The sequence below is a fragment of the Triticum aestivum genome, chromosome 6A (assembly GCF_018294505.1).
Source record: "Triticum aestivum cultivar Chinese Spring chromosome 6A, IWGSC CS RefSeq v2.1, whole genome shotgun sequence".
NCBI classification, from domain to species: domain Eukaryota; kingdom Viridiplantae; phylum Streptophyta; class Magnoliopsida; order Poales; family Poaceae; genus Triticum; species Triticum aestivum.
In genome coordinates this window covers 349,025,142-349,095,483 of record NC_057809.1, presented here as the reverse complement: position 1 = coordinate 349,095,483, position 70,342 = coordinate 349,025,142, and the positions used below count along the sequence as shown (strand labels likewise).

At 49.0% G+C, this 70,342-nt stretch overlaps 4 protein-coding genes across 16 annotated transcripts; 2 read left to right on the top strand and 2 right to left on the bottom strand.

Moving 5' to 3' along the window:
* Positions 1-33,465: 33,465 nt before the first annotated feature.
* Positions 33,466-42,616, top strand: LOC123127531 (ubiquitin carboxyl-terminal hydrolase 4). Its single transcript, XM_044547263.1, has 6 exons — positions 33,466-33,856; positions 35,564-35,680; positions 38,300-38,398; positions 41,217-41,402; positions 41,478-41,659; positions 42,032-42,616. The coding sequence occupies exons 1-6, from the start codon at positions 33,611-33,613 to the stop codon at positions 42,426-42,428; spliced, it is 1,227 nt and encodes a 408-aa protein (XP_044403198.1). The 5' UTR covers positions 33,466-33,610; the 3' UTR covers positions 42,429-42,616.
* Positions 42,617-43,796: 1,180 nt separating this feature from the next.
* Positions 43,797-57,026, top strand: LOC123127530 (UDP-N-acetylglucosamine transporter ROCK1). Its single transcript, XM_044547262.1, has 7 exons — positions 43,797-44,181; positions 48,029-48,077; positions 48,150-48,376; positions 55,013-55,211; positions 55,282-55,425; positions 56,385-56,459; positions 56,549-57,026. Exons 1-7 carry the CDS (start codon positions 44,057-44,059, stop codon positions 56,711-56,713), a joined length of 984 nt encoding a protein of 327 aa, XP_044403197.1. The 5' UTR covers positions 43,797-44,056; the 3' UTR covers positions 56,714-57,026.
* A 677-nt stretch (positions 57,027-57,703) lies between these two features.
* LOC123127529 (cryptochrome-1) lies at positions 57,704-61,817 on the bottom strand. Its single transcript, XM_044547261.1, has 5 exons — positions 60,622-61,817; positions 59,830-60,045; positions 59,034-59,743; positions 58,093-58,927; positions 57,704-57,941 (listed from the first exon to the last, which is right to left on the bottom strand). Exons 1-4 carry the CDS (start codon positions 60,968-60,970, stop codon positions 58,106-58,108), a joined length of 2,097 nt encoding a protein of 698 aa, XP_044403196.1. The 5' UTR covers positions 60,971-61,817; the 3' UTR covers positions 57,704-57,941; positions 58,093-58,105.
* A 3,465-nt stretch (positions 61,818-65,282) lies between these two features.
* Positions 65,283-69,124, bottom strand: LOC123127528 (uncharacterized). 13 transcript variants are annotated; one of them, XM_044547255.1, is made up of 5 exons: positions 68,828-69,124; positions 68,128-68,171; positions 67,567-67,689; positions 66,425-66,534; positions 65,283-66,326 (listed from the first exon to the last, which is right to left on the bottom strand). In XM_044547255.1, the coding sequence occupies exons 1-5, from the start codon at positions 69,046-69,048 to the stop codon at positions 66,105-66,107; spliced, it is 720 nt and encodes a 239-aa protein (XP_044403190.1). In that variant the 5' UTR covers positions 69,049-69,124; the 3' UTR covers positions 65,283-66,104. The 13 variants fall into 13 exon arrangements, 5 of the variants coding, with proteins under 5 accessions (XP_044403190.1, XP_044403192.1, XP_044403193.1 ...); XR_006462587.1 differs by lacking the exon at positions 66,425-66,534 and having other exon boundaries at positions 68,128-68,207; XR_006462584.1 differs by having other exon boundaries at positions 65,283-67,447; positions 68,096-68,171.
* Between the last annotated feature and the right edge of the window lie 1,218 nt (positions 69,125-70,342).

Here is a 70,342-nt window from a genome sequence, read left to right as displayed (position 1 = left end):
TCTGATGTCTGGTTTCCCTTTATTATCGCTAGCGGTGAACTTTGATGCCCAGGGGATGTAATATGCTGTAATTCATTTGTTGTATAGTCTAGGTTTATTCTTCATCACGATGTTATACTTTATTTGTTGTTTATGTTATCATCACTCTGAGAAAAGGTCATAATCTTCGATCGGTGCACAATGAGCCAATAGGTTAGGTTTATTAATAATAATTTTTGTACTAAAATTGGTCGGTCACTAATCACTAGTACGGGCTGAACCGTGGGCCTACAATCATCTTGGGCCATTAGTTAGGCCTAGTCTTAATCTGGCCCACTATTAGTTTTGGGCCTTTAAACGGACGAGTAAATTGCTTGCCTTTATAGGTTGAAAACTAGATCCAACCTTAATTGTGGCGAACAAATCACAGGCCGACAGCGTGCTGTAATATAAATCGCCCATTATTGGCCCATTCATGTGACGGGCCATTAACAGGCTGAAATGTTTTTGGGCCTTGGCTGACCCAATTACATGACGGGCGGGAAGAGGGCCAGATGTATAACGGGCCAAAATTAGGCCCAACACTCTCAAGGGCCTTTAATAGGCGAATAGGCAGTTTGGGCTAGAATGTATCCACGAAGACTACGGGCCGTTAAGAGGCCAAAAGTAACTATGGACCAGAATTAGGCTGAGGTGCAACTCGGGCCTTTAAATGGCCGAAAGTGAAACCTGGCTGAAAGAGGCCCATATGTAGACAGGGCCGCTGACAGGCCGAAACTAATATCAGGCCGAACTGTTAAACTGGCCATTAAAAGGCCGAAGAGCAAATCTGGCCCCCAATGGGCCCGATGGCACAGTAGTTACTAAAGGGTCGTATTTGTTATGGACCGTAATTTGGCCCAAGAAATGAAAGTCAGTTAGCGGGCCGGATCAGGTATGGACCGTAATTTGGCCCAAACTATTGCAGGCTGTTAACGGGCCGGATCTGATATGGGCCGTAAACTGGCCCAGAATATTGCAGTCAATTAAGGCCCGTATCTAATGTGGGCCATAATTTGGTCCAGAAAATGTTAAGTTGTTAACGGGCCGACCCATTAGATCTGACGAAATCTTGTGGGCCTGTTCCTGGGCCGGCTTTTAAACCTATATGGGCCTCTATTGGGCCATCCCATGTGTCAATGTTTCATTGGCGATTCTTGTCAAATGGGCGGTTGACATCTGTCCCAACGCTAAGCCGACAGTGGATCGTCGGCGAATGCGAATTTTACACGTGGAAAATCGCCATTGGTCCGGGTTGTTAACGGGTTATCAGATCCAAATCGGAACCCGATAGCTTAACAGCGACCCATTATGGTGGATGCCACATGTCCGTTACCCTTGACGAAAGCACTTCTATGACGCGTGATTTGTCATCATGGAAGTGGACACTTCTGTGATGATAATTTTGGTAATGTCATGGAACACTTGTACGACAGCACACGTATGACTATCTTGATTCTATCATAAAATCGTCATGGATGTACATGCATGACAGAAAACATGACCTACTATGACAAACACGTATCATCACGGAAGTGTTTTTTTTTTGTAGTGGAGTAAAGAGACTTGCTAGTAACGAGATTGAACTAGGTATGAAGATACCGATGATCGAATCTCGGGCAAGTAACATACCGATGGACAGAGGGAATTACGTATGTTGTCATAAGGTTTGGCCAAAAAAGATGTTCGTAGAATATGTAGGAGCCAATATGGGCATTCAAGTTCCACTATTGGTTATTGACCAGAGAGGTGTCTCGGTCATGTCTACATAGTTCTCGAACCCGTAGGGTCCGCATGCTTAACGTCTGTTGATGATATAATGTTATATGAGTTATATGATTTGGTAACCGAATGTTGTTCGGAGTCCCGGATGAGATCACGGACATGACGAGGAGCTCTGCAATGGTCCGGAGGTAAAGATTGATATATAGGACGATGATATTTGGACACCAAAAGAGTTTCGGGATGTACCGGGTAGATATCAGGTCATCGGAAGGGGTTCCGGACACCCCTGGGAGGTTAATGGGCCATGGGCCAAAGGGGGGAACAGCCCACAAGGGGTTGTCGCGCCCCTCCTAGGCCACAACCCTTGGGGAGAGAAGGAAAGGGGGGATTTGTCCTCCCCCTTCCTTTCCTCTCCCCCCTTTCCTTCCCCCCTCCGGGAAATATGGTAAGGGGGCGCGGCTAGGGAAGGACACCAAGTAGGATTCGACCCTACTTGGGGCGCCACTTGGACTCTCCCCTCTCCCCACCTATATATATGTGGGAGGGGGTGCCACACATAACCACGTCAATTGCTTAGCCGTGTGTGGCGCCCCCTCCACAGTTTACACCCTCGGTCATATTTTCGTAGTGCTTAGGCGAAGCCCTGCGAAGATAGCTTCACCATCACCGTCACCACACTGTTGTTCTACCGGCACTCATCCACTATTTCGCTGGCTTGCTGGATCAAGAAGGCAAGGACTTTACTGAGCTGAACGTGTGATGAACGCGGAGGTGCCGTACTTCGCTACTTGATCGGTTGGATCACGAAGAAGTTTGACTGCATCAACCACGTTACTAAACGCTTCCGCTTAGGGCCTACGAGGGCACGTAGACACACTCTCCCCTCTCGTTGCTATGCATCTCCTTGATAGATCGTGCATGTGCGTAGAACTTTTTTTGTTTTCCATGCAACATTTCCCAACAGTGGCATCCGAGCCAGGTCTATGCGTAGATGATATGCACGAGTAGAACACAAAGAGTTGTGGGCGGTGATAGTCATACTGCTTACCACCAACGTCTTATTTTGATTCGACGGTATTGTGGGATGAAGTGGCCCGAACCAACCTTACATATCCACGCACATGAGACCGGTTCCACCGATTGACATGCAACTTGTTTTGCATAAAAGGTGGTTGGCGTGTGTTTGTTTCTCCTACTTTAGTTGAATCGAATTTGACTACGACCGATCCTTGAAGAAGGTTAAAACAGCAAATTTGATAAATCACCATTGTGGTTTTTGCGTAGTTAAGAATGGTTCTTGCTAGAAGCCCATAGCAGCCACATAAAACTTGCAACAACAAAGTAGAGGACGTCTAACTTGTTTTTGTAGGGCATGTTGTGATGTGATATGGTCAAGATGTGATGTGAATATGTTGATGTATGAGATGATCATGTTTTGTAATATCGACAACCGGCAGGAGCCTTAGGGTTGTCTCTTTATTGTATGAAATGCGAGTGCCATGTAATTGTTTTACTTTATCGTTATGCGTTAGCAATAGTTGGCGAGACGACCCTGACGCAACGATGGAGATCAAGGTGTTGAGCCGGTGATGATAGAGATCATGACGATGCTTTGGAGATGGAGATCAAAAGAACAAGATGATGATGGCCATATCATGTCACATATTTTGATTGCATGTGATGTTTATCCTTTATGCATCTTATTTTGCTTAGAACAACGATAGCATTATAAGATGATCCTTTCACTAAATCTCAAGATAAAAGTGTTCTCCCCGAGTATGCACCGTTGCCAAAGTTCGTCATTTCGAAGCACCTCGTGATGATCGAGTGTGATAGACTCCACGTTCACATACAACGGGTGTAAGACAGTTTTGCACATGCAGTATACTTGGGTTAAACTTGACGAGCCTAGCATGTACAAACATGGTCTTAGAACACTGGAGACCAAAAGGTTGAACGTGAGTCATATAGTAGATATGATCAACATAGAGATGTTCACCATTGATGACTACCACATCTCACGTGATGATCGGGCATGGGTTAGTTGATTTGGATCATGTTTCACTTAGATAACTTGAGGGATGTTTATTTAAGTGGGAGTTTATTAGTAATTTGATTAATTGAACTTAAATTTACCATGAACTTAGTCTTAATAGTTTTGCATATCTATGTTGTAGATCAATAGCTCGCGATATAGCTCCCCTGTCTTTGATATGTTCCTAGAGAAAACTAAGTTGAAAGATGATGGTAGGAATAAAGCGGACTAGGTCCGTGATATGATGATTATCCTCATTGCTGCACAGAAGTATTATGTCCTTGATGCACCGCTAGGTGACAGACCTATTACAGGAGCAGATGCAGATGTTATGAACGTTTGGCAAGCTCGATATGATGACTACTTAATAGTTTAGTGCGACATGCTTTACGGCTTAGAACCGGGACTTCAAAAACATTTTGAATGCCACGGAGCATATGAGATGTTCCAAGAGCTGAAATTGGTATTTCAGGCTCATGCCCGTGTTGAGAGGTATGAGACCTCTCACAAGTAATTTGCCTACAAGATGGAGGATAATAGCTCAGCCAGTGAGCATGTGCTCAGAATGTCTGGGTACTACCATCGCTTGAATCAAGTGGGAGTTAATCTTCCAGATAAGATAGTGATTGACAGAGTTCTCCAGTCACTATCACCAAGCTACTAGAGCTTTGTGATGAACTATAATATGCAAGGGATGACTAAAATGATTTCCAAGTTCTTCGCGATGCTAAAATTGGCGGAGGCAGAAATCAAGAAAGAGCATCAAATGTTGATAGTTAATAAGACCGCTAGTTTCAAGAAAAAGGACAAGGGAAAGAAAGAGAACTTCAAGAAGAATGGAAAGTGAGTTGCCGCTCCCATGAAGAAGCCCAAAGATGGACCCAAGCCTGAAACTGAGTGCTTCTACTCCAAAGGGAATGGTCACTGGAAGCGGAACTGCCCCAAATACTTAGCGGATAAGAAGGATGGAAAAGTGAACAAAGGTATATTTGATATACATGTTATTGATGTGTACCTTACTAATGCTCGTAGTAGCGCCTGGGTATTTGATACTGGTTTGGTTGCTCATATTTGTAACTCGAAACAGGAGCTGTAGAATAAATGATATTGGCTAAGGACGAGGTGACGATGCGCGTCAGGAATGGTTCCAAGGTCGATGTGATCATCGTCGGCACGCTACCTCTACATCTACCTTCGGGACTAGTTTTAGACCTGAATAATTGTTATTTGGTGCCAGCGTTGAGCATGAACATTATATCTGGATCTTTTTTACTGTGAGACGGTTATTCATTTAAATAGGAGAATAACGGCTGTTCTATTTATGCGAGTAATGTCTTTTATGGTCATGCACCCCTAATGAATGGTCTATTTTTGTTGAATCTCGATCATAGTGATACACATATTCATAATATTGATGCCAAAAGATGCAAAGTTGATAATGATAGTGCAACATATTTGTGGCACTGCCGTTTGGGTCATATTGGTGTAAAACGCATGAAGAAACTCCATGTGGATGGACTTTTGGAATCACTTGATTATGAATCATTTGATACTTTTGAACCATGCCTCATGGGCAAGATGACTAAACCTCCGTTCTCTGGAACAATGGAGCGAGCTAATGACTTATTGGAAATAATACATTCCGATGTATGCGGTCCGATGAGTGTTGAGGCACGCAGTGGGTATCGTTATACAGACTTATGGTGAAGCCTGTATTTACAAGAAAGTGAGTGGGAGCTCTATAGCATCTCTGATGTTATATGTGGATGACATATTGTTGATCGAAAATGATGTAGAATTTCTGGATAGCATAAAAGGATACTTGAATAAGATTTTTTTTCAATGAAAGACCTCAATGAAGCTGCTTATATATTGGGCATCAAGATCTATAGGGATAGATGGAGACGCTTAATAGGACTTTCACAAAACACATACCTTGATAAAGTTTTTGAAGAAGTTCAAAATGAATCTGCCAAAGAAAGGGTTCTCGCATGTGTTACAAGGTGTGAAGTTGAGTAAGACTCAAAGCCCGACCACGGTAGAAGATAGAGAGAGAATGAAAGTCATTCCCTATGCCTCAGCCATAGGTTCTATAAAGTATGCCATGCTGTGTACCAGACCTATTGTGTACCTTACCATGAGTTTGGCAAGGGGTACATAGTGATCCGGGAGTAGATCACTGGACAACGGTCAAAATTATCTTTAGTTACCTAAGAGAACTAAGGAAATATTTCTCGGTTATGGAGGTGATAAAGAGTTACATTGATGCAAGCTTTGACACCGATTCAGATGACTACGTGTCTCAGTCTGGATACATATTGAAAGTGGGAACAATTAGCTAGAGTAGCTCCATGCAGAGCATTGTGGACATAGAAATTTGTAGAATACATTCAGATCTGAATGTGACAGACCCGTTGACTAAACTTCTCTCACAAGAAAAACATGATCACACCTTAGTACTCTTTGGGTGTTAATCACATGGCGATGTGAACTAAATTAGTGACTCTAGTAAACTCTTTGGGTGTTGGTCACATGGCGATGTGAACTATGGGTGTTAATCACATGGTGATGTGAACTAGATTATTGACTCTAGACTGATGGAAATTTGCCCTGGAGGCAATAATAAAATGGTTATTATTATATTTCCTAAATAATGATAAAGGTTTATTTTTCATGCTAGAATTGTATTGATCGGAAACTTAAATACATGTGTGAATACATAAACAAATTTCGTGTCCCTAGTAAGCCTCTACCAGACTAGCTCGTTGATCAAAGATGGTTAAGGTTTCCTAACCATAGACATGTGTTGTCATTTGATAACGGGATCACGTCATTAGGAGAATGATGTGATGGACAAGACCCATCTGTTAGCTTAGCATATTGATCGTTCAGTTTATTGCTATTGCTTTCTTGATGACAAATACATATTCCTTCGACTATGAGATCATGCAACTCCTGGATACTGGAGGAATACCTTGTGTGCTATCAAACGTCACAACATAACTGGGTGATCATAAAGATGCTCTACAGGTATCTTCGAAGGTGTTTGTTGAGTTAGCATCGATCGAGATTAGGATTTATCACTCCGAGTATCGGAGAGGAATCTCTGGGCCCTCTCGGTAATACACATCATAAGAAGCCTTGCAAGAAAAGTGACTAAGAAGTTAGTTGCAAGAAGATGTATTACGGAACGAGTAAAGAGACTTGCCGGTAACGTGATTGAACTAGGTATGAAGATACCGATGATCAAATTTTGGGCAAGTAGCATACCGATGGACAAAGGGAATTACGTATGTTGTCATAAGGTTCGAACGATAAAGATGTTCATAGAATATGTAGGAGCCAATATGGGCATCCAGGTTCCACTATTGGTTATTGACCGGAGAGGTATCTCGGTCATGTCTACATAGTTCTCGAACCCGTAGGGTCCGCACGCTTAACGTTCATTGACGATATAATGTTATGTGAGTTCTATGATTTGGTGATCGAATGTTGTTCAGAGTCCCCGGATGAGATCACGGACATGGTGAGGAGCTCCAGAATGGTCCATAGGTAAAGATTGATACATAGGACGATGATATTTGGACACCGGAAGAGTTTCGAGATGTACCGGGTAGATATCAGGTCACTGGAAGGGGTTCCGGACACCCCCATGAGGTTAATGGGCATATGGGCCAAAGGGGGGAACACACCATCCCACAAGGGGCTGGCGCACCCCTCCTAGGCCGCAGCCCTTGGGGAGAGAAGGAAGGGGGGGAGTCGGCCTCCCCCTTCCTTTCCTCTCCCCCTTTTCCTTCCCCCTCCGGCAAATATGGTAAGGGGGCGCGGCTAGGGAAGGACCCCAAGTAGGATTCGGCCCTACTTGGGGCGCCCCTTGGCCTCTCCCCTCTCCCCCACCTATATATATGTGGGAGGGGGCGCCACACATAACCACGGCAATTGCCTAGCCGTGTGCGGCGCCCCCCTCCACCGTTTACACCCTCGGTTATATTTTTGCAGTGCTTAGGCGAAGCCCTGAGGAGATAGCTTCACCATCACCGTCACCATGTCGTCGTGCTGCCGGAACTCATCCACTACTTTGCCGTCTTGCTGGATCAAGAAGGCGAGGACGTTACCAAGCTGAACGTGTGCTGCACGCGGAGGTGATGTACGTTCGGTACTCGGTCGGTTGGATCACGAAGAAGTTCGACTACATCAACCACGTTATTAAACGCTTCCGCTTACGGTCTACGAGGGTACGTAGACACACTCTCCCTCTCGTTGCTATGCATCTCCTTGATAGATCTTGCGTGTGCGTAGAATTTTTTTTGTTTTCCATGCAACATTTCCCAACATTATTTGGTTGCAGGGTTGTTTGAGAGAGACCATCTTCATCCTACGCCTCCCACGGATTGATAAACCTTAGGTCATCCACTTGAGGGGAAATTGCTATTGTCCTACAAAACTTTGCGCTTGCAGGCCCATCATGAGTCTACAAGAACAAGTTGTGTAGTAGACATCTGGCTTCACTAAGCACAACGGTTTAGAGCGGAGGACGAACTAGAGGGAGAGGGGGCACCGCACATGGCTTGGGGATTCATGGTGTGTGGCCCCCTGCCCTCCTCACATATATATAGGTGGAGGGGGGAGGCAACCCTAGGTGCCCCCCTCTTCCTTCTTGGCGCATGGGGGGAGGAAAGGGGGCTGGCTGCCTTATGGCGCCTCCCCTTCCTTCTCCCTTGTGTGGAGAAAGGCATGAGGGGGCCAGCCCCTCCTCTTTCCTTCCCTAGGGGGGCCAGGAGGTGGGCGCGCCAGCCCCCTTGTGGGCTGGCATGCTTCCTCCTTGTGGGAGTCCTAGATTAGGGGGTCTCCGGACAGCCGGACTATCTCCATTGGCCGGACTGTTAGACTATGAAGATACAAGATCAAAGACTTCGTCTCGTGTCCGGATGGGACTCTACTTGGCGTGGAAGGCAAGCTAGGCAATACGTATATGGATATCTCCTCCTTTGTAACCGACCTTGTGTAACCCTAACCCTCTCCGGTGTCTATATAAACCGAAGGGTTTTAGTCCATAGGACAACAATCACAACATACAATCATACCATAGTCTAGCTTCTAGGGTTTAGCCTCTCTGATCTCGTGGTAGATCTACTCTTGTAACACCCATATCATCAATATCAATCAAGCAGGACATAGGGTTTTACCTCCATCAAGAGGGCCCGAACATGGGTAAAACTTCATGTCCCTTGCCTCCTGTTACCATCCGGCCTAGACGCACAGTTCGGGACCCCCTACCCGAGATCCGCCGGTTTTGACACCGACATTGGTGCTTTCATTAAGAGTTCCTCTGTGTCGTCGCCGTTAGGCTTGATGGCTCCTACTATCATCGATAGTGATGCGGTCCAGGGTGAGACTTTTCTCCCCGGACAGATCTTCGTATTCGGCGGCTTTGCACTGCGGGCTAACTCGCTTGGCCATCTGGAGCAGATTGAAAGCTACGCCCCTGGCCATCAGGTCAGATTTGGAAGTTTGAATTACACGGCCAATATCCGTGGGGACTTGATCTTCGACGAATTCGAGCCACAGCCAGGCGCGCCGCACTGTGGTGATGGGTATGACCTAGCTCTGCCATCGGACGGTACCCCAGAGGCCGCGCCCGCATCAGCTCCGACCCTTAGCTCGGAGCCAGCTGCGCCAATCAAGGACGGGTGGCTAGACACTGCCTCAGGGGCTGCAGTCTCGATGGTGATCGAGCCAAACACCAGCATAATCCTCTGCGCAACCCGTGACTCCAAGGTGTCAGACTCTCCTCCAGACCCCGAACTATCCGCGCCCCTGCCAATCGAATCCGATTGGGCGCCGATCATGGAATTCACCGCTGCGGATATCTTTCAGCACTCGCCCTTCGGCGACATACTGAATTCACTAAGGTCTCTCTCTTTGTCAGGAGAGCCCTGGCCGGATTATGGCCAATAGGACTGGGATGCGGATGACGAGGAAATTCGACGCCCACCCACCACCCACTTTGTAGCCACTGTCGATGATTTAACCGACATGCTCGACTTCGACTCCGAAGACATCGACGGTATGGACGACGATGTAGGAGACGAACATGAACCAGCACCTATAGGGCACTGGAAAGCCACCTCGTCGTATGACATATACATGGTGGATACACCCAATGAAGGCAACGGCGACGAGATAGCGGAGGATGACCCCTCCTAGAAGCAACCCAAGCGCCGACGTCAGCGGCGCCGCTCTAAATCCCGCCAAAGCAAAAGTGGTGATACCGGCGCAGGAGATAATAACACTCTGGATAGCGCCGAAGACAACAACAACCCCCTCCAGCAAGATTTAGAGCAGGAGGATGAAGGAGCCGGCTCTCCTGAGAGAGCGGCCGGCGGAGAGGAGGAGGATGACAATTACATGCCCCCCTCCGAAGACGAGGCAAGCCTCGGCGACGATGAATTCGCCGTACCAGAGGATCCCATCGAACAAGAGCACTTCAAGCGCAGGCTTATGGCCACGGCAAATAGCCTGAAGAAAAAGCAGCAGTAGCTTCAAGCTGATCAAGATCTGCTAGCTGACAAATGGACTGAAGTCCTCGCGGCCGAGCAATATAAACTCGAGCGTCCCTCCAAGAGTTATCCAAGGCGCGGGTTACTTCCCTGACTGGAGGAAGAAGCGTATGAAATGGCTGATCGGCCACCTCGTGGCCGCGATAAAGAGGCATTCCAGCCAAAAGCTCAGCCTCCACCCCAACGCCATCCAAATAAAAAGGCATGGGGAGATACGCCAGACCTGCGAGACATATTGGAGGACAAAGCAAAGCATTCAAGATCGATCTACGGATCACGAGGGTGCACCACTCTACCAGACGATAAACGTCACGCCGGATATAGTAAAAGCAAATCCGGTCGGGCTGAACACAGCGGGCAGGACCCATTCGAGCTGCGTTGCGATATAGCCCAATACAGAGGCACCGCACACCCCTTATGCTTCACAGACGAAGTAATGGAACATCAATTCCCAGAAGGTTTCAAACCTGTAAACATTGAATCATACAACGGCACTACAGACCCCGCGGTATGGATTGAGGACTTCCTCCTCCACATCCACATGGTCCGCGGAGATGACTTACACGCCATCAAGTACCTCCCACTAAAACTCAAAGGACCAGCGCGACATTGGCTTAATAGCTTGCCAGCGGACTCCATTAGCTGTTGGGAAGATCTAGAAGCCGCATTCCTCGAAAACTTTCAGGGCACTTATGTGCGACCACCAGACGCCGATGACTTGAGCCACATAATTCAGCAGCCAGAAGAGTCGGCCAGGCAATTCTGGACGCGGTTCCTTACAAAGAAAAATCAAATCGTCGACTGTCTGGATGCGGAGGCCTTAGCGGCTTTCAAGCACAACATCTGAGACGAGTGGCTAGCCCGGCACCTTGGTCAGGAAAAGCCGAAATCTATGGCAGCCCTCACGACGCTCATGACCCGCTTTTGTGCGGGAGAAGACAGCTGGTTGGCTTGCAGTAATAACATATCAAAGAACCATGGTACCCCGGATACCAAGGACAGCAATAGCAGGTCACATCGCAACAAGCATAAGCACCGCATTAACGGCGAAAGTACTGAGGATACGGCAGTCAATGCCGGATTCAAAGGCTCTAAACCCGGTCAGCGGAAAAAGCCATTCAAACAAAGTACGCCGGGTCCGTCTAGCTTGGACCGTATACTCGATCGCTTGTGTTAAATACACGGCACCCCAGACAAGCCAGCCAATCACACCAATAGGGATTGTTGGGTGTTCAAGCAGGCCGGCAAGTTAATTGCCGAAAACAAGGACAAGGGGCCGCATAGCGATGACGAGGAAGAACCCCGGTAGCCGCACACTGGAGGACATAAGAGGTTTCCCCCGCAAGTGCGGACGGTGAACATGATATACGCAACCCACATCCCTAAGAGGGAGCAGAAGCGTGCGCTCAGGGACGTATATGCGTTGGAGCCAGTCGCCCCAAAGTTCAACCCTTGGTCCTCCTGTCCGATCACCTACGATCGCAGGGACCACCCCACTAGTATCCGTCATGGCGGATTCGCCGCACTGGTCCTAGACCCAATCATTGACGGATTTCACCTCACTTGAGTCCTTATGGACGTCGGCAGTAGCCTGAACCTGCTTTATCAGGACACAATGCGCAAAATGGGTATAGACCCCTCAAGGATAAAACCCACAAAAACGACCTTTAAAGGCGTCATTCCAGTCGTAGAGGCCCACTGCACAGGCTCAATTACACTGGAAGTGGTCTTCGAATCCCTGGATAACTTCCGAAGCAAAGAGTTAATCTTCGATATAGTCCCGTTCCGCAGTGGTTATCACGCGCTGCTCGGACGAACCGCATTTGCTAGATTCAATGCGTTACCACATTATGCATACCTCAAGCTCAAGATGTCAGGACCTCGCAGAGTTATTACAGTCAATAGAAACACAGAGCGCTCTCTCTGAACAGAGGAGCACACCGCGGCCCTCGCAGCAGATGCGCAAAGCAGCCTCTCAAGGCAATCTACCAGTTCGGTGTTTCAAAGCCCGGACACCTTCAAGCGCGCTCGGGGCAATCGGCAAACAGACCGCCTGGCACGATCTGAGCTCGCGTAGCAATACGGCAGCCACCCCAATCCCAGCCCAACGGCGTTGTTCGTGCCGCGCGTACATAATTACGCTTTAAAAATACCATGGGCACAGATGGAGAGGGGGAGGCACAACTACGGCACACCCCAAAACGCGGCCTAAACCGCACCAGGGGCTTCCCGTTTGGTTATTTTTCTTTTTCTTTCAGGACTTCAATCTCTGGAAACACTGTCTGCCAGCTCTATTGCCGAACACATGATACAACAACCAAGGAGGCCGACAACTACGGAATTCCCAGGTGGATTACAGATTTCATATAATTCCTCAGCCCGCCCTTGGAAGGGACATAGTCCTACTCTTTTGCTTATTACACTATCTGTATCACTCTACTTTAATGCAATTTTTCAATATACAATACATGACATTATGACTATTATCGCATTTTTGTTATATATATACATATCTATGTGTTCATTAATAACGCCTAGCAACTGTACACTCTGGTACGGCCAATGCACCAGGGGCTTACGTACCCACAATATGGTGTGAAAAGTCCGAACACTTTCACAAGTGCGGCACCCCGAACTTATAGCATTATATGCATCAGCTCCGAATCATGTCTTTGGTAAAATGTTGGGTTTGCCCGGCTCCTATGTTTTGGTACCTTACGTTCCGCTCTATCGGCTAAGGTAGCGCTAGGAGAACTACTGCGATTGTGCCCCGGTTCTGCCGGGCCGAGCACCTCAGTAGAGAAAGCTAAAACTGATTGTCATGATAAGGCGAGAGACTAGTCGCTGTTCGGCGAGGTTTTTCGAGTCCCTAAAGACTTATGCCGCTTAGGGCGAGGGGCCGGCTCCGTCTGGCTTATAGGCGTGTATCGCGCCCCGAATTCGGCCTTCCGAATACGAGGGGCTTCGCCGAAATTTAAAATTATAGAATTCTATGGCTAAGTGAGAGTGATAAAGCATTATTAGTCCGGTTGCCTTGTTCGTTGTGCTGAGCACCTCCCTCGAAGGATCCAAACATGGGAACAAGAGTGCTTAGGTTTATCCCGAACACCCCGGCACTCGTGGCATGGGGGCAGAAGCCGAGGACTAGCCATCTCTCAGATTGGATAAACAGCCAAACAGAAGGTAATATTTTAAATTCACACAAGCGTTGCATAGCGAATACGATACAAGTTTTCATACATACAGGACAAAACGAGCAAGTCTCATTCAAATATTACATTTTGCGAACACTCATCCGCGATAAGACGGGCGCCCGGCAGAACACCCTTGTAGTACATCTCGGGGTGGCGGTGCTCCTTGCCCTCCGGCGGCCCCTCCTTGATCAGCTTCACGGCGTCTAGCTTGACCCACTGTGTTTTTACACGGGCGAAGGCCCGGCGTGCACCTTCAATGCAGACGGATCGCTTGAAAACCTCCAGCCGGGGGCAGGCATCCACAAGCCGCCTCACCAGGCCGAAGAAGCTGTTCGGAAGGGCGTCGCCAGACCACAACCGGACTATGAAGCCCTTCATGGCCTGATCGGCCGCCTTATGTAGCTCGGCCATCTGCTTCAGCTGGTCGCTCATTGGCACCGGATGTTCGGCCTCAGCATACTGAGACCAGAACAGCTTCTCCGTCGAGCTTCCGTCCTCGGCCTGGTAGAATAATGCGGCATCGGACACACTGCGGGGCAAATCTGTGAATGCTCCTGAAGAGCTCCGGATTCGGGTAAGTAATCGGTAATGCACCTTTACATGCTTGCTTTGCATATAGAAAGCCTTACCCACCGCTATCTTCTTCATCACGTCGATCTCCTGAAGGGCCTTGTGGGCCTCGGCCTTGGCACTCTTCACGCTCTCATGGGCCGCGGCAAGCTCAGACTCTCTCGTCTTCAAGTCAAGCTCCAATGCCTCGTGCTTTGTCACGAGAGCCTGGAGCTCTTGCTGCACCTCGCCCACCCGAGCCTCGTGCCTCTCTCGCTCGGTGCACTCCTGGGCCGCCTTTTCTTCGGCCTGGGACAGCGCTTGCTTCAGGGTCGCCACCTCGGTCGTGGCCCCTGGCAAACATACAATGATCCTGTCATTTAGCAATCACGTCCTTTTTCTCATCTACAGACGGGGTATTACTTACCCTTGTTCTCCTCGATCTGCCTCTTAGCAAGGCCGAGCTCCTTCTGGGACCCCTCGAGGGCCTCCTTCAGTACGGCGACCTCCGTAGTTAGTGCGGCGGACACCAGCAGCGAAGCCTGCATATGCATATTGACATACTTATATTAGACTCCTACGATATTATTTGATCCTCTGTTTGGCTTTTCCTTGTGAACACCGAACAAAGCATCAGGGGCTACTGTCTATGCGGTAACACTTCTACTACATTTTAAAACACTTACCTCGAAGCCTGTTAGAAGGCTAGTACAGGCTTCAGTCAATCCGCTCTTAGCGGACTGAACCTTCTGGATCACCGCACTCATGATAGTGCGGTGCTCCTCCTCGATGGAAGCGCTGTGAAGCGCTTCCAACATAGTGTCCGGCGCCTCTGGATGGACAGAAGTCACCAGCACAGGCGTCTCGCCCCCGTTAGAAGGGGACCGCCCGCCCGAGCTCGGAACCGTTGGAGGGTCCGGCGCGGTGTTCGGCTGAGGGCCGAACTCGGAGCTCTCGGGGACCCCGTCCCCTCGGCTCCCAGAGTCTGGAAGGTCGCCTCGAGGCGCCTCCGGGATTGTCCCCCCTCGATCCGGTGCCTCTTGAGACAGCACCTCAGCGTCATCGGCTGGATGAGGGGAGGTGGCGGTCGGGACTGGATCGCTATCCATGTCCGGCGAGCCCAGGGAGCCGTCCAAGGATACCTCGATATTAGTCCGGGGCGGCCTGCACAATTGAGTTCGGCGTTAGGGAAAGCAATGGGACAAAGGAATCCTATGGGTTACTTTGGTATCCGAATACTTACGATCTCCCCTGGGGCTTCGCCCTGGGCAACCACTCGTCTCCACCTTCATTGGCAGCGGTGGAGCTGTCCGGAAGGAGAGTCCTTCCCTTCTTGGACCCTCCGGCCTCCCCAGTTGGGGCGGCCTTCCTTTTCTTGCCTCCCCCAATCAGTGGGGGAGCCTCTTCTTCCTCTTCCTCGTCTTCGGGGGAAGAGTGCACCGCAGAGTCATCGGACGGTGAGTCTGACGATGCCTGGCGTCGGGAACTCTTTCGAGCTCCCTTGGCCTTCTTGGTCTTCTCCGACACCTTATAAGGGGCCGGAGCCAGCATCTTCGTCAGAAGAGCGTCTACGGGGCCTTCGGGCAAGGGAGCCGGACAGTCGATCTGTCCGGCCATCTTCTGCCAGTCCTGTCAAAATTACGGGAGTTTAGATCCCGCATAGAGTCAATCTATATAAAAAATAAGTATCCTGTGAAAGGTAAAACAACTTACTGCACTGGCATGGCGCTTCGCGCTGAATCAACGATCCTCAATAATGGGGGGAGGGACCTCGACGCTCTTGAACAGCACCCTCCAGGCATCTTCATGAGTCGTATCGAAGAGCCTGTTCAGAGTTTGGTGCTGCGCCGGATTGAACTCCCACAAGGTAAACTCCCATTATTGGCACGGGAGTATCTGGCGGACGAGCATAACTTGGACTATGTTGACAAGCTTGAGCTTCTTGCCCACCATGTTCTGAATACATGACTGGAGTCCGGTCAGCTCTTTTGAATTACCCCAGGACAGGCCCTTCTCTTTCCAGGAGGTGAGCCGCATGGGGATGCCAGATCGGAACTCAGGGGCCGCCACCCATGCGGGGTCGCGCGGCTCGGTGATATAGAACCACCCCGATTGCCACCCCTTTATGGTATCCACGAAGGTGCCCTAGAGCCATGTGATGTTGGGCATCTTGCCCACCATGGCGCCTCCGCACTCCGCCTGGCGGCCGCTCACTACCTTAGGCTTGACATTGAAGGTCTTCAGCCATAAGCCAAAGTGGGGCTTGATGCGGAGGAAGGCCTCGCACGCGACGATGAACGCCGAGATGTTGAGGATGAAGTTCGGGGCCAGATCGTGGAAATCCAGGCCATAATAAAACATGAGCCCCCGGATGAAGGGATGGAGAGGGAACCCCAGTCCGCGGAGGAAATGGGTGAGGAATACCACCCTCTCATGGGGCTCTGGGGTGGGGATGAGCTGCCCCTCATCTGGGAGCCAGCGCGCGATATCGTCGGGCAGGTATCCGGCTCTCCTCAGTTTCTTGACGTCTCCTATGACGCCCTGAGACCGATGTGCCAGGTGTCTTCCAGTTATTTGCTGTTGTTGTCTTGTCTTTGCTTGCGTGTCATGCATTGCATATCATGTCATCATGTGCTTTTCTTTTGCATACAATGTCCGTCTCATGCATCCGAGCATTTTCCCCGTTGTCAGTTTTGCAATCCGGTGCTCCTATGTCACCCGGTGTCCCTTTCTACCTCTTTTCATGTGCGGGTGTTAAACATTTTCGGATTGGACCGAGACTTGTCATGCGGCCTTGGTTTACTACCGGTAGACCGCCTGTCAAGTTTCGTGCCATTTGGACTTCGTTTGATACTCCAACGGTTAACCGAGGGACCGAAAAGGCCTCGTGTGTGTTGCAGCCCAACACCCTTCCAAAGTGGCCCAAAACCCACCTAAGACCTCTCCATCATCTCGTTCGATCACGATCGCGTGGCCGAAAACCGCACCTCATTTGGACTCTCCTAACTCCCTCTACCTATAAATATGTGCATCTCCCTCGAAATCCGGGTCTAAACCTAGATCCACTCCTCTTTCGCGCGTCCGGACGCATCTGCGCCGCGCCGGACATGTCCGCCGCTCCCCTCCACGTCGCCCCGGCCAATCGTGGGCTGCCACGTCAGCGCCGCCGTCGCCCGCACCCAACCGCGTCGTGCCACGCGTCACTCCGCCAGTTCTTGCCCGCTCCGCCGCCGCCGGGCCCGCCGCTACCCAGATCCGGCCCTCCTGGCCCGGTACGCCGCTCGCCGCCGATCCAGCGCCCGAGCGCGCCACTCGCCGCGCCTCCTCTCCCCGTCATACCCCCGTCGCCGGGCATCGCCGCCTCCTCGCCGGAGCGCGGCGCCCTCTCCGCCTGCCGACCGCCGGAACGAGCTCCTCTCCTCCGCCGGTGCGCGCCCTCGGTCGACGCCGCCCCGATGCAGCGCCACCCCATCCCCCGTTCATCCCCGTCGGCTCCTGCTCCCTGGAGCACCGGCGCGCCATCGTCGCCCTGCACGAGATCGGGAGGAGCCCGATCCACGTCGCCTCGTTGACCTCCTCTGTGGGCCTCGTAGTCCGGCCCAGCTCCATATCTCTCCGGCCCAAGGCCACGCGGGTGAGAAGCCCTGCTACCCGCCGCCCTGAGTGTCGTTTAACTAAAACGCGCTCATTTGTTTTTTTTTCGAATCGACCAAGTCCTCAAATCCTCATATTTTATGCCCCTGTTCATTGCATCACAACTCTGCATCCGTAGCTCCGATTTGTGCGTGTAACATATCAAAATGTTCGTCTCGACGAGTACATCATTTCATCTCATTCCATCATTTTCATTTGAGCTCATCTTGATGCCCGAAATGCTGTTGGAAGAGGGCTATGTGATGTAATTGTCAGATCTGTTTCAGCAAATGGCATTTTGTCATTTTTGCCATGATTATTGTGTGCATGATATGATGTTGAGATCTACATGTGTTTTGTAATATGCCATGCCATCTTTACAGAGGTGCTTACCATGTATTTTTGTGATGTTTGTGGTGACTAGCACAAGCTTGCAAAGTAGCATAATCGGTAATGCTGATTTCAGGGACTTAGAATTTCACTAAGTCCTTGTTCTGTTTTTGTCGTTATGCCATATGTTCATGTTGTTTCCTAGTGATCCGTGCCTCTTTTTGTCGGATTTCGGGTTCCGGCAGACCCTTGAGGTTCGAACACTGGGGTGAGCGCGGATATTTCGCTTCCTACCTACCTGCACCCCTCCGCCTCGCTAAGATCTAAACTATGGAAAGAACAACACAAGGGACACAAGGTTTATACTGGTTCGGGCCACCGTTGTGGTGTAATACCCTACTCCAGTGTGTGGCATGGTGGATTGCCTCTTGGGCTGACGATGATGAATGATACAAGGAAGAATAGCCTCGCGAGGGTCTGTTCTTGGCTGGGGTGATGAACTGCTGGGAGGAGTTCAGCCACCCTTCTCTCTCTCTGATTGAACCCCCCTCCTTTGTGGGTGGCTGGTCCCATTTATAGAGGCCCTGGTCCTCTTCCCAAATATCGAGCGGGAAGGGAGCCAACAATGGTGGGCTAATTTGAAGGGGGACAGCTAGTACTAGATACCCTGACAAAAGTAGTCTTCGCCTGCGCAAAGCTCTGGTGGTGACGCTGTCTTGGGCTCCACAATGACCTCCGTCCTACAGTCCTCCTGGTCTTGGTCTTGTTGCACCGAAATGGCAACCTTTGCCTGATGCCTCGGTACTCCGCGGCTGCGCTTGCCCCCTTTGCACCAAAGAGGAAGGGAGGACACTGCGCGGGCTGGCACCCGCCTGGCGCCCTTGGTCGTCATGGCTTGCGTCATGGGCACCTCGTGAGGTACCCCTCCTTGATCTCCCCGCCTCCTCGCGAGCCAGCCTGGTGAGGCCGTGCCTGAGGAAGCTCCGTGTCGTCCGCCCCGCGAGGCTTGGCCCCTCGCGAGGGTCTTGGGTCTGTGTTGACGAAGATGGGCCGTGCTGGGCCCCCTTTTAAGCCACGCCACAGGCCGCAGGCAGGCAAGTCTGGGGACCCCCGTTCCCAGAACACCGACAGTAGCCCCCGGGCCCAAGGCGCGCCTGGACTTGGCCGTGCGGGGAGGCGGAAGGGCAAGAGCGAAGCGCCGCGGGCCCTAACAGCCTGCGGTCTTGGGCGCCGCGTGGCGGTTGATTGGACGTGGGCGTCTCCACTTCCCCATGGCGCCTCGGTAACTGCACAGATTGGACAAGTCCCTGCATGCAAAGCGGGTCATGATTACCTGCGATCATGGAGGTCGGCGGTTGGCCTTCGCCGGTTATAAGTACGGAATGGCGCGCGCCCTTCCAATTCATTCCCCCTTGCTTCTCCTTCTTCTTCATGGCCCTGGCGAGGAGGTTCTCGGCCGCAGAGAAGGGAAAGGCTCACCGGGTAGAGCCTGCCTCTTCCCCGCCCAAGCGCGGCCGAGGGCGCCCTCGCAAGCATCCTGTGGCCTCCACGGCAGCTCCCCGCGGCCGCAGAGACGATTCCCAGCATGGTGACGGTCGGACTGCTGCGGCCGAGGGGCGCGCTTTGGTCGTGCGTCCCCCTAGGCCACGCTTTCGCGCTGCAGAGGTGCTACCGGAGTTCGCCGTGTGGTCGGCGGAGCCGACTAGCACCCGGCTTCCGCTTCCTCGCTTCCTCCTCGGCGAGCTTCCGACCGGTGCCCCGGGCGGCCTCTGGCTCCAGGCCGACGGCTGCTGCAGCCGGGCCTCATGGGCTTCACTGGAGGTTTCCGCAGCTGGGAGCCTTGCCTTGGCCCGTGGTTGGCAGATGTTTGCCCGCGCGCGCGGCCCGAGGCGTTGGTGCACCCTGCACTTCAAGTTTGACGGCGATGCCACCCTCTATGTGAGGGTGTTTGGGGAAGATGGTCGCCGCGCAGGGTGCTGTCCTGAAGACGACGACTGTGGTCGGGAACCCAGCTCCGACGACGATGGAGAGGACAGCGCTCGCGTGCCTGGCGGCGCTCAGGGTTTCTCAAGCTTCTCCGGTTCTTCTTCAAGCGGCGACTCTTTTAGCGGTGGCCGCGGTCAGCCTCCACACCGTCGTATCTGCTTGGGGGTGGTGGCGTGTCTGCCCGCTGTCGCGCCTCGATGAAGCGCGAGAGGGAGTCTGCCTGAGCCCCTGGGGTGGCTCGAGTCCTCCCTGCAGGCCGGTGTGAGGCGGGCTGCGCCTGACTTGTTCTTTCTTTTCCTTTTTCCTACGCAAAAAGACAGTAGTGTGGAGCCCCGAGGGGGCGTGTTTGGGTTATTGCTATTAATCATCATTTGCTTCCGTTATCATGCCTTCCGGCTTCGTGCCCGCGCGTGGGTAGCTCCCGGCCCCAGCCGTGGGGGGCGACCGACCCAGGCCCTGTGTTCGTGTCGCGGTGCCCGTGGGGCGCGGACTGGAGGGGTGCTCCTGCAATGGACCCAGGTCGCGAAACCCTTGAATGACTAGGGTAGGAACACTCGTGAGGGCGCTCGGCTGCCCCCTTCCCTCGTGAGGCCTTGCAAAAGAGAAATCGAGGCAGGAGAGCGAAAAGTCGAAGAACCACAAGCCAAAGACGGCAACAACTTCAATAAAACCTCGAATGAGAAGGAACAAGCCAACTGCGGAAAGTAAATGAAAAGCCGCGTCCGGCACCTAATCTAGTCTTCGACGTCTTCTCACCAGCGCGGAGCTAAGTGCTGCCACTGGGCGTGGGAGGGAGCCCCAGGGCCTGAGGCCGGCGCTCCTGAGACTCCGGGGCGTGTACAGCCCCAACTCATTATTACGTGAGAGTGTCACGGGCAGCGAGCTTCATAGGCGTTGGCCTTCTTCACAGGCTCTGGGCCTTTTCCAAAACGTGACAGCTTCACAGGCATTCGCCTTCTTCACAGGCTCTGGGCCTTTTCCAAAATGCGATAGCTTCACAGGCATTCGCCTTCTTCACAGGCTCTGGGCCTTTTCCAAAATGCGACAGCTTCACAGGCATTCGCCTTCTTCACAGGCTCCGGGCCTTTTCCAAAATGCGACAGCTTCACAGGCATTCGCCTTCTTCACAGGCTCCGGGCCTTTTCCAAAACGCGACAGCTTCATAGTCATTCGCCTTCTTCACAGGCTCTAGGCCTTTTTAGGGGTAGAACCTCCGGAGGTGCTGGATGTTCCATGCGTTCTGGACTGGCGCCCCCTCCTGAGTCTCCAAAAGCGCGGAGCCGGGCCTGGAAACATGAACAACTTTGAACGGGCCCTCCCACATGGGAGAGAGCTTGTGCAGGCCCTCCCTGTAGAGAACCCGCCTGAGCACGAGGTCTCCTACCTCAAGAGTTCTGGGGCGGATGTTGCGGCAGTGATATCGTTGCAGTGCTTGTTGGTACCTCGCCGCTCGCAGCGCGGCTTCTCGGCGACGTTCCTCCCCCAGCACGAGGTCCATCCCCCGCATGGCGTCCTGCTGCGCCTTGTCGAACGCCAGGACCCGCGCGGAGCGACGTCTGACCTCGTGAGGGAGGACCGCTTCGGCTCCGTAGACCAGGAAGAATGGGGTGTCTCCAGTCGGCTTGGTCGCGGTTGTGCGGATGGACCACAACACGGACTGAAGCTCGTCGTACCAACCTCTGCCGCAGGCCTCCAGCTTCTTCTTGAATGTCCTGGTCTTGAGGCCCCTCAGGACCTCTGCGTTGGCTCGCTCGGCCTGGCCGTTGCTTCGGGGGTGCGCCACCGAAGCGTAGCATATCTGCGTTCCAAGGTTAGCATAGTATGTTTTGAAGAGGTTACTGGTGAACTGTGAACCATTGTCCGTGATGATGCGATTCGGCACCCCGAACCGGCTTACGATGCCCTTGATGAACTTGACCGCGGAGCCCGCGGGAATGGTGCGAACAGCCTCTACTTCAGCCCGCTTGGTGAACTTGTCCACGGTGACGTAGAGGTAGCGGTAGCCCCCTGGCGCCCGAGGAAACGGGCCCAAGATGTCCAGCCCCCAGACTGCGAATGGCCACGAAAGGGGTATAGTCTGCAGGCCTCCTGCTGGCTGATGGATCTGCTTGGCGTGGAACTGGCAGGCCTCACAAGCTTTCACTAGTTCGACGGCGTCATTGAGCGCGGTGGGCCAATAAAACCCACTGCGGAACGCCTTGCCGATGAGGGTCCGTGATGATGAATGATGCCCACAGTCTCCGCCGTGTATATCTTCCAGCAGTTCCTTCCCTTGCTCCCTGGAGATGCAGCGCAGGGATACATCATTTGGTCGCTTTCGGTAGAGCTCTCCATCCTTGATGCAGTATGCCGTGGCCTGGTGTGCCACTCGCTCCGCTTCCTCCTCCTTCTCCGGCAGGGTCCCTTGTGTTAAGTAACTCCGGAGCTCCGTGATCCAACATCCCTCCTGAGGTTCCATCGTCAGGAGCAGGCGTGCTCCTGAGGCCGGGCCACAGGCCGGGGCTCCTGAGGCAGGTGGCTGGGGGAGCTCCTCCCGGGGCTGAGCCATGTTTGGTAATGACGGCAGGGCCGAGGGCTTGAAGAGCCGCTCCTCGAAACGCCAGGCTCCTGAGGTAGCCGCCTGGACGCCCGTTTGGCGATGTCGTCGGCCTCCTGATTGGTGCCACGGGGCACATGCTGCAACTCCAACCCCCAGAACTACTTCTCCATCCTGCGGACCTCCGCAAGGTAGGCCTCCATGTGCTCATCCTTCGGCTCGTACACCTTGTTGGAGAAATTGACAAGGAGCTGCGAATCGCCCTTGATGGTGAGGCGTTTCACCCCCAGGGCAGCTGCGGCCTTCAAGCCCGCTATTAATCCTTCATACTCCGCTATGTTGTTGGAGACCTTTTCACCTTGCTGGAAACATAGCTGCACAGCATAGTAGAGCTTGTCCTGAGTGGGCGATATAAGCACCGCCCTAGCCCCAGCGCCATGCCTGGAGAATGCTCCATCAAAGTACATGACCCAGCTTCTGGCGCCTCGCTTCCCGGGGAGAGGGACCGATCCTCGTCGGCCTTGAGGCCTGGTGCCTCCGTCCATTCTGCCACAAAATCCGCCAACGCTGCTCCCTTGATGACTCTGGTCGTGCTGAATTCGAGCTGAAACGCTTGTAGTTCTATGTTCCACTCAGCGACCCTTCCAGCTAAGTTAGGGCTCCTGAGCACTCTCTCCAGGGGGTATGACGAGACAACCTTGATGGGGTGACCCTGAAAATAGTGCCGCAGCTTGCGCGAGGCCACCGGTAGCGTGAGGAGGAGTTTCTGAGGCATGGGGTACCGTGCCCTCGCATCCCGCAACACCGTGCTGACGAAGTACACCGGGTGCTCTACAAGGTTGGGTGCATCAGTATCGGTGGCTCCCTTCGGAGACCACGGCGCCTCTTGAGGCGATGAGGCCTTCCGAGGCTGGCCATCTGGGGGAGGGGTCTCTTCCGCCTCCGATGCACTCCTCTGCGGCGGCTGATCCTTCTCAGCCGCGGTGGCGGTTTCTGTGGGTCTTCCTTGTTCCTGCTTTGCCTTGTTCCGGGCTGCTGTTGCGGTTTTGATTTGACGCTCCTCTCTAACCGCCACCAGGGCTGCGCTGGCGGAGTACGGAGTGGCGGCGAGGTAAAGCACCAGGGGCTCTTGAGGGCGCGGAGCCACCATGACCGGTGGGCTGGTCAGGTATCTCTTGAGATCCTGGAACGCCTTGTCGGCCTCTTCAGTCCACTCAAAGGGCCCCTTTTTCTTCATTAGCTGGAAGAAGGGCAGCGCTCGTTCCCCCAACTTGGAGATGAAGCGCCCTAGCGTGGTCACGCGCCCAGTGAGCTTCTGCATTTCTCTGAGGGTCTTCGGAGGGCTCATGTCTTCCACCGCCTTGACCTTTTCCGGGTTAGCCTCGATGCCTCGGTGGGACACGAGGAAACCCAAGAGCTTGCCTGAGGGGACTCCGAACACACACTTCTCTGGGTTGAGCCGTAGGTTCACTGAGTTGAGGCTCGCGAAGGTTTCCTCCAGGTCTTGTATCAGGGTCCTGGCCTCCCGAGACTTTACCACAATGTCATCGACGTAAGCTTCAATATTCTTCCCGAGCCGCGGGCCCAAGGTGATGTGCATCAGCCGCTGAAAGGTCGCCCCAGCGTTACGCAGCCCGAACGGCATGCACGTGTAGTAGTACACCCCACACGGGGTTAGGAAGGCTGTCTTTTCGACGTCTTCTACCGCCATCTTGATCTGGTGATACCCAAAAAAGGCATCCAAGAAGCATAGCAGGTCGCATTCCGCGGTGGAATCGATGATCTGGTCGATGCGGGGAAGCGGGAACGGATCTTGCGGGCATGCTTTGTTGAGGTTGGTGAAGTCGACACACATGCGCTCCTTCCCTCCCTTCTTTGGCACAACGACAGGGTTGGCCAACCAATCCGGGTATCGGACCTTGCGAATGACCCCAGCGGCTTCTAATTTGCGGGTCTCTTGGACGATGAAGGCTTGCTTTTCTGTGGACTGCCGCCTGGCCTTCTGCTTCACAGGGCGCACGTTGGGGCACACGTTGAGGTGATGCTCGATTACTCTCCTAGGGATCCCTGCCAACTGGTCAGGCTCCCAAGCGAATACCTTCTTGTTTGCGCGCAGGAACCCAACCAGGGCCTCCTCCTGCTCGGGTTCGAGGTTGGCGCCTATGGTGAAAGTGGCGTTGGTGGACCCGTCCTCATCGACGGGTATCTGCTTGGTTTCTGCCTTGTCCTGGGTGAACAATTGTTTCTTCTTGGCGGGTGCAACCCCCTTGGGCTCGGGGGTCTCCAAGTCGGCGGGCCGCGCCGACGCCGCCGTCTTGAAGGCGAGCTTGAGCACCCGCAGCGCGTCTCCGGTGTCCCCGTGCACGGTGAGGACACCGCTGCTCCTGGGCATCTTCATGAGGTTGTACGCCGGGTGCGTCACGGCCATGAATCATGAATTGGGCCAGTGCTGGGTAGCCGAGGATGGCGTTGTAGGGGAGGCCGATGGGGGCGATGTCGAAGTCGACCAGCTCTGTGCGGAAGTTGTTGTAGGTGCCGAAGGTTACTGGGAGCCGGATCTGTCCCAAGGAGCTGGATGATCCGCCCCCAACGCCTAAGAAGGGTTGGCTGGGTTGCAGCCGTTCCAGGGGTATGCAGAGGAGGTCGAAGGCCTCGACCGAGAGCACGCTGAGGCCCGCACCGTCGTTGATGAGAGTACTGGTGACGGCCACCTGGCAGATGGTGGGGGTGCACAGCATGGGGAGCGCACCCGAGTAGGCCGAGTTGGGGGGTGGTCCTCCGAGCTGAAGGTCGGGCCGGCCTTGGGCGCCGCCCGGTCCAGGAGAGCCTCCTGCCGCATGAAAGCGGCGCTGACCCGGCGGATGAACGGCTTGACGTGGTGACTTGTAGGCGGCGCCTGCGAGCCGCCCAGAAGGGCCGCGACGACCGGGGGTGTTGGTGTAGCGCGATGGGCGGGGAAGAGGCCGCGTGGCTCTTCCCAAGAGGCCACGGAGGCTACCGGCGGGTGGAGCAGCCATGTGCGTGGAGCGCAGGTGGGGGCCATGGGGAGCCAGTTGGCCATGACCCTATCGTCACCTCCAGCTTCGAGGAGGGCCTCCTCGCTCGCCGGCAAGAAGGCTAGCGGATCTGTCACGCCTCCGTAGCGCGGCGGCGTCGTTGGCTTGAACTTGTCCGGCCACCATACCCGTTGCAGGGCTGGGGCCAGGGCTCGGAGCCCCCTGGCCCCCGTGCTGGCGCCGGCGGCCGGAGCGGGCGACGCGCTGCTCATCGCGAGGCAGGTCGTGGCGGTGGCGGAAGAGAAAACTCCGGTGCACCCCTACCTGGCGCGCCAAATGTTGGATTTTGGGTTCCGGCAGACCCTTGAGGTTCGAACACTGGGGTGTGCGTGGATATTTCACTTCCTACCTACCTGCACCCCTCCGCCTTGCTAAGATCTAAACTATAGAAAGAACAACACAAGGGACACAAGGTTTATACTGGTTCGGGCCACCGTTGTGGTGTAATACCCTACTCCAGTGTGTGGCGTGGTGGACTGCCTCTTGGGCTGACGATAATGAATGATACAAGGAAGAACAGCCTCGCGAGGGTTTGTTCTTGGCTGGGGTGATGAACTGCTGGGAGGAGTTCAGCCACCCTTCTCTCTCTCTAATTGAACCCCCCTCCTCTGTGGGTGGCTGGTCCCATTTATAGAGGCCCTGGTCCTCTTCCCAAATATCGAGCGGGAAGGGAGCCAACAATGGCGGGCTAATTTGAAGGGGGCAGCTAGTACTAGATACCCTGACAAAAGTAGTCTTCGCCTGCACAAAGCTCTGGTGGTGACGCCGTCTTGGGCTCCACAATGACCTCCGTCCTGCAGTCCTCCTGGTCTTAGTCTTGTTGCACCGAAATGGCAACCTTTGCCTGATGCCTCGGTACTCCGCGGCTGTGCTTGCCCCCTTTGCACCAAAGAGGAAGGGAGGACACTGCGCGGGCTGGCACCCGCCTGGCGCCCTTGGTCGTCATGGCTTGCGTCATGGGCACCTCGTGAGGTACCCCGCCTTGATCTCCCCGCCTCCTCGTGAGCCAGCCTGGTGAGGCCGTGCCTGAGGAAGCTCCCTGTTGTCCGCCCCGCGACGCTTGGCCCCTCGCGAGGGTCTTGGGTCTGTGTTGACGAAGATGGGCCGTGCTGGGCCCCCTTTTAAGCCACGCCACAGGCCGCAGGCATTCAAGTCTGGGGACCCCCGTTCCCAGAACGCCAACACTTTTGAGGATGATCAGTAAGGATGTTTTGTTAACATTGTGGTGCTCTATCCATCCATGTCTTTGTTTGCATTTATGGAGCACCCTAGCTTGAGTCAATCGAGCTCTACTTTTGCTATATCGTGAATCCTAGCAGATTGTTGACTTGTTAGCGATTTTGCCGATGATGTTGCTATTGATCCGTGCATGCTATGTTGTTGTTCTTGCCATGTCTAGCTTCTATGCCATGTATTCTTGATGGGTGTATGCTTAGTTTGTCATGCCATGCTCTGTCGTGAGTGCATCGAGCTCGTAAACATGCCTACTCGTTAACTGATTTGCATGCTCCAGTTTTTCTGTAAGTCTAAATCTGTTTATGTTTTTGCCATGTTCACATGCTTGCAATTGTATTTTCTGATCCCTTTTGGCTCAAGGTCACTAAGGGACTTTTGTTAAGTGCTTTGAGTAGCTTCATTCCATGCCTTGCTTTGCCATGTTAAGTTCCTGTAGCATGTGGTTTTCATGCTCTAAAGTGTGCTTCCTGATGATAAATTCCAGACTTGTGTTAATTTCACTAAGTCTGAAACCTGTCATCATTTGCACTTTTGCCATGCTTGTTTGAACCTGTTAATGGATGAATTAGCCGTAGCTCAGTGTTCATCTTTTGTCAAGCATCTTGAGTGGATCCCTGCCATATATTTTGTTGCCATGTTTGATTGCTGTAGCATATTTATCTTGTTGCATTTAGTTGGTCACTTGCTGATTATCGCAGACCGGTGCCATATTTGTTTTGCTTGCCATTTCCAAACCGTGCATCCGATTCCGGTGATCTTTATATCGATTTGAACCGAAATCACCTCACCTTTCCAGTGGCACTCTTGGTTTTCCAAGTTGAGGCCAGGTTCAATCATTTCTTTGCAAATCATGCACATGCATCGCATACCGCATTCCGCATATCTTACCATGTTCATGTGTTGGTTGTTTACTATGTTGTGTGCTTCTTTCCGGTGTTGCTTCTTCGGGTTGGTTCCGGTAATGTCGCGTTTGTGAGGACCCGTTTGACTACGTCCGTTTGTCTTCTTCATGGACTCGTTCTTCTTCCTTGCGGGATTTCAGGCAAGATGACCATACCCTCGAAATCACTTCTATCTTTGCTTGCTAGTGGCTCGCTCTTTTGCTATGCCTATGCTACGATACCTACCACTTGCTTATCATGCCTCCTATATCATTGAGCCAAGCCTCTAACCCACCTTGTCCTAGCAAACCGTTGTTTGTCTATGTTACCGCTTTGCTCAGCCCCTCTTATAGCGTTGTTAGTTGCAGGTGAAGATTGGAGCTTGTTCCATGTTGGAACATGGTTATTTTGTTGGGATATCACAATATCTCTTATTTAATTAATGCATCTATATACTTGGTAAAGGGTGGAAGGCTCGGCCTTATGCCTGGTGTTTTGTTCCACTCTTGCCGCCCTAGTTTCCGTCATATCGGTGTTATGTTCCCGGATTTTGCGTTCCTTACGCGGTTGGGTTATTATGGAAACCCCTTGACAGTTCGCCTTGAATAAAACTCCTCCAGCAAGGCCCAACCTTGGTTTTACCATTCGCCACCTAGCCTTTTTCCCTTGGTAGTCGTGCATCCCGAGGGTCATCTTTATTTTAACCCCCCCCCCCCGGGCCAGTGCTTGTCTAAGTGTTGGTCCGAACTAGAGTCCTTTGCAGCGCCACCTCAGGGAAACTTGAGGGCTGGTTTTAGTTGTATGGAGCGCTCATCCGGTGTTGCCCTGAGAACGAGATATGTGCAGCTCCTATCAGGATGTCGGTGCATCGGGCGGTCTTGCTGGTCTTGTTTTACCTGTCGAAATGTCTTGTAACCGGGATTCCGAGCCTGATCGGGTCTTCCCGCTAGAAGGAATATCCTTCGTTGACCGTGAGAGCTTGTGATGGGCTAAGTTGGGACACCCCTGCAGGGTTTTGAACTTTTGAAAGCCATGCCCGCGGTTATGGGCAGATGGGAATTTGTTAATGTCCGATTGTAGAAAACCTGAAGTTGACCTTAATTAAAATACATCAACCGCGTGTGTTACCGTGATGGTCTCTTTCCGGCGGAGTCCGGGAAGTGAACATGTTGTTGGAGTTTTGTTTGACGTAGGTTGTTCTAGGATCACTTCTTGATCATAGTTTCTCGACCGTGCTTTGCCTTCTCTTCTCTCTCTCATTTGCGTACGTTAGCCACCATATATGCTAGTCGCTTGCTGCAGCTCCACATCATACCTTTACCTTACCCATAAGCTTAAATAGTCTTGATCGCGAGGGTGTGAGATTGTTGAGCCCTTGTGACTCACAGATACTTCCAAAACCAGTTTGCAGGTGGCCCAACCAAGCTCAAGGAGGAGCTCGATGGAGATCTTGCCCTTTGTGTTGTTTCGTTCTAGTTGATCAGTAGTGGAGCCCAGTTGGGGTCGATCGGGGATCTGTGTAGCATTTGGGGTAGTCTTCTTTTATTTTGGGTTCCGTAGTCGGACCTTGATTGTATCTGGTTGATGTAATGCTTTATTCATGTAATTGTGTGAAGTGGCGATTGTAAGCCAACTATGTATCTCTTTCCATGATGTATTACATGGGTTGTGTGAAGATTACCTCACTTGCGACATTGCTTTCAATGCGGTTATGCCTCTAAGTCGTGCTTCGACACGTGGGAGATATAGCCGCATCGAGGGCGTTACATATCCCTCCGTGACGGAGGAGACCATCCACTTGCCTCCCGCTCCGGACATGGTTGGAGAAGGTTGAGATGGAAGTGAGGACTTGGGCGCTAGAGCTCGAGTGTGCGGGAGCAGATGAGCAGAGGAGGAAGAAGGCGTGGATAGAAAGGTGAATCATTATCCCTTTATATGGGCAGACAAAACTAAGCGTCCCCACTTGCCTGGTAAAACTCGCTTATCCCCAAGCGCCGCAATTGATGGCGCGGTTGGGTTACCCACGCCCGTATTGATGAGAATCCCGTAATAAGGGGACACGATCTCTGCTTTGACAAGATGTGTCGAAAAACTGCCTCGCGTTATGTGCGGGGCTGGTTAAAAGAAACAGTTTGAATGATCATCGGGCCATGACGTAACGTCATGTTGCCAAAACAAGCTAGTGGATTAGATATGCAAAAACATTATTCTCTCTACGGTGAAATATGGAACTTATTTTGCAGGGTTGGACACTATCCTCGTATTCAAATTCTTCTGTGATGTATTCGGAGAAGGAACCCGCCTTGCAATGCCGAAGACAACTGCGCGTCGGACTCATCGTCATTGAAGCCTGATTCAGGGGCTACTGTGGGAGTCCTGGATTAGGGGGTCTCCGGACAGCCGGACTATCTCCATTGGCCGGACTGTTAGACTATGAAGATACAAGATCGAAGACTTCGTCTCGTGTCCGGATGGGACTCTACTTGGCGTGGAAGGCAAGCTAGGCAATACGTATATGGATATATCCTCCTTTGTAACTGACCTTGTGTAACCCTAACCCTCTCCGGTGTCTATATAAACCGAAGGGTTTTAGTCCGTAGGACAACAATCACAACATACAATCATACCATAGGCTAGCTTCTAGGGTTTAGCCTCTCTGATCTCGTGGTAGATCTACTCTTGTAACACCCATATCATCAATATCAATCAAGCAGGACGTAGGGTTTTACCTCCATCAAGAGGGCCCGAACCTGGGTAAAACTTCGTGTCCCTTGCCTCCTGTTACCATCCGGCCTAGACGCAAAGTTCGGGACCCCCTATCCGAGATCCGCCGATTTTGACACCGACACTCCTTTATGGCCCATTAGGCCCAACTACCCCCGTAGCCTTCCGGAAACCCTTTCGGTAATCCAATAATTATCCGGCGCATTCCGAAACTCTTCTGGAGACCAAATACTATATATATATATATCGATCTTTACCTCCAGACCATTCCGGAGCTCCTCATCATGTCTGTGAACTCATCTGGGACTCCGAACAACATTCGTTCACCAACATACATAACTCATATAGTACTATATCGTCAACGAATGTTAAGCGTGCGAACCCTATGGGTTCGAGGATGATGTAGACATGACCGAGACGCTTCTCCGGTCAATAACCAATAGCGGGACCTGGATGCCATATTGGTTCCTACATATTCTACGAAGATCTTTATTGGTCGAACCTTTATGATAACATACGTAATTCTCTTTGTTTGTCGGTATGTTACTTGCCCGAGATTCGATCGTCGGTATCTCCATACCTGGTTCAATCTCATTACCAGCAAGTCTCTTTACTCGTTCCGTAATACATCATCTTGTAACTAACTCCTTGGTCACTTTGCTTGCAAGCTTCTTGTGATGTTGTATTACCGAGAGGGCCCGGAGATACCTCTCCATTATACGGAGTGACAAATCCCGATATCGATTCACGCCAACTCAACAAACACCTTTGAAGATACTTGTAGAGCACCTTTATGATCACCCAGTTACGAAGTGACGTTTGGTAGCACACAAGGTATTCCTCCGGTATCCGAGAGTTGCATGATCTCATGGTCGAAGGAATATGTATTTGATATTAAGAAAGCAGGAGCAATAAACTGAATGATCATATGCTAAGCTAACATACGGGTCTTGCCCATCACATCATTCTCCTAAGGATGTGATCCCATTATCAAATGACAACTCGTGTCTATGATTATGAAACCTTAACCATCTTTTGATCAACGAGCTAGTCTAGTGAAGGCTTACTAGGGACCTGGTATTTGCTTATGTATTCACACATGTATTTAAGTTTCCAATTAATAAAATTATAGCATGAATAATAAACCTTCATCATGATTAAGGAAATATAATAATAATCATTCTATTATTGCCTCTAGGGCGTATTTCCAACAACGATTCCCTATACTTGTGGGCCATCAGACACGCAAGCACCCGACTTGCCTGAGCAACCCACTCGGGCAAAGGGGCCCTACGTGCAAACTGGCATTGGTGGCGCCACGCACATCCCGACTAGCGTGAGCGAACCAGCCGGGGTGGGACGACATGAAGGCACCCGACTCGAGCGAGCGGACCACCCCATAGAGTGCCCTCTCGCATGAGCCGATGCACGCAAGCGTGCACGACCCCGCTGGCACGAGTGACGCACCCACACGGGGTGTACACCCCAACAGGCAGGTCTACCTGGCCCGTCGCGCGCGAAGCACCGCGAGAAAGAGGCCATCGCATACGCGCCCAACGCCGCCCAATGATGGTGGCCCCGGGCACGCACCCGTGTGCCACTCGTCAGGGACCACCGAGGCGGGTTGCCCGGGCACGCGTGGTCTTGGCATATCGGACAGCGCGGAAAGGCCCCTGTTGGACGCCACCTGAGAATGGATGGCGCGAAGGGCACTGTCACCCTCAAAGGCCCCCAGGAGGGTGGGGGGGTACTCCAACATCCTTTCTAGGAGTAATATTTAAGAAAAAGAGTGCTTTCTTAGTAAAAGATTTTTTTGAACGATAAGCTACATTATCGAATTTGGCCCAGTAGAAAGGAAGGTCCGCTAGTTTTGCCCTCTGTGGCCCAGTCTACTCTCGAAATCACTAATTAAGGAGTACTCGCTGCAAAGATCACTCCGATTCCCCCTGTTTGCGACAAGTAGCGCACATGCAGCGCGTCACTTGTCGCAACCTGAGAGTTTTCCCTTTTTTGTAGATCCATTTATTCAAAACGTTTTATCTCTTAAACCGTGCGTCCAAATCTCGAACCACTTTCACCGTTGGATTCCTCGTGTTGAGATCTTCAAAACTAGATCCCATGTTGATAGATTTTGACGAACTTTTTTTCACGAGAAAAACTGGACAAAAAAACCGAATGAAAAAACCAAACCGGGAGCACGGGTTTTTTCCATTTCCGAAATAGGCACGTCTGTGCCTCTCACGAAATCACAACCGTGCCTCTCGCGGAAGCAAAATCGTGACTCGCGAAAAAAAAGAAGAGAAAATACATTTTTTTTCGTTTCCAAGGAGGCACGGCCGTGACTCTCGTGGAAGCACAACCGTGCCTTTTGCGGAAGCAAAAGCATGACTCTCGTGAAAGAAAAAACAGAAAACGTGTTTTTTCCTTCCCGAGAGGCACGGTCGTGACTCTCACGAATGCATAACCATGCCTCTCGTGGAAGCAAAACCGTGACTCTCACGAAAGAAAAAAAAATAAAAAACACATTTTTTTCTGTTTCCAAGAGGCACGGCCGTGACCCTCGCGAAAGCACACCCGTGACTCTCGCGAAAGAAAAAAAAACAAAAAACATGGTTTTTTTTTTCATTTTCGAGAGGCACGGCCATGACTTTCGCAAAAGCAAAACCATGCTCTATCGCGAAAAAAAAGAAAACACGTTTTTTCGTGCAAAATATTTTTTTTAAATTTTTTTAATTGAAAAACTAAGGAAGATCGATGAAAAACCAAAATGTCGAAAAAATCCAGAAAAAAATCATTTAAAAAGCCGAAAACGCATGTGAAAAAAATCGAAGGGATCGCATAAAACACGACACGTGGCGAATGGCTGAGAACACGCCAAGTGACGTTGATCGTTGCGAGGCTTTCAAAGAAACGCTCGTTAACTAGTTGCTCTCATCTACTCTCAACCCCACACAGTGTTTCTGCAATGGGCTGGGCGGGCCATAGACCTGGGCACCAAAGTCAACTAGAGCCATTCCGTTTCCGTTAGGAACAAGGTCAAATCTTAGATGCACATCAAAGGCCTTCCTGTTGAAGAAAGCAAAGCATCGGCTAACAGAAACAGGCTACATCTGCGCGCTTGGTTGCGAGGGCGTCCAAAAAACCTGGATGGCTAAACCGGCGCGATCGCCGACGGCGGAGGCCCTGCCGGCCGCGGAGAAGTCCCGCTCCGCGGTCGGGTCGGGGCTCCGGTCCCTCGCCAGCGCCGCCTCTGGATTTCTGGATCGGTGGTCGGTCGTCGGGACGGGCGTCTCCAGGCTCGAGAAAACTCTCGGCGACCAGTTCCCCGAGGGTGAGCACTACTTCGGCCTGGAGAATTTTGGCAATACCTGCTACTGCAACAGCGTGCTGCAGGTAACCCAATCCCCTCTACTACGTCGTTTTGACCGGCCCGTGGTGTTAGCTGCATGTTCCGTGCCAATCTGGTGGTATTCGCATTCTATTTTGATTAGGTCGTTCCTTTCGAAACTGTTAGGGTATCGTTGATTGTTTGCGGCAGGCACAGTTCAAGGGACTAGCTAGTGAATTTTGTGTATTTGGCATTGTCATTGATAGATATGGTTAGGTAATTGTGCCTCTCCTCAGGTGATGTGATGGTGGATGATAGGGCTGGAATTCAACTCAAGTTGAGCCACGGCTCAACTCATTAGAGTCTGTTAAGATAACGAGTTAGCTTGGCTTGACTCGTTAGCATAACGAGCTCAGATTCAAACTCGGCTCGACTCGTGTAACTTGCGAGCCAGTACGTTTAATTTGTTAAGCTCGCCCTGCAGTGGCGGAGCTTGAAACAAAAAACTGGGCGGGCTGGGCAGGCTAATCTGAAGGGAATTGCTCTTGAGCTGGCCATCACTTCATGCATAGTGTGAGTGTTTTGCTCTTAGGCTGGGCGGGCCATGGCCACCCTTTGCCCTCACGTAGCTCCGCCACTGTCGCCCTGCCCACATGAGTCTCAGTGTCTGGGCCCTGCCGCTATGATCAGTCTCCGGATTGAGGTGGACGTGATGGCCGCAATGGTCGGGCTCTTGGCTCCGCTAGCTCATCCTCCAGCCGGCCACGGTGACCTTGGCGGGCTTTCCTCTGGTTGGTGGCCTTGGAGGCACCACCGGTTGGCGGCGCCGTCACCAGCCGCCCTTCTTGCTGTCTGATGCCAACTGGTTTGCTACTCCTGTACCCCTGTTTTCTTTTTGTAGACGAGCAGTGGGCATTTGCTTAGACATGGTGAGCTAGTTAAGCGGCTACTAAAACCTGATACAAAAATATAATTCACTGAATCAACTATGACTTGTACTCTTCGCTCCATATGCTTCAATATTAGTTATTCCTTAATTTTAACTGTTCCAAGCAGGTTTACCTTTAGAGTTGCAATGTCGGTATTCCTACTCCCATATAATAAAATTCCAAATCCAGGAATCCTGGCACTTTTGTTGTGCTCTTGCATTATATGCCCCCCACCCCCCTGGTTTGTTTGAAATATGCAAGAATTAGCAAACATTTACAGCAGGGTGATATGCCCTTAGTCCTCTTATCCATGTTCAAGAGTGCATGATGAATGACTAGTCTAATGGATCCTGTGAAACAAATCAGACAACATATCTGTTTGGCATTACTGATTGTGGATTATTGATATTCTCAAATCCATTAAAATGAAGAAAATGAGTCCGGCAATAGCACTGGTTCTGTTTAATGTTTCGTCGCAGTTAACAGGGAAGGGGGTTGTTTCCATATAATTGAAGGGAAGTGTTATTCCTGACACAAAGCAACGGTTAACATCCCTGTGTTGCCTATTTGTTAGCATAGATGTATTATTGTGGGCCTTTTGCCTAGTACTGTTGATAGCATTCACTGTTTTCTGATCAGGATCATCTTATACAAATGAAAAATATTATCCGTTTTCAATTATTTGTTATCCATGTTCAGTTTTGGTTCCTGTTGTCATTTGTTATTTTAATAAATTATTGGTTCTTTACCCAGACCATCCGTTCATGCTTGCTACAAGTACTGTGCAGTTATCGGTGTGTCATGTACTATATTAAATATGTCCAAATTATACTTTTATTTCAGGCACTTTATTATTGTATTCCGTTTCGGGAGCAGTTGCTGGAATATTATGCAAATTACAGGAATCCAGGAGATGCTGAGGAAAATTTGTTGACCTGCTTGGCAGATCTTTTTGCGCAGGTGAAAATACAAATACTGTTATTAGCTGATATACTGCTACATTTGATAGGTTGTTGCTCTAAAAAATCAATTAGGGTACCCACTCTATCACTAACTAGTCAGTGCACACATGGATTCCATGTCATCATAAAATTTAAAGATGGTAATCTTGAAGATTATTGGTTTTACTAAAAATATATGCTTACCAATAGATTGATTTTTTTCTCATACACGGTTCAAATCACTGTGTCGTCAAGTCATGAAGGGAATGGGAGTCAGTTTTTTTAGTTTTTTTTGGTGATTCTTAGAGGAGATTATGGTAAGTAATTAGAATTCTGATAGAAATTAATGGATAGCAGAACCAACTTAATGACTGAGCTATTTGATTCCATTAATCAGAGGGTTATAAACTGTGGTTTGACAGAAAGTAGGGCAGAGGTAGCAAAAACTGAAGAATCCATTCATGCTTTTTGTATCTGTGGTGTAAAGATAGCAGGTCCTCCAACAAATCAAGTAATCAATCATTCGTAGTTTTGACCATCAGTATGTCGAAACTAAAAATAATCTAGATGTTCACATGAACTGGGATCCACAAATTTTTGAAATATACTTTGATAATCTATATTTTTTGGTGATTGATAAGTTATGATGATTTTGTTCAAAAGAATAAAGTGGTAGCAGCAATTCATTCTAGATTTTTTTTCGGAAACACTAACGCCCACACATGTGGCAACATTGCAACTCGCCCACACGCCTGGATCACCGTACAGTTAAGTTTGCACGAATCTTGACACACCGAGGCAGTTTTCGTGTGCCACGTAGGACAAGGCCGGTGTGTGGGCGTTGGAGAGGTCGCCCACACGCCTCACAGCACGTGGTTGCCAGCTGCGCTGTGTGGGCGAACTAGTTTCTGCCCACACAGCCACCACCTAGTCCACGCGCGTGTGGGCGAACTGCTTTTCGCCCACACGACAGTCGTACGTTGTTGGATGGCAACTGCAGTTGCGCGTACTGGCAACTAGGTAAACACACATGGCAATTATGATTCGTTTGCTAGACGGCAACTGCAGTTGCGCGTACGTGGCAATCAGGTAAACATACATGGGAACTGTGATTAACCACACGTGGCAACTAGGTAAACACACACGACAACTATTGTTTGACCATATGTGGCAAGTAGTTAATCACACACAACAACTATGGTTTGATTACACATTTACACGTGGCAACTACCATAAATTAGACATGGCAACTATAGTTAACCAAAACAGAGAGAGTTGCCATGCTTTTACAACCATATTTGCCATCCCGGATAACTACATCTACCATCCCGGATGGCAACTAAATCGTCATCCCGCGGGTACCTATTTTAGCTGCGCCAGGACGTGTGGGCATATTTTGCTTCGTGCCACACGCGCAGGGTGGGGATGGGTAGTACTTGTTGGGCGTGTGGCACGAAGTAGCTGCGCCCACACGTGTGGGCAATTCTACTGTTTGCCCACACACAGCCCGTGTGGGCTGCCCCCTGCTCATGCCACACACGGTGTGTGGGCGAATACCTATTATGCCACACATGTGGTGGATATCGGCGTCCATTTTTTTCTTACAAAAAAGTCAATTATGACATATTATAACAAGTGAGAGAAGCAGGCAGCAGTTAAAGTGATACTTTTGAGACCGTGTCAGTATCTAAAACGTCCTATATTGAGTGATGGAGGAGTACTAAGAGCACTAATAAGTACTTCCTCTGTCCCATAATATATGAGTGTTTTTGACACTACACTAGTGTCAAAAATGCTCTTATATTATGGGGCGGAGGGAGTAATAAAATTACATTGTTTCTTGACAATCCGGACTGAAATTTTTCCTCACTATATGGCAGTTTTTTGTGTGCTCACGCATGTATGTGTTTGATTTGGGGAAGAGTACTTGAACCTGAGAAAACTATATTATACTCCCTCCGTTCCTAAATATTTGTCTTTCTAGAGATTTCAAATGGTTACCACATACGGATGTATATAGACATATTTTAGAGTGTAGATTCACTCATTTTGCTTCGTATGTAGTCATTTGTTGAAACCTCTAGAAAGACAAATATTTAGGAACAGAGGGAGTAGAATATAAATAGTGGTTTCTCATTATTTACACTTTCAGGGCAGTGATTGGACACATTATAGTCATAGATACTAGATAGTACCATAGTTAATTTGGTTTGTCTCAGCTGTCAGTTTTGCATGGTGCTTGCTGAAAATTTTAATAATTTTTTCGTATAACTGTCTTAACTCGTAAAAATATGACTTCTTAGATTAACTCACCTGCAACCAAGGTAAGACAGCAGACATGTTATTAGTTTCTACTCCCTCCGTTCCTAAATATTTGTCTTTCTAGACATTTCAAATGACTACTACATACGAATGTATGTAGACATATTTTAGAGTGTAGATTCACTCATTTTGCTCCATATGTAGTCACTTGTTGAAATGACTAGAAAGACAAGTATTTAGGAACGGAGGGAGTAGTAGCTAATGACTCTCCATATTTATGATTTCATGAGCATGATGTTATTTGGTTTGCACATGTTACCTGAAACTTCTGCACATTTTTGTTCGTCTAGTAACAACGGTTACTCATAACTTGCAGATAAGCCTATCGAAGAAAAAGACTGGTGTTATTTCTCCAAAACGTTTTGTCCATAGAGTGAGGAAACAGAATGAATTGTTTCGTAGTAATATGCACCAGGTAACTTGCAGATAGCTTACAAAGCTTATTAATGCTCAGGTATTTATTTATTTGGTAACTAGATTAGCTGCGCGCTACCCGTCATTCACATGATCATTCACCAGGCAAACCAGTACGTAGACCGTGGAATACATTTTTGTATACAAAGGAGATGAAAACCAAAGCTTGACTAATGTATGCATATATAAACACTGACTAAGCAATTATCTTTTCATGAATATGCAAAGCTTGCGTATCTTTTCATTGATAGAAGGAATTAGAATGAATACAGATAATAGAAGGAATTAGAATGAGTACAAATAAGGGTACAACACATGGCACAAATGCAAGGAAGCGTGAGCATGGTGCCCGGAGTAGAGGACAAGGGATGCTCGGCCTGAACAGAGGAAACCACACAGCTGGACTCACTAAGCCCCGAACAAGGGAGGCAGGCCGAACTAGCAAGACGTCCAACATCACCAAAACCAACTCAGGGGACACTGTGAGCGAGCAAGATAGCGCCTTCAAGAAGGAGAACGACGCCACACCGCTGCCGCCATCCGGTCCATAGAACCGGACATAGGTTTCCCCTGAGCTCGAAAAGGGGCGTAGATGAAAGCCGTGGCAGCGCCTCCAAGAAGGAAAACGACACCCGCGAGCGTCGCCGCTGCCAGCATTGGCAAGCCGAGCAGAGACTTCTCCTTGGCCTGATTCTGTGCAATCCCATAGCCTCCGGATGCAGAATCTGAGACGAGGAAGCTGCTGTAGGCCGGAGCCGCCATGTCTGGAGGGGGGTTGGCCGCCGGAAGGTGGCACCTGGCACCACCAAACACGACAAGGGATCTGGCATCAAGCGAGGCGTGGAGGTGTACAGGGTCGGTGGTGCGGCGAGGTTGAGAGAATCGGCGCAGGGGAAGTGACGACGACCAGCGACGCCGGCAAGCTAGGACTGCAGAGTGTAGATCCGAGTTGCATAGCCGTCAGGACGTTGACGAGCTGTGTGAGCTGGAAGGAGCACGGCTACCGAATCGCCGGGGCTAGAGCTGCACCGGCAGAGGACACCGACAAGCCACGAACACTGGAGAACGCAGGTCTAGAGGCCGCCAGGGCTGGAGCAGTGCCAGCAAGGGTCCACTGCGAGGCGCCACACAAACACCACGATGTAAGATTTGGTTAAGAAGCGTTCCTACTCTCCCTTGGGAGACCCGTGTGCGTTTGTTTATTGATGGCAAAACAGCCTTGCCGTAGCGTACAAGATAGATACAGGAGGGAAGAGATAGATGTAGTTTAAGATTACATGTAGTCATAGTTCAAAAAAGCGCTAGGCGTAAATTGTGCGTTTTGCCACCGCCTTGCGCTTTACTGACCAAAGTGTATGCTTATGCGCAATTATGCGCAGATTAAGCATAGTTACGCGCAATGCGTTTTGCCAACGCCTAGAGCCTAGGCGTGCTTAAGCGCTCGCTTAGGCGCGCCTTTTTAAACTATGCATGTAGTGCACAACTCAAACTCTTAACACACGACACAGGCCGGCGCGCCGCCAAAGGCACCCGCTGCCGGGGAATCGACCACGTTGCCTCAACAACTGCCACGCCGGAGCCTCCACCGCAGATTGAGGGAGGTGGGCGCCGCTGGAGACGAGGGCCACCGCACGAGGCAGGCCCGCGACCGTCCGCAGCTCCTGGGTCCACATTCCTGCCAGCCGCAACGCCAGCAGCAAGGCCTACATATGAACCTACAAAAGCACCTACATATGAAGGAAATACATTTATATATGTATATATATACTTACAAAAGGTAATGTATATACAGATAACAATAAGAGAATACAATACAAATCAGACAATTATCAGATCACCTTGTTTATTTGCAGCCAAATCATTATGATAGTCAATGTGGCATAATCTGGAAATAATATAACTTACTCCCTCCGGTCCGAATTAATTGATGCAACCTCTATACAATGTATATATATACTGGGAAGGGTAAGCTATAAGATAAGAGATCATATGGCACCGTCACATTTATAGATTTCACATTAGCATAGGCCAGTGTTATAGTGATGGTACTCCCTCCATTTCAAAATAATTGAAGTTCTAGGATTGTCCTAAGTCAAACTTTTTGACCCAGCCAGCTGCAGCAATCGCAGCACCAAAAGTGAAGCTTTTAGTGCATCAAAAATATAAAAGATTTGCCTGCAAGTCACCAAAACAGCTTGTCTACTTGTGCATGTTGTGAGAAGCAACCGAGAGGGAGGGAGGGAGGGAGGGAGGGCACAACAAGAATAACACGACGATCAGAGAGTAATCTGGTCAATATAAAAGAGTTGCAATGTAAGTCGAGGAACACGAGCAACATGAAAAGATGAAGTGCTAAGAGTGGCATGACTAGCGATAGGAAGAGAAGTACCATATGCGGCAAGAACATGAATACAATAATCTAGAACTCTAATGGATGACAGAGCGGAAGAATCGGGAGTCATATGGAAAGATGCTCCCGAATCAACAATCCACGGGGATGTACCTAAGGATTGGCTCGATGTGGCCATTGGAGGATGCGTGGTATGGAGAATCCGGAGAATTTGATTGAAGACCGAAAATGAGATGTAATTGACCGTCAGGAAACACTAAGCTCCAATACAATGTGAGGAAATACGTAACTTGTATTTCCATGAGGCCGTACGCCGATATATATGCACGTACATGTGTGTTAAATATGCAGAAAACCCCTTATACGAATATGCGATGACTATATTACATGGCTAAGTATATATAACTCTTAACATTAGGGATATAAAAGAGTAATTGTTCCATAAGTAACTCCTCTTTACTCTCTGTAGGATGCCCATGAATTTTTGAATTTTTTGTTGAATGAGATTGTCGATATTCTGGAAAAAGAGTTTAGTACTGTGAAGGATTCTCCTGAAAGCACATCCCCTGGAGGGGTGGCAAATGGCGAAGTTTATCATTTAGCCAATGAAGTTCGAAGGGAGCCGCTGGTTACATGGGTCCACAAGAATTTTCAGGTGACTAGTCGCTAAAATGCAAGAATGCGTTTCTTCCAAGAATTTTGTGCTTATAATCACCATTTTCATTTGCAGGGTATTTTGACCAATGAAACAAAGTGCCTGATGTGTGAGACTGTCACCGCAAAGGATGAGACATTTTTAGATTTGAGCATCGACATTGAACAGAATAGTTCACTAACAAGCTGCCTGAAGAGTTTCTTTTCCACCGAGATTTTAAATGCCGAGGACAAGTTTTTCTGTGACAACTGCTGCAGGTAACAATGTTCTATGTCATTGTCATTTTGATCCTTAATGTTCTGTCTCTCAGAGCAACAATAGAGGCTTTACGCATCAAATTCGAGGAACAAAATTCGAGGAACATAATCCTTAATGTATATAATCTACTCCCTCCGTCCCAAAATTCTTGTCTTAGATTTGTCTAGATACGGAACGGAGGGAGTATATATTTAGTTATTAAAATGATTGCTCAGTGCCTCAGATGTCTGTTTGTTCAGTATGTTCTGCTCAATAGGTTGTCAACCTGGTCCTCCCTAGACAGAAAAGTGCGTCGAGAACTACCATAAGTGAAAAGACCGTTTGTGCTGCTTTATTTCCTTTTAACACTGAAATTGTGGTGCACTGTGCAGTTTGCAAGAAGCACAGAAGAGAATGAAGATAAAAAAGGCGCCACAAATATTGGTGATCCACTTAAAGCGCTTCAAGTTCATTGAACAGCTGAGTCAGCACAAGAAACTGTCATACCGAGTGGTATACCCCATGGAGCTGAAGCTGAGCAGTGCCTCTGATGATGTGGATTGCGAATACTCACTCTTTGCTGTGGTAGTCCACGTTGGGAACGCTGCCAACCACGGACATTATGTAAGCCAGATTAAAAGCGGCGACCACTGGCTGTCATTTGACGATGACAGTGTTGACAAAATTCAGGAGTCAACCCTGCAAACGTTCTATGGTTCTTCTCGCGAATATTCTGGCAACAGCGATCATGGCTACATCTTGTTCTATGAGAGCGTTGCAAAGAGCTAGGAATTTTCCAGGATTAGTGCTAGCGCTGAAAATAATAATTACAGTGTGCAGGATGGGAACCTGATACCTTTTGGTTTCAAAATTTCCTCAGTTTATTTACTGCACTGCAATAGAATATAGAGTAATTCGATAAGTGAAAGTTCGACTAAAGTTTTTCTTGTAACAGAGACCAAACGGGTATTCAGATTCGGACAGAACTTGTATGGCGATTTGGCTCCTGAGCCCAGATGCTCCGGCAATCTGGACCGCCGTGCTTTGTCTAGGATGCAAAAAGGCCATATTCAATGCTCACCTTAGAAAGCAGCCCTAAATAGGTCAACGGCCCAAAAAACCGTTTCTTTTGGGGTGCATTTTATATCTAAAATCGTGGCTCCAATAGTTCTCCCATATGCAAATTTGCTCCAACAGTTGTCCCATATGCAAATTTATGTAGTCACATTTTGAGGCAGCCTAGAAAACAGACCATTGTGCTGCAAAAGTACATCACGTACGGTTACAGCAAAATCAAAACCACATTCACGTGTGTTCGGAACATTGCGCGGCCGCGCACCCGCAGTCCTTTTCCTTCCTGCGCTGCCACCGAGTCCCTCGTTTTCCTTCGCCCCTCCGTCTGCCACTATGGCCGCTCCCCTACGCAGCTGTGTGCCGCCACATGCCCTCCAGTGACTCCGTTGCCACCAAATCCGCCACCGCTGCACCTCCCTGTCGTCGGATCCACCTTTCGCCGTCCCACGGCCTCGTGTGAATCGATCACTAGCGCCGCTGCCGACCGCGGCGTTTGGCTGTGGCAGTCCGCCCGCTACGCCACCGAGCATTGGCTTGGAACGTTTGACCCGACGAAGCTCGCCGCTCGCGATTTTGCATAATGTGTTGGAGGCTAAGTCGAGCCTAAGAAGAAGGGAATTCGTATTGTCATGGAGCAGCGCGACATCTCGAAGAGCGATGAGGGCGGCTATGGCAAGGTTCGTCGCGGAAAGTCCGCACCTCGTGCAAGCGGTGTACGATTTCTGAGTGTAACGCAACAAGCCAGCGAAGAAGGACAAGGCGGGCCCCCCGTCAAGGGTGATCAAGGGTTGAGTCGGACGACAAGGTTCAACCCAATGAGGATGCCGACATTGACCAGGACAATCTTAATGGCGAGTAGTTGTTCGTGGTTTAAGTTTGCATGTTTGTAATCCAATTATGTTAAGTTTGCATTTTTAAAACTTTGAGTATTTGAATTTAATTTGCAATGATCAAATTATAGATTGGATGTCCCATTGTAGGGCTCCTTTTTAGGGCAGCTGTTGGAGTTGAAAATTTTATGATGCCCTGAAATTACTTTTTGATACATTGAATAGTTTTTCCAAATGCTCTATTTATTCTAGAGCAGTCGTTTGGAGATGCTCTCGAGTCCAGAAGTCCAGATCCCCAATTTCCCTCTCCCTCCAAATCCGACCTCGCTTCCGAATTCCCTTCTACCCCTGGTTTGCTAGGCTCCACCTCGCCTCGGCACCGCGTTTCCGTATCGACTCTACGCCGCATAGGCAGCGGCCAGCCATCGTCCCCCTCCAGTGCCTAGAGTAACCCGCTGAAGTGGCAATCCAGCCGAACTTGTTTTCGATCGGAGCCGGGCACGGCGAGGGCGAATGGGTTCGGCTTCTAAGCCATCTCCGACGGCGGCCGCGCCTAGCCGGCGTAAGGTAGCGCTCTGCCTGACGCTCCTCACCCTGCAGTACGGCGCCCAGCCCCTAATCTCCAAGCGCTGCGTCGGGTACGCCGCGCACCTTCGTATCACCTCGCCCTCAAAGTTACTCTCTCATCTCTAATGCTTGGCTACTCCGGCATCTATCGCTGTATGTCAGTCCCTTCGTGCTGTTCCCGTTCGATTTGGGGAATTTTATGTGCTGGTGTTTGGGAAAATATTTGCCAAAAACATGTACTAGGCTATAGAGTTGAGCAACAGGGTGTCGACTAGGTAATGATGAGAACGAATGACACCATCACCTTCATGGGTTCAACAGATTGGTATAACAGCCTAGCCTGGACTGGTTGGGTGGATGCAGATTGTTATGCGCTTGTGATGACTTATGGCTTTATGATTGTTTCAGGCTGCATCCGGTTAGCAGAATGCTCATTATGTTTAGGGTGTTATGCTACTTGAGTCTTGAGTGGATATATATGCCATCAGATTTTGTTATTTGGCACCTGACAGTGCCTGGGTAATACAATGTTTTTTTAGGGATCTGGTGATAAAATCATAATTAACTCAATAGTCCGATCTTATTATTCATGAAACAGTGATGTGTAAGCTGTCTTTTCAGATGTTATCCTCTTCTATGAAATCATAAGCCTAGATGCAGAGTTCGTAAGGGCAAACCCGTGGGCGTCAACTAGTCGTGGCTTCGCCTGCAGCGAGGTGCAGTGGGCTGGCCCAGTCCGGGGCTTTGCTGCGCGCGTCCGCATCTGTTTGTTTGTTTGTTTTTTTCCTCTTACTTTCTGCTGTGGTTTTTGTCTTCGAAAACACTAACGCCCACACGTGTGGGCGTTACCCAATTCGCCCACACGCCTGGATCATCGTTCATTGTCTTTTGCACGAATCTTGACACGAAAAGGTGGATTTGGTGTGCCACGTAGGACGGGGCTGGCGTGTGGGCGTTGGAGAGTTTGCCCACACGCCCGCACCATGCTGTTTGCCAGCTGCATTGTGTGGGCGAACTGCTTTTCGCCCACACAGCCACCAACTAGGTCATGCGCGTGTGGGCGAACTGCTTTTCGCCCACACGACACTACTACCTTGTGGATGGCAACTGCAGTTACGCGAACATGGCAACTCGGTACACACACATGGCAACTGTGATTCTTTGCTACATGGCAACTGCAGTTACGCGAACGTGGCAACTCGGTACACACACATGGCAACTGTGATTCTTTGCTACATGGCAACTGCAGTTACGCGAACGTGGCAACTCGGTACTCACACATGGCAACTGTGATTCTTTGCTACACGGCAACTGCAGTTGCGCGTACGTGGCAACCAGATAAACACACATGGCAACTGTGATTAACAATACATGGCAATTATGGTTGGACCACACGTGGCAACTAGGTAAACACACATGGCAACTACTGTTTTGACCATATGTGACAAGTAGTTAATCACACACGGCAACTACGGTTTGATTACACGCGGCAACTACCATAAATTAGACATGGCAACTATAGTTAACCAAAACAGATAGAGTTGCCATGCTTTTACAACTACACTTGCCATCCCGAATGACTACATCTGCCAACCAGGATGGCAACTAAATCGTCATCCCGCGGGGTACCTAACGTAGCTGCGTCAGGACGTGTGGGCATTTTTGCTTCGTGCCACACGCACGGGGTGGAGATGAGTAGTATTTGTTGGGCGTGTGGCACGAAGTAGCCGCGCCCACACGTGTGGGCAATTCTAATGTCCGCCCACACACAACCCATGTGGGCTGCCTCCTGCTCACACCACACACGGTGTGTGGGCGCATGTCGTATATGCCACACGTGTGGCAGTTATCGGCGTCCTTTGTCTTAGTGTTTTTCTTTTCCTTTTTCTGTTTTGGTTTTTATTTATTTATTTTCATTTTTGTTCTAATTTTTTTTTCGTTTTTTCCCTTCTGTTTTTTCCTGGTTTGGTTTTTTACTTCTAATTTTTTGCGTTGTTTTCCTTTTTGATAGTTTTCTCTATGAACTTTTTCCTAATGTACATCAAACTTTTATTTAATATACGATGAACATCTTTCAATGCAAACCAAACTATTCTTTTAGTCGATGATAGTCGGACATGGGTTATAGAAAGTTAAGAGCTATGGAGACAAACTTTGGAATCAGAAGGTTTTAAGCTTAGTAGAACTAAAGTTGAGTACATGAGGTGCGGTTTCAGTACTACTAGGGATGAGGAGGAGGAGGAGGTTAGCTTTGATGGGTAGGTGCCTAGATGGTACCTCAGAAGGACACCTTTTGATATTTGGGGTCGATGCTGCAGAAGGATGGTAATATCGATGAAGATGAGTCATCGAATCAAAGCCGGATTGATGAAGTGGTGCCAAGCTTCTGGTGTTCAATGTGATAAGAGAGTGCCACAAAAGCTAAAAGACAGCTTCTATAGGACGGCGATTCGACCCGCAATATTGTATGGCGCTGAGTGTTGGCCGATTAAAAAGCGACATGTTCAACAGTTAGGTGTAGCGGAGATGCGCATGTTGAGATGGATGTGTGGCCACACAAGAAAGGATCGGATCGATGATATACATGATAGAGTTGGGGTAGCACCGATTGAAAAGAAGCTTGTCCAACATCGTCTGAGACGGTTTGGGCATATTCAACGTAGGCCTCCAGAAGCTGCAGTGCATAGTGGGTGGTTAAAGCGTGCTGATAATGTCAAGGAAGGTCAGGTTAGACCAAACTTTGACATGGATGTCCGTACGGAGAGATCTGAAGGACCGAAATATCACCAAAGAACTAGCCATAGACAGGGGTGTGTGGAAGTTAGCTATTGATGGGCTAGAACCATGAGTTGGTTTCGAGATCTTATGGGTTTCAGCTCTAGCCTACCCCAACTTGTTTGGGACTAAAGGCTTTGTTGTTGTTGTAGTTGAACATTTTTTTATATACAGTGAACTTCTTTTAGTGTATGGTGAACATTTTTTAATACAAACTAAACATTTTTTATTAGATGCTGAACATTTTTTTAATTCACATGAAACTTTTTTAGAACACACCGAACATTTTTTGAAAAAACCCCAAAAGAAAACCGAAGAGAAAAACATCCAACAGCCAGTTTTTCCAAAAAAGGGAAAACAAAAAACAAAAATACGCTCAATTGTGCTTGCTAGATGGGGCCGGCCCATTTGCGCTCCCTTCAGGTTTCGCCTGTGCTTTTTGATGTCTATGGGGGTCGATCAGGAGGTCTCGTTCATAAGTGCTTGAATAGGAAAATTTCTTGATCCTGGTGACTACCTGGGAAATGATTCTATGCCCGAAATGCTTAGAATTTCTTTGAATGCCTGAATTAAAACAGACAATCCCTGTCAATAATTACCCAGAAGTCAATCAAAACTCGGTATTTAATGTTTAAATTTTGACAAAAAAGAACCTTTGAGAAGAAAACTAGTTCCCACTGGCTGATGATCTGAAACCAGTACTACCTGTGGTCAGTGATTTTTTAAACAAGCAGTTTTTAACACTTTGTCTCAGTCAATCAAATTGCCAGACATGTTTTCTTAACAATTGATGAATCAGATGGACACATAGTTCGCTAATATTTAATAATTTAATATTTATGTAATATGTAAAACTGCATCAGTTGAGTTCTTGCCAGATCCCTCAGTCACTATGGTGCCAGAAATGGCTTTGTTGGCAATTGATGAATCAATGGACACATACTCTGTTTGTTAATGATGTAATACTCTTGTAAAACAGCACTAGTTAACAGTTAAGTTTTGGGCATTGCCCTTTAACAATTCCTTAGAGCCAGGTTGTGTATTTCATGATCTTGGACCGTGGATTTCCTTCTACTAACGAAATAGTCGAACAAAGTACTATCTGGATGTGCTTAACCCATTTTGTTGCTTATATTGCTGCAGGCAAGGAGTCATAGTGACTTCATTAGTTCTTGCAATTGAATTCTTAAAGGTATGATAATAATTATATAACCTAGATTGTTCTTTACCGTGACATTCTGTCATTCTGTATACATGTGTACAGGTTATATGCGCGGTCATTTTATTGGTGGCAGAGGGTAGTCTGAAGGCGCAATTCAGTAATTGGAGTCTTGTTGGATCACTGACTGCATCAGGACTTCCTGCTGCCATCTATGCACTTCAGAATAGCCTGTTGCAGATATCATACAAGAATTTGGATTCCCTGACCTTTTCAATCCTTAACCAGACCAAGCTATTATTCACAGCATTCTTCACATATCTTATTTTGGGGTATGCTGATTACCCTATTTGAATTACATACTGTTAAGTCTTGACAAGTGACAACATTGAAGATCCTGTGATGCATTAACCATGAAAATGTAGGCATAGCAATACTTTGGACTTTCTGAATGAATAGTATTCGATTTGTAATGTCATCACGCTGCATGAGCAACCACTTCTTGCTTATTTTGGTAACTGTAGCTTGATGCTATTAAGTTTGATTTGTCTTGAGCATAGCTCCATGGAAAGGCAGCATGTTATGACCGGTTTGGTCTATACTAGGAAGAGGCCCACCGGTCATTAGTATTAGGGGCTTGGCCCACAAGTTATCTTACGCAAGTTATTTTAGGCAAGTTATCTTAGGCTAAAGTTATAATTACTAGTTGTAAGACACCGTTGAAATCAGGCAATAAAGATATTATCATCTTCTGTTGCCCGGCTCCTTGAGGAGCCGGAACCCTAGCCGCCGCTGCCGCCTCTAAACCCTAGCCGCGACGGCGCCTGTCCGCCGGCGCGCCCGCTCAAGCCCTCGTCCCCCTCCTCTTTGCCCATACAATCTGCGCCGGAGGCGTGGTAGGAACCCTAGTCCTACCAATTTGGTATTCAGAGACACCAGCTCGATCATGTCGCTTCCTCCATCACCGCCGTCGCTGCCAAACACCACCGCCTCGCCTACGCTGCCGCCAGCCCCGTCCGCGTCCATGTCGGCGCTCACATTCGGGACGGCCACCGCGGCAGAGCCGCCCCCCATCCTCTCGCCCGAGGAGGTCTCGGGCACCCTTCGGGAGCTCGTCCAGGCGGTCAAGGGCATCAGCCTCTACCTCGCCGAGAACCAGCCCCTGCGGCCGAGCGCCGCCACCACCGCCTACGGGCCGCCGCCGCTCCCATGGGCCGCCCCGGCCTTCCAGTCACCCTACGGAGGGCCGCCCCCGCCGCCGCCGCTGCTGCAGCATTACCCGACCGCGGGGCACCCTTGGCCCGCGTGGCCGGCTGCCACCGCACCGCTGGGGGACCCCTCCTAGCAGCTTCTCCAGGCGCCTCCGCCGGCTACTTCGACGCTGGCTGCGGCGCCGCAGCTCCTCCAGGCACCGCCACCGTCAACTACATCACCACCCGCGCCCAGGCCCACGGGTCGGCCCCTGCACCAGGTGCAGTTTCCGCCATCACTGTCGCCAATTCCCGCGTGGGCGGCCGGCTCGTCTCCGGGCCCGGTGTATACCACGGCGCCGGAGCACCCGACGCCCTCCCTCCGGTTTGACCGTCCCTCCGGCTCGGCGACCTACGCCCCGGAGATCCCCGACCCAGCACACTCGCTGCCGCCGACTGCAGCAACCCCCGGGCACGGCGGTCCGACACCCCCTCGCTTCGCCAAACTGGACTATGCCACCTACGAGGGCACGGAGGACCCGCTCAACTGGCTCAACCAGTGCGAGCAGTTCTTTCGCGGGCAGCGGACGCTCGCTTCGAATCGTACCTGGCTCGCGTCCTATCATCTTCGCGGCGCGGCGCAGACCTGGTACTACGCCCTCGAGCAGGACGAGGGCGGCATGCCACCATGGGAGCGCTTCCGGGAGCTCTGTCTTCTCCGGTTCGGGCCTCCTATCCGCGGGAGCCGCCTGGCGGCCCTCGGCCGTTTACAGTTCACCTCCACGGTTCAGGACTACGCCGACCGCTTCCAGGCCCTGGCGTGCCACGCGCCGAGCGTTTCCGGGATTCAGCGCGCCGAGTTATTTGTGGGTGGCCTGCCGGACCATATTCGCGTGGACGTCGAGCTCCGGGATTCCCCCGATCTCCAGAGGCCATGTACTACGCCCGAGCTTTCGAGCAGCGGGCCCAGGCACTGCAGCAACAGCCCGGACGGGGCGGCCGCCAGCCCAGTCGACCAGCGCCGACTTCCCCAGCACCGGGCCGGCCACCTCCAGTCGCGACGACCACGCCCCCGGCCACCACGCGGACTTTCCGCCGGTTGTCACCGGCCGAGCAGCAGGAGCGTCGCCGTCAGGGACTCTGCTTCAACTGTGATGAGCCCTACACGCCGACCCATGTCTGCCCCCGCCTCTTTTACTTGGAGACGGTCGACTACACCGAGGCGGACGACTCGGCCGATGCGACACCACCACCTGAGGCGGCCGCGGACACGCCCGCGGATCCCACAGCGACGGCGTGCGTCGTCTCCCTCCACGCCCTCGCCGGCATCCGTGGCGAGCGGACCATGCTGCTGCCGGTGACGATCCATGGCGAGCGGCTGGTGGCACTGCTGGATACTGGCTCCACCCATAACTTCTTGCCCGAGGCGACCATGCGTCGGCTAGCCCTTCCGACGACGGGCGGGGAGCGCTTGCGGATCACGGTGGCGAACGGCGATCGCCTCCGGTGTCATGGGCTCGCCCGTGACGTTCCCATCTCCATTGGTGGCGAACACTTCTCCATTACCTGCGCAGGGATCGACCTCGGCTGCTTCGACTTCATCCTCGGGGTGGACTTTCTACGGACCCTCGGTCCCATCCTATGGGACTTCGACGCACTCACAATGACGTTCTGGCGGCTGGGCCGCCGCATCCGGTGGGACGACATTGGGGGCGCCGCGTCCTCGGAGGCTGAGCAACCCCTGCTGGATTCCCTTCCGCAGCAGCACAGCGACCTCTTCGACGAGCCACGGGGTCTTCCGCCCGCTCGGGTGTACGACCATCATATTCACCTCATGCCGGGTACCCCTCCCGTGGCGGTTCGGCCCTACCGCTACCCTCAGCTGCAGAAGGATGAGTTGGAGCGCCAGTGTGCCCTGATGCTTGCCGCGGGCATCATCCGGATCTTCACGTCACCCTTCACCACCCCGGTGCTGCTCGTCCGCAAGTCGGACGACACTTGGCGTTTCTGCATCGACTACCGCGCCCTGAACGCGCTCACGCTCAAGGACAAGTTCCCTATACCGGTGGTCGACGAGCTCTTGGATGAGCTCCATGGGGCGCGCTTCTTCACCAAGCTCGATCTCCGGTCGGGCTATCATCGGGTGCGTATGCATCTCGACGACATCGCCAAGACGGCGTTTCGCACCCACCATGGCCACTTCGAGTTCTTGGTGATGCCCTTCGGCCTTGCCAACACCCCAGCGACTTTCCAGGCCTTGATGAACGACGTCCTCCGGCCCTACTTACGGCGGTTTGTGCTTGTTTTCTTTGATGACATTCTTATCTACAGCGCCACCTGGGCCGAGCACCTCCAGCACGTCGCCATCGTCTTCAACGAGCTTCGGGCGCACCACCTCCACCTTAAGCGCTCGAAGTGCTCGTTCGGGACACCTACCGTCGCCTACGTCGGCCATGTCATCTCTGCCGACGGGGTGGCTATGGACGCCGACAAGGTGGCGGCCGTCTCCGCATGGCCGACACCTCGCTCGCCGCGGGCTCTCCGCGGGTTCCTCGGCCTCGCCGGCTACTACCGGAAATTTATCCGGGAGTTCGGGCTCATCGCGGCGCCCCTCACGCGGTTGCTTCGCCGCGACGCTTTCGCTTGGGACGACGAGGCGACGACGGCGTTCGAGGCCCTCAAGGGGGCCCTCACGACGGGCCCCGTCCTTCAGATGCCCGACTTCGACCGCCCGTTCGTGGTGGACTGTGACGCCTCGGGCGTTGGTTTCGGCACCGTGCTTCATCAGGGCGATGGACCCCTCGCCTTCTTCAGCCGGCCTTTCGCTCCTCGCCATCTCAAGCTGGCGGCATACGAGCGGGAGCTCATTGGCCTTGTGCAGGCCGTTCGTCATTGGCGGCCGTACTTGTGGGGACGGTCCTTCCACATTCGCACGGACCACTACAGCCTGAAGTTCTTGCTGGACCAACGGCTGTCGACCGTGCCACAACACCAGTGGATCAGCAAGCTCTTCGGCTTCGACTTCTCCGTCGAGTATCGGCCGGGCCGCCTTAACACCGTGGCTGACGCGCTGTCCCGTCGTGACTCCGACATCACTCCCTCCGTCGACGAGTCCGCCGGGGCGGTCCTGTGCATCCGCTCCGGGCCGACGTTCGGTCTCTTCGCCGACATTCGCCACGCAACTGCGACGGCCGACGACGCCGTCCTTCTTCGGCAGCAGCTCACGGCCGGCGACCTGGAGGAGCCGTGGCGCTTCTCTGACGGCCTGCTTCTCCATGGGCGCCGGATCTTTGTTCCGGCGCATGATGATCTCCGTCACCAGGTGTTACAGCTCGCCCACTCGGCAGGTCATGAGGGTGTGCAGAAAACCCTCCATCATCTTCGCGCCGATTTCTACATCCCTGGCGATCGCGCCTTGGTCCGCGACTGGGTTCGGTCTTGTCAGACATGCCAGCGCAACAAGACGGAGACCCTGCGGCCGGCTGGGTTACTTCAGCCCTTGGAGGTGCCGTCTCAGGTCTGGGCGGATATCTCCATGGACTTCATCGAGGGCCTTCCCAAGGTGGGCGGCAAGTCGGTCATCCTCACGGTGGTCGACCGCTTCTCCAAGTACGCCTATTTCATCGCACTCGGCCATCCGTACACGGCGGCGTCCGTGGCCCGGGCCTTCTTCGACGGCATTGTCCGTCTACACGGGTTCCCTACTTCGATCGTCAGTGATCGGGACCCTGTATTCACGGGCCATGTCTGGCGCGACCTCTTCAGGATGGCGGGTGTCCAGCTCTGCCTGAGTACGGCGTTCCATCCTCAGACAGACGGTCAGTCCGAGGTGGTTAACAAGGTCATTGCCATGTATTTGCGTTGTGTGACAGGTGATCGGCCTCGCGCTTGGGTGGACTGGCTTTCTTGGGCGGAGTACTGCTACAACACCTCCTATCACTCCGCCCTGCGTGCTACGCCGTTTGAGGTGGTCTATGGTCGACCACCCCCGCCTATACTACCGGTGGACCCGGAGACGGCTCGGACAGCGGTTGCGGGTGACCTTATCCGCACCCGCGACGAGATGCTTGCTGAGGTCTGTCAGCGTCTCCTTCAGGCCCAGCAGGTGGCCAAGCATTACTACGACGATCATCATCGCGAGGCGGAGTTCGCGATGGGTGACTGGGTGTGGCTGCGTCTTCTCCACCGCTCTACGCAGTCGCTTGACCCGCGCGCCAAGCGCAAGCTCGGGCCTCGCTACACCGGGCCCTTCCCTATCTTGGAGCGCATTGGGAAGGTGGCCTATCGTCTTCAACTTCCAGCCCGCGCTCGCATCCACGACGTCTTCCATGTGGGGCTGCTCAAGCCTTTTCGTGGCGAGCCACCGGCGGCTCCTCCAGCGCTTCCGCCAACCGCCGATGGTCGCATTCTTCCAGAGCCGGCAAAGGTGTTGCAGGCACAGCTCCGTCGTGGCGTCTGGTTCGTCCTCGTTCAGTGGGCGGGCCTTCCGGAGGAGGAGGCTACTTGGGAGCAGCGTGAGGATTTTCACCAACACTATCCAGACTTTCAGCTCGAGGACGAGCTGTTTGCGCAGGCGGGGAGAGATGTTATGACCGGTTTGGTCTATACTAGGAAGAGGCCCACTGGCCATTAGTATTAGGGGCTTGGCCCACAAGTTATCTTAGGCAAGTTATTTTAGGCAAGTTATCTTAGGCTAAAGTTATAAATACTAGTTGTAAGACACCGTTGAAATCAGGCAATAAAGATATTATCATCTTCTGTTGCCCGGCTCCCTGAGGAGCCGGAACCCTAGCCGCCGCCGCCTCTAAACCCTAGCCGCCGCCGCCTCTAAACCCTAGCCGCCGCCGCCTCTAAACCCTAGCCGCGACGGCGCCTGTCCGCCGGCGCGCCCGCTCAAGCCCTCGTCCCCCTCGTCCTTGCCCATACAATCTGCGCCGGAGGCCTGGTAGGAACCCTAGTCCTACCACAGCATCGCAAATTTAACACGCTATACTGTTAAGCCTTCAAGTATTTTTTTTATGGTAACAATCTATGAAACTATGACCACTGCTTTAGGTATAGAATTTAAACCGGAACGTAGGTGATGATCCGGATACCTGTGTGAACATTGGATATATTTTTGAATGGACCATGACACTATTTCAACAGATGAAATCAAGCCAGCAAAAAAGAAAGACATAATCATGCCTGAAGAAATATTGGCCTTCAGCTGTAAATTATCTCAAGGATTTTGACAAACTGCCTGTAATTGGTGGTGGGGTTATAAAGTGAAAATTCTCAGAAGGTGTTTTATCCTCAACCCTGGGTAATATAGGGTTAGTGCGGCAATGGATCCAAGTTATTTTATACGACCACTGGTATTTGGGCTGATATATTTATGCCCATTTCTGTGTTGCTATTGTGTAGTACTCCTTGAGAAAGGATGAAATAAGCAGACTTGACCTCCCTGCTAATTGTCAGAATTCTGATTCGGCTGATTCCTTGATTAATGCTTGTGTTTCATACATTTAAGGAGTTGCCTCTTTCTTTATAGAAGTAAGTGTACTGTCTTTTGTGTTCCACATATCACATTGGTTTAATCCATGTGGGGCAGAACAAATCTTGGCAATTTATTTTACGGGCGAATAAACGTGTGTAATTGCGTTCTCTTAATAACTTGTTGGCGGGTGCTTAGTAGTACCCTCGGTATCATTGCTTTTCTATTCACTCTGCGGATAGATATCTATCTGGAGTGATTTCATACTCATTTGGTTGATTTCTTTTGGGGTCATTTTGCAGGCAAAAACAATCACCCAAACAAATTTTAGCATTAGCCCTCTTAATCACTGCGGCTGTCCTTTTAAGCATTGGGGAGAGTAGCAGGAAAGGTGCAAGTGGTGGTAGCTCTGATTATGTCTTACTCTATGGAATCCTTCCTGTTACTGTTGCATCTGTGTTGTCTGGTTTGGCCTCTTCGTTATGTCAGTGGGCATCTCAGGTTAGACTCGTCATTCTACTTTCCAGGAAGGAGTTTATCGCCACCATTAACATTTTTTCAACAATTGCAGGTTAAAAAGCATACATCTTACATGATGACTATCGAGATGTCATTTATTGGGAGTATGTGCTTGTTGGCAAGTACCTTTCAGTCACCAGACGGAGAAGCCCTGAGAATATATGGTTTTTTCCATGAATGGACTTTATGGACAGTGGTGAGCTCTTTGTTATTTTGTTATGCCTTGTTTCCTCTTGCTGTTAGGTCAATTTGAGCAAAACAAAATCAGTACAATGCATTACAAACCCATAAGATCATAATCATAATATATTCTAGTTGCATAAAATAAACCGGAATTGAGATGGCTAAGTAAAGTGCGACAAAACCTGACAGTACACCTGAACTAGTTCCTGCCTCCCTTTTTGATGAAGCCATGAAGTTATGTCCTCCCTTTTGGATTGTATTCTGACTTTGAACACTGTGCCAGTCATGTATTTTTTTTAAATAGTCCGTTATGGGATTGGCTAAGTATCAAAAACTTCATCTGCAATCTGTTTCCACTTTGCACCCAAAGGGATTTCAGTCTCTGCTACTGCCATTGTTTATGACGGTGGAAGAATATGGGTAACTACTTCAATAGAGATGGCCAGATGGCATGACATAGGGCGTTGAGTAGAAAATGTGTCAGGGAGCAAGGACATAATAGATTGTTAAACTACTACTAATATTGCTTGATTCCTAATTTATACATGCGGTGCCCCTTTTGTAGTCTTTAGAAATGGGCCATTGATTTGTGAGTCATATGGCCACCGCTTCCCTTTGTGATACTACAATCTTATGCTAATCATTTGAGGTAAAAGAGAAATCTTTGAACTGATTTAAAGAGCATCGCTAACATATCCAATACACACACTTTCATTTCAAATGATGATTTGGGCCATTCATGAGCAGGAAGGACCATTGACTTCCCTTTGTGGTACAATTTCATGCTATTTACTTGAGTTAACTGTATATAGGAACACTTGGAAAAATCTTCGCAATAATTTAAAAGTGCATCTGTAATATACCCAAATGTACATAGTTTCAATTCAAAAGATGATTTGTGGAAAGTATGAAAAATGCTGTACGTTATATGAATCTTTAAACCTCAATAGTAATCTTCACTCATTTCCTCAGATACCAGTGTTAATGAATGCTGTCGGTGGGATTCTTGTTGGTCTTGTCACATCATATGCAGGAGGTATTAAAAAGGCAAGTGCTTGAAATACCACTAAATGGAATACACTTTCCTTTCATTTGGTCCGAAAAATTGAACTATCCTTTTTTTCTTTTCTTATCAGGGTTTTGTGATTGTCTCGGCTCTCCTCGTAACTGCATTACTCCAGTTTATATTTGATGGGAAGCCGCCATCACTGCATTGCCTGGTGGCACTGCCACTTGTTATGACAAGCATATTCATTTACCAGAAGTATCCGTACGTTGACAGTAAGAAGAAAGACAGATAAACATGCTCGTCAGAGAAAGGTTTTACTTAGCATCAACAACGTAATACTGACTAGTATTTTATCCGACGGAAGTTGAAGTTGGTACTGAGAAAATGGGGCCATATTTGACCTGGAAGAGTGTGTATTCATGGAGTAATGTATCAACCATCTGTCGATCCCCACTGTGAACTGAATTATTACTAGCTTCACTAAACATGTAGTCGATTCCAGTTAATTTCATGTTGGTTGTATTGTCTTCTACTCTTGAGCTATTGTTGTGTGGGTCAAGCCTTTCTGCGTAGTATTATATTTTGAGCTGTTGTGATTGTTTGAACTTTGATCATGAGGAGAGGAGGGAACATCATCTTCCATACTAATTGTAACAGAACACCCCAAATACTAACACGGGTTTCATGCCCACAATCCTTATTGTATTCTGGCAACGTAGGGTAATATTTCTCGTTTCAATTTAGCACCGTCTTATGATGGTTCCATCATCATCAGACCAGATGAGTTGCTTGTCATTTTCTTGCTAACGTTCTCACTATGCCAGAACACAGTGGCAGATGTGCCCAATATGCTCCTGGTCCCAGCTAATGATAGGATTGTGGGGCCCTGCTCTGTCCACTTGTGTTAATTTTGAATGGATCGCGTCCCCCCTGTCGCCAGTACTATTTTGTAGCAGCTCCCAGTTACACCACTACCCATTTTGATTGTAAGGCCATGAAGAAAGAAACGTATGGTCCTCTGATGTTCATCTATGCTGTCTCCGGTGAGGCTTGTGCAGTTTCGTTTTAACTTACTTTTGGCTTGTTCGTGTTTCAGATCGTTGTATCATTTTTGGCTTGTTCGTGTTTCAGATCATTGTATCATTCCTATCAGTATACACTTTGCCAAAGGTTTGTTTCCGAGTCAAGCTATGTGGTGACTTCTTGGTCGGCAAAGATGGCAAGAACCAAAGGTAATGTACCATTACAGACATAACCTTTATCTGATAAACGGTGCACATCCTTTTGACAACTAGCAATCTATACTATTACCACAGAAGTTTTACAATTCTAGTTTTACATAACTTATTGCACCCATGAATGAAGCTGCATCACTTGGTTCTTCCTGCATACCAAGGCTATAGGTGAACAGAAGGCAATATAATGTACATACGTCACTCTCCAACTCCCTACACAACTAAATTCGTTCATGCATCTGGGCAAAAGTTTTCCACTTGGCAGCCCGCTGTTGTTTCATCCAGCTTCAAAAAAACAAAATAAAATAAATGAGGCGTTAGTAAGCATGTACTAGAATGCTCTATTGATATAACGTACAAGTAAATCCTCAAAAAAAAAAGATATAACGTACAAGTACATAGGAGTACTTGAGAAGCAAATTCTAGTTGGGTTTACCATGCATCTGAGGTCACGATGACTGGGAGAGCTGATTCCAATTCATCAACCTATGTGACTGCTGCGGGTGCCTGTCCAAATAACTCCTACTGGAAATGTCAGTTTCATCCGCAGCGTAGGGATCTGAATGGCCTGACGCAGCCGGAGGCGACCAGACGGGTACTACCCCACCTTCTCTCCCAGTCCAGCTGCTTGATGCCTCTGAAGTGGATGGTGCTATGCCGCCCTGCACACGGTGACGGTGTAGGGTATACTGCTGCTGCTGCTGGACGCCGTTGTATCTGGCAGCAGTGTCGTCGCTGGCAACTTCATCCCTGACTTCCATCCGAGTCTGAGGCTGGAAATGCACCTGTGATGGCACCTCCGGCCTAGTCACTTCGCTTTCAAAAGCCGCAGAAAGTTCTGTTTCTGTTTCAGCTCTGAAAAAGGAAGAGGTGATGCTAGGCACCATCTGATCTGCTCGTCTCCGGCCAGCCATCGCTGGTGTATGGATAGTGGCACGGTCCACTTCCATATGCTGCAGCTCTTGGGGGAAGGCAATGGGTGGCTCGTCTGAGGAGTCTCCCAGGCCTTCCTCCATTCCATTCTCTATCTCAGCACGAGAGGCTGCCTCAAGCTCCCACATCTCTGACAGGGCGTCCTGCAATCTGGACTTGGCTTCATCTAGCTCAACAATGGGGAGAGGGTAATTGGAACCTAGCTCAATTCCTGCAGCCTGCAGCACAGACTCGGGTGCATCCCAGGGGTGGTGTATCCATTCCGTTGGTAGCCTCGCCAGCTCCGGCAGCCATCGCCGGACGTACTCCCCGCATGGGTCGAACTTGTAGCCTTCAAACTGAGAAATGCAATATATACAAAAAATCAAATCAATCGAGAGTGCTAGCTAGCTATTCTGATTATCTTCATACTGTATCATATAGTATGACCCGAAGATGATGTACCTGCGGGTTGTCAATGCGGTCGAGCTCACGGCCATCAGGCAGAGACCCGGAGATGTACTGCCAGCCCAACGCGTCGCTCTCAAGGTCGGCGTCCAGCAAGGTGTCCCAGAAGTACTTCATCCCCCAGCGCCATGGCAGCTGGAGAACCTTGACAAAGAAGCTTGAGACGACGACACGTATGCGGTCATGCAGCCAGCCGGTGGCCCAAAGCTCCCTCATGCCGGCGTCGACAAGAGGGTAGCCGGTCCTACCCTGCCTCCAGACCTTGAAGTAGACCTCATTGACCACCCAGGGGAAGAACCTGAGATGAGCCAAGAGGGGCTTCTCGTGGCTGCATGGGTGGTTGAAGGCGAGGTACCTGGAGTACTCTCGCAGGCCGATGGAGCGGAGGAAGAGGCTGCAGCCCTCCTCGCCGTCGCCGTTGCTCTCGTTGCTCCACGTTAGCTGCTTCATCCGTACCTGATGGAAGACCTTGCGGACGCTGAGCTCGCCAAAGTGCAGGTAGGGGGAGAGCAGTGAGGTGTTTGCACTGTCGGCCTTCTTGCGGTTCACGGAGTAGTCGATGAGCGGGCCGTTGATGAAGGCCGTGAAAGCCTTGTCGGCGTTCTGCCACCCCGGCGACCACGCGCGTGCGAGCAGCGCGTTGCTCCCCCTCTCCGACTCGTCTTCGAAGATGAGGTCGTCCGATGAGCAGCACCTCGACAATTCACCTGTCGTTATTGTTTTATATAGGTTAGTAGTGATTGTTCCTCTTCCTCGAAAAAAGGAAGAAGAAAAAAAAAAGCAGTGCAGAGACCTGAATTAATCCTCTTGGGTGGCAGCATGGGCGCGGGGGGGTCGACCATACAGAGGCACGTGTTCCAGAAGGGCGTGAACATGGTGAAGGGGCAGCCGTGGTCGTCGAGGACCTCCCATGGCTCGTAGAGCAGGTCGGAGTTGAAGGACTGCACGGTGATGCCCTCGGCCCCCAGCACTTGCTTCACCCGGTGGTCCCGGACCAGCGACAGCGGGTCTACACGGCGGGCAGCAGAGTAGCGCAGACAGCGATTGGTGAGCAACACATGGCCATTTGTTTGTGTCAGCTCACACGATAAGGTGCTTGTTATCAAAAAGGAAAAAAAGTTTGTTTCTTTTCTTAAAACAACTAGTACTAGTAGGAGTAGTAAGTTTTAACTAAACCGGACTAGTAGTAATAAATACTAGGTTGTGGGTACAAGAACTTTTGGGAATTAAAGACCGAGTGTTCAGGGAGTAGTGTTTGATGCTAAACTTGGAGTTGTTTGACGTGTGGAGTACAGGTTAAGCTAGTAGTATGAAATGAAATATCCACGAATATGATTGATTGGCACACACAGCACACAGGAGGGAGAGAGGGTACTGTTGATGCAAAGATTCCCCCCCTCCCCTCCCCTCCCCTCCATTTTCTATTGGATCGTGTTCGAGTGGATCTAGTTCCTTTCTCTTTTTTTTTCTTTTTTTAACAGAGAAGAGAAGAAATCTTAACAAAGTAGGAGTAGGAGTAACAGAGAGACCTAGAAAATAAATAAATAACCACAAGCAAGAGTGAGAGATGTAGGAGGAATCGAACCGTAGAGGTGGTTGAAGAAGAGATGGGTGGCGCCGGTGCTGCGGACGAGCTCCAGCAGCGCGGCGACGGTGTCGGTGGACCGTCGGGTGACCAGCCGGGTGGCGCCGAGCCGGCGCAGCGAGGCGTCCAGGTGCTTGAGGCTCTGGCTGAGCCACCACCGGGACACCCGCCCAGGGTAGTACGGCCCGTCCTCCTCCGGCGCCCACACGTACGCCGGCACCACCTCCCCGGCTGTTCGCGCCGCCGCCGCTAGGGCCGGGTTGTCCTCCACGCGCAGGTCCCGCCTGAACCACACCACCGTCCGCGTCCGCTCCCCGGCACCGCCGCTCATCGACGGCGACGCCGACATGACTAGGCACCAAGGCCTTTGTGCGACGACGAGCAGGTAGCTAATTACCAAAGGAAAAAGCTGGATAACGAGCAGCAGCTCAAGGAGCTGTCATGAAGCCAAGAGGCAACAACTTCTTGGCGCTCTGGTGAACAAGATTTGCTTGGATCGGCGAGGGTTTCCTGGAATCGTGGAAGAATGGAGAGTCGACTGGAACGCTTTCCTCAGGGCCGGTGCATGGGGAGTGATGTGGAGTAAATCTGACCGCCCCCTTTTTTCGTACAAAAAAGATTTTCTCGCTGGGAGGTGGGATGGTGGTGTTCTTGCAGTGCAGAGTTGCAGGGGTTTCTTAGTTTTGGTTGGGGAAGGAGAGCTGTGGTCCAATGGAGAGTCAGTGTGGTCTATGGATATTGGGATTGGTTGGTTGGCTTGGATTTGTTCTCAGCTTCTCCCTCTTGTCCGTTTATCCCCTCCGCTCTCTCCTCTCTCTATCTCACTCTCTGCTCCTCTTGGCCTTTCTCCTATCCCATAATATTCGCCTCCATTTTTTTCCGTCTCCGTGGAAAGGAGCTCGATTCTGCGTCTTTCTTGTTCATGCGGACGTGTGGGTGTGCTGGTACGTGTGTCTTGTTCATGTAAACTTGTGTGTGTTGTCACGTGTGTAGTTTATTACTGTTTACTACTGTACCCTCTCCGTTCATGTGTACAGTAGTTGTTACGATGCATGCATGTAACCAAACACCGACTGGAAATTGTTTTCTCAATGCACGCAACCCATATGCAGGGAACTAAACAACATGCATCTCACTCTCCCATGTAACCTCTAGAAATCGCTAGTATTGGTAATCAAACAACCCCTTGGTAAACCTTGTATGTGTCGAGACATGTCAAGTTGAGATTTTGTTTGGTAGCATGCATTTGGGAGACATGCTTGTCTCACACTGTGTTTAGTAGTCTCTATTTGGGTAACTTGCATCAATGAAGTTTTGGGTGCCAATACAACATTTCGACTAATATATATAAAGAAACTAAAAAATGATAAAAAGTTTGCCACAAGTAGTTCAACCATGGAAGATAAAATTATAGCATCCGCAGAAAGAAAAGCAAATGCTATTATTAATAAAAATGATATAATTAATAATAATAAGAATAAGAATATTGTTCAAAAAAGAAGAAGTTGTTAGTGAAGAAGAGCAATGGGATATCAATAATAAGTTATTATTAGAAAGTTATGAGGAGGAGAAAGAATTAGTAAAAGAAATGTGGTTAGAAGATGACAAATATGATGATTCGGAACAAAATAGTGATTTCTACAACTCACTAGATGATGTAGTTTCTTGGTTCACTTGGTATTTTTATTTATGAATTCATGGGACGAGTTCTTATGCTAGGGATCCTATAGGAGAAACCTTTGCGTGTGTAGTCCAGAGTGGCGTTTGAATGAGAACCTTGTGGCCGTAGAGAAGTGTTCCCTTCGGGTGGAACTGCCTGGGAAGACGATAAGAATTTACCCCATTAATTTACAATTAAAACTGCTAAGTGAACGCAACTAGCTATATTTGATGCAACATAATGATAAATATGGTGAGTACTCCTTCCGTTTTTATTTAGTCCGCATATTAGCTTTGGTCAAAGTTAAGCTTTGTAAGTTTTGACTAAGTTTATAAACAAAAATATTAATATATACAATAAAAATTCAATACCACTAGATTCATTATTAAATGTACTTTCACATCATATAGATTTGTTATGGTAAATGTTTATATATTTTTCTATAAATTTGGTCAAACTTTGCAAAGTTTGATTTCGGTCAAACCTAATATGCAGACTAAATAAAAATAGAGGAAATACTGAGTAGGATTTTACACTACTGCGTACATCATCGGACGAATTGTTGGCCTCGCCAGCCCAGAATAGATCCTATATCAAATATATAATCAAGTTAAAACGTGAAGGTAATCATATTGAATTAAATATTGCTATGAATAGTGAAATACTATTCCAAATAGTATACTAAATAATAAACATTATTATGAATAATGCACTACCTAGTGAACAGTAAATACAATTCATGATAAAAAGCATACCTGTCTACCACTTTTCATCTAATCCCATATTAACCTAATCACATATTAAGCTAAATAAAATAATTAATATTAAAATTTATAATTCATCACCTAGGGTGCAGAATAAGTTATTCTTCACCCGAGGTAATCTTATGATCATTTCATAATTAAATTACGTTTTGAATTTAAATAGTTACATTCGTATTGGTTCATTACGTAAAATTTGACATAAAAAATAAAAATATAGGTCATGAGACAAGAAAATTTACAGTTTATGTGTATTTTAGACTATGTTTTTACGTTTGTAATTTTACATAATATAAAATATTTTTTACGTTGAATATATATTCTTACGGTCCCTTCTTGCGTCGGAAATAAGACAAAACTTACGGAACGTAAAATTACAATGCATTGATGGTAAAATAGAGGGGGGTGAAGAATAAGTATTCCTCACCCAGGGTGACGAATAGCGTGACCCTATTGTGTTACTATTCATCACCCAGGCTGCAGAATAAGTTATTCTTCATCCAAGGTAATCTTACGATCATTTCATAATTAAATTACATTTCGAATTCAAATAGTTACATTCCTATTGATTCACTACGTAAAATTTGACATAAAAAAATAAAAATATAGGTCATAAGACGAGAAAATTTACAGTTTATGTATATTTTAGACTATGTTTTTATGTTTGTAATTTTACATAACATAAAATATTTTTTACGGTGATTATATATTTTCTTACGGTCCTTTTTTTACGTCGAAAATAAAACAAAACTTACGGAACGTAAAATTACGGTGCATTGATGGTAAAATAAAAGGGGGTGAAGAATAAATAGTCCTCACCCAGAGTGACAAATAGTGTGACCCTATATATATATATATATATATATATAGGACAAATGTTTCTACAAGCAGTGGTAGTTACCACCACTTGCATTGTGTATGTTGTATGTAGTATCTGTCGAAACCGAGATTACGTACATGCAGTATATAGTATATAACAATGATTAGGTAGTATATATACTAATTTTAAGGTAGTATATACTTTTTTTGAGTATGCTTTTTTTTACGTACAAATATGTACGTATTTCACAAATATAACAAAAACTATGGACTCATATGCAATTTTTTTCATGGAACTTGCTTTGAAATATCATGATAGTATATATATATATATATATACGATCGCGCTATTCGTCACCCTGGATGAGGAATTCTCACCCCAGCCTATCCCATGTCCAGAATTTTGAAATGTAAGAAACAAAAACACTTGAGGTAAGATTACTATGGGGAGGAAGGAAACCATTCGTTAGCCGCATAAAAGGGAGAGAGGTAGTCTTACATTATGCATGCCACTAAGTTACGTCCTATGAGAAACTATCCTTAAAAAAAGGTTATGGCGCTTACTAAGTCTGCGCACCCGAACCACTGCCGTAAGACACAATAGGCTCGCACGGTAACTTTACCTCAGCATCAAACTACCTCTATGTGCACAAGCTGCATCACATGATACTTGGTTCCTTAAAAAAAGGATCTTTTCTGCTCCTAGAGAAACAACAGATAGTGATGCATTCAATTTTTCTCTCCTTTTCACTTTATATTTTTATCTAGATTTGATGTGATGGAATTTCACAAAAAAAAGATGATGTAATGGAAATCTCAGTAGGAATCTTTTTGGTGGTACAATTTCTGGAATTTTGTCCTCAATTATACACTATATTTTTATTTGAATGACATTCCTAAGAGAACCTTATTGCTATCATATAAACACAACATCACCTTTTAGTCTGGGGAGTAGTGTTATCTTGAAGGGCCTGAGGCTGAACTTTATTTAAACATTGAAGAATTTACATATCAGCTCTAAGAAAACAGAGCTAGAATTTACAGGGTCAGCTCTTAAGAAAAACAGAACTATAACTCTATACATGGCCTCAGATAGCACACTGATTACACGACCCTCCAGGGAGAACCCTTTGTTTCTTAAGAAAAGCAGAATGGTGCCCCATGCTGAATTATGCTCGCTGGCATGTACCAATTGCTATAGTAGTGTAGATGGTAGAAAATGAGCATATAGTTCATTTCTTCTTAAATTTTTTTCCAGACCAACACTTCAATTCAATTTTGTTGCAGAAGAACAGTTTGATCTAAAAACACAAAGCATGCCTAGGAGCTCACTGAATAGGGGGTGTTGTATCTAGATGAGGTGGCAACAACTGGAAATAAAATGGACCGTGTGGTACAACAGAAGCTTAGTGAATCATTACTGTCATAATAAAGGAGCTACATAATTCTCATATATAGGTCAGAATGTTACAGAAATAAGATACTCCCTCCGTCCCACAATATAAGAGCGTTTTTGACACTAGTAGTAGATTTGAAGGAAATGTAAGACATTTGACTGAACCAAACACAGATCTTCTCCCATGAGATGGATTGATAAATTGCTTAAATTAGAATTTAAGAGGGTTCAGTCAAATACTGGAAGAACTGATGATAGAGAGACTAATCCCATAAAGCCTATATGCACATGGAAAGAAGTATGCTTTCTCAAAATTATCTACATCCAGATCATGGTTATCAAAAAATTGCAGTAGTCCAGACTGCAATATAGCAATTCAATCTGCATACCCTCCAAGAACTAATTACATGTACTACTTGCCAGAATAGAGCTCTGTAGGATTAGGAATCAAGGTTCTGGAGATGGACATCTGGTCGAAGCCCGACTGATTTGCTCTGTGCCTTTGAGAGCTGTTGAACAGCAACATCGGATGGAAGAGTAGCCTCCGGAAGTCACACGTTCCAATTCAAATAGGAACAAAACATTATTCCTGGGATAAGCTCGCAGAAAGAATTTGGAAGCAAAACCGTATTTCCTTTACTCGCTAATTTTGGTCTACACAAGAGAACAATTAAACCAATATACTGTATTTTTTTTTCTGTTCTACTTTACCAGGCCTTCATTGGCATGTCTACATGAACCAACAAGAAGCACATCTGAAAACAGGCTGCTAGTGCTTGTTTGCTAAAGAAATGTTAAGCATGATTGAGGAACAAAATCACCTTTTTCATTGCTATAAACCTGAATTTTAGAGCGTGGAATAGTTGCCCACTCCGCCATGCCCCGCTGCAGTCGGCGAGTCACCTCCTCTCTGCCTGCCCGTTGGTGGTTGATTTTGGGGCCACGTTGGGGTTCCAGCCACCTTCCGTGGCCTCTGTTCACAATCTGCCAGATGTCGCTCACCTTGCCATCGATATTCTTCCGGCTCTGTTGCTGCTGCATTTGGAGGCATCGAAACAACGTCGTGTTCCTAAGAAAATGGAGAGTATTCCTAAGAAAATCTAATTACAGATAGGAAAAGGAAGATTGCTACACAGCTTCACAAAAGGAAGACTAAGAAGAATCAACCATATGAAGGTAAGTTATATCTTTTTTGTTCCATGGCAGAGTTTGACATTTTTGGACCAACTTCAATTCAGAATGGAAAGGCCATGGCACCCACCGAAGCCATCCATGTGCTGCCCAAATAGACAAATAATTATGAAGCAACATTTTGGAACTATTGACTCAATTATAGCTATCGGCATACTGCCGGGGTGAAAAATGGAAATGATCAATAGCAGACTGGATAAGCTATCAGCGTACTGCCAGGATGAAAAATAGAAATGATCAATAGCAGACTGGATAAGTAATGTATGCAAAGGCATGCATATAACCATGTAGATGAATCAATATTAAACGGGACGAAAAAGAAAAGCATGTCAATGGCACTATGCCATTGTTACAAATGTATTAAGTCACAGAGTAGAAATTGATCATACTTGAATGGACAGCTTTGCAAGATAGGAAAATGGAATGAAGATGAACAAAATCAATTCCTTACAGTATACATGAATCTAATGTAAAGATGATATGTTGATCTTCCATATAAAATCCATGGTTACGGTTTGTTTCAATAAATGTGCCAACTTAGATGGTAAATTTGCAAGCTTCGACGGAATGTAGAAACTTGGCAGATATGATTTTGTTTCAATGACAAAAGGCTGATGTATGTGTTAAATTTTCATAGCAACTAGCCGCATGATAAGAAAGAAGAAGAAATAATCATTATCTCATGATAGATCAGAAATTATGCCTTGGAGACATGCAGAAGAAGAGCGAAGCTATTTTTTTAATTTGTGCATGATAATTTGCATAGCTATTCATCCTACATGCCAGCGTTGTATTGAAGTGAAGGAGCATGATTAGAATAGGAAACTTGGGCGACAAATCAAGCAAACACTTCTAACTGGACGTGAAAAATGTGTACCTCACAAGCATGCTGAATGTATCCCTGAATAAAATAGAAAGTATTCATCTGACTAGTAAGCCCATAACATCGATTTGTTGGCAGGATTTCCTTATCAAAATTTGATGTTGGGACATGAATTTCTGAAACAAACAACTGCAAATGCTAGGTTTGGCAACCACAAAATCCCGAATGGAAAACAGTAACAAAACCTGAACCAAAAAAAGCCTAGCTGGACTCAGGATTTAGCTCGCCACTGTACCCTGACGTTGAAGCCCACTGGTGTGCTCCGCGCACCATATAACCACCCGCAGTAGTGCCGAGGCCGGCCGGCGCTTGCTGATGCCACCTGTCGAGCCGGCCGCAGGCGCCCAAAGCTTCAAACCTTTGGGTAAAAGGAAAACAGTCTTAGAAATTGTCCTAGAAAGGAACAGCTTAAAGATTCACGTACACCTAAAGCCTGTACTTGTATGAGCACACAACTTGTAAACACTCCTTAATCTGAATCGCGTTATTCATTTTCTGTCGATGGCTTAATAAACTCCAAAATACAACAATGTTTGCTAACAAGAAAATTTGTTTGCTTTATACTGAATCCCAGATTTGTTGGAATTGCCGAAGGCACTAGTTGTGAATTCCAATTAGGCAACTGCATAGTCCAGCTAGCTATGCTTCATTGTAGTATCTCCAAATCAAGCTAATTTCCTAGCGCACATGACCATCTCCTGAAGTGACTGATGCAACCAACTTTGATATAATAAACTCAATAGCAGTCGAACCCCAATCCTAACCAATTAGAACAATAATTTTCCCGCCTGCGCACCATTGTCTTGTCTCCAAGTCCCTTGCATACATCTTCTTCTGCTCCTAGATTTATTGGCAGAATTTCAATTATTGGTTTGCCTAATAAATTCAAAAAACATAAAGCTAGCATCACCAATACAAATCATATCTTAAGAATAGCATACAACAAAAATCCTCGCAAGGTGAATATTCTTATAGTGAAGAAATATTGCTCGTATGTATGTGCAAATTTCGATTAACACAAATTTACAGATAATTAGCATTGTCAGCTAGGTACAGGCTGATTCTTTATGTAAATCACCACTAACATTCAATTAAGTCAGAACCATCATTTTTTTTACTTCAGGATTAAAATTCGTGAAATTTAGACAAAAGCAAAATCAGAGAGAGGACCACATGTCCCGTGAAAACAAAAGTTGAGCTCAGCTAGATCGAAGTCTGATACTCTGCTGTTGTTCCTTTTTCTCCGCAGCCTTAAGCTCCTCCTCTTCTTCTATGTCATCGACACGCCCTTCATCTCCTCCGCTATGATATCCATCTCCACCACCAGGAGCCCTTCTCCAGAATTACCTCCATCACCCGAGCTTCTCATTTTCCTTTCCTTTCTTGGTCTTCTTCCTCTTTCCCCACACCGTTCCCAAAAACCAATAACCCTAACCCCAGAAATTCAGAAGTTTATGGAGGAGGATAGGGGAAGAATAGGAGGAGGCTAGTCTTACTGGCGATAATACCGTCGACGCTGGAGAGGGACGCCGGAGAACGCCGTTGTCCTGCCGAGCTCGCCCGGATCTTGCACCGCCCACGGCGCCTCCGAGTTGCTACCGCATGAGAGAGGAAAGGGAACTACTCCACACGCGAGAGAGGTAGTCCTCGCCGCCGGGTCGTCCGTCCGGTGCCGTCGCTGCCGCTGCCTCCGCCGCAATGACGAGATGTGAAGCATCGGGGCCGGAGGGAGAGAGGAACGAACCGGGGGAGTGGGCTAGTTTTTTTTTTCCTTTTGACATCTGGGGGGTGGGCGACCAGCTAACGTTTGTGTTGAAGTAAAATTACATTGGCTGACCGTTTAGTTAAATGTACACCATCGCTCGGTCGATCGACCCGGTTGAAGAATTACTTATTCTTCACCCAGGGTCACTAATAGACAAGGTGGTAAGAGCATTTCACTAGTTAACACATTTCACTAGTTAACACATAATTCCAGAAATAATGCATCATCTTTTCTTGGTTTTCACAGTCTTGCATGTGGCAATCGGCAAGGTGGTAAGAGCAAGTATAATAAGATAATGTAAGTGGGTTATAAGAATTTAAATAATGTATTCTTGTTGAGTTGGAGGAGAGAGAAAATAAACGGGCTGTAGATTAACAGCCAGCTGCAGCAATGCTCCTAGAAACTCTGTGAGAGTGTAAGGTGAGTCATAGTAGTATATATTTATAGCTAACTATTATATGTCTTGCCTATAAAATTGACTATAGATGACATAACAACAACATATAGCCAACATCCAACTATACTATTAACCATTCCCTAAGAGTCGCCATGGTGCATTAATGTGACGTTCCCAATTCAATTGTACACTAATCATACACGCAAACGTGTACAATCAAGATCAGAGACTCACGAAAAGATATCACAACACAACTCTAAAAATAAATAAGTTCTACAAGCATCATAATACAAGTCAGGGGCCTCGAGGGCTCGAATACAAGTGCTTGATCATAGACGAGTCAGCAGAAGCAACACTATCTGAGTACAGACATAAGTTAAACAAGTTTGCCTTGAGAAGGCTAGCACAAAAAATAGCAACGATCGAAAAGGCAAGGCCTCCTGCCTGGGACCTCCTAACTACTCCTCGAAGCCGAACTCCACGTAGAAACATCCTCGGGATCCTCTGGCTCCTGAACTTCATCATCTGGTTGCATCATCCGAGAAGAAGGAAAAAATGGGGTAAAGGGGGAGCAAAGCAACCGTGAGTACTCATCGAAAGTAGTCGCAAGCAAGGATCTACACTACATATGCATTGGTATCAATGAAATGGGTAGTATCCGTGGACTGAACTGCAGAATGCCAAAATAAGAGGATAGCTAGTCCTATCAAAGATTACGCTTCTGGCAGCCTCCATCTTGAAGCAGATAGAAGAGAGTAGCTGGTAAGTTCACCAAGTATCATCGCATAGCATAATCCTACCCGGCGATCCTCTCCGCGTCGCCCTGTGAGAGAGCGATCACTAGGTTGT

Excerpts from the sequence above, each read along its gene's own strand:
- LOC123127530 (XM_044547262.1), top strand. The coding sequence starts at position 44,057 with ATGGGTTCGGCTTCTAAGCCATCTCCGACGGCGGCCGCGCCTAGCCGG. Across the intron at positions 44,182-48,028 it reads ATCTCCAAGCGCTGCGTCGG|GCAAGGAGTCATAGTGACTT; the intron begins GTACGCCGCGCA and ends ATATTGCTGCAG. Across the intron at positions 56,460-56,548 it reads ATGCAGGAGGTATTAAAAAG|GGTTTTGTGATTGTCTCGGC; the intron begins GCAAGTGCTTGA and ends TTTTCTTATCAG.
- LOC123127528 (XM_044547255.1), bottom strand. The coding sequence starts at position 69,048 with ATGCTTCACATCTCGTCATTGCGGCGGAGGCAGCGGCAGCGACGGCAC. Across the intron at positions 66,535-67,566 it reads CAGTGGGCTTCAACGTCAGG|CACATGGATGGCTTCGGTGG; the intron begins GTACAGTGGCGA and ends CTATTTGGGCAG. Across the intron at positions 66,327-66,424 it reads ATATAACTTACCTTCATATG|GAACACGACGTTGTTTCGAT; the intron begins GTTGATTCTTCT and ends CCATTTTCTTAG.
- LOC123127531 (XM_044547263.1), top strand. The coding sequence starts at position 33,611 with ATGGCTAAACCGGCGCGATCGCCGACGGCGGAGGCCCTGCCGGCCGCG. Across the intron at positions 38,399-41,216 it reads TTCGTAGTAATATGCACCAG|GATGCCCATGAATTTTTGAA; the intron begins GTAACTTGCAGA and ends TACTCTCTGTAG. Across the intron at positions 41,660-42,031 it reads TTCTGTGACAACTGCTGCAG|TTTGCAAGAAGCACAGAAGA; the intron begins GTAACAATGTTC and ends TGCACTGTGCAG.
- LOC123127529 (XM_044547261.1), bottom strand. The coding sequence starts at position 60,970 with ATGTCGGCGTCGCCGTCGATGAGCGGCGGTGCCGGGGAGCGGACGCGG. Across the intron at positions 60,046-60,621 it reads CTTCTTCAACCACCTCTACG|ACCCGCTGTCGCTGGTCCGG; the intron begins GTTCGATTCCTC and ends CCCGCCGTGTAG. Across the intron at positions 58,928-59,033 it reads ACCGCATTGACAACCCGCAG|TTTGAAGGCTACAAGTTCGA; the intron begins GTACATCATCTT and ends TGCATTTCTCAG.